The 72,089-nt window shown below is 41.8% G+C and overlaps 1 protein-coding gene across 1 annotated transcript; it reads right to left on the reverse strand.

Annotated features, from left to right (window-relative positions):
• Window positions 1-12,382: 12,382 nt before the first annotated feature.
• Window positions 12,383-31,231, reverse strand: LOC147610770 (serine/threonine-protein kinase STY13-like). The gene is made up of 6 exons (XM_086785246.1): window positions 30,130-31,231; window positions 29,632-29,764; window positions 29,325-29,520; window positions 13,495-13,619; window positions 13,212-13,370; window positions 12,383-13,113 (listed from the first exon to the last, which is right to left on the reverse strand). Exons 1-6 carry the CDS (start codon window positions 30,381-30,383, stop codon window positions 12,730-12,732), a joined length of 1,251 nt encoding a protein of 416 aa, XP_086641372.1. The 5' UTR covers window positions 30,384-31,231; the 3' UTR covers window positions 12,383-12,729.
• Window positions 31,232-72,089: the final 40,858 nt, after the last annotated feature.

Consider the following 72,089-nt stretch of genomic DNA (forward strand, 5'->3'; position numbering starts at 1 on the left):
TCCCAAGTGTATCAAAAAGTCCCCTAAGCCTACACAAAGAAACAAACCTTAGCACCAAAAGCATTAGCCTACCAATTCATAATGTTCATCAAAGATGGGTGCCTGTGCACATGCTTCAGGAACAAGGGTATTATGATGGTTATCCCATCATATGGTTGCCAAGATTGAACAAAGGGAGGAATGCTTCACCTTCAACCCCAACAGCTTCACCTAAAGTTTGACAAGAATGGAGGCCCATGTAAAACCAAGCAAGCTACTCAATCCTCTCCTACATATAACACATACACAAGAACTTGCTTGTTTAGTCAACCCCAATGGTGATAACCAACTAGAATTTATACCTACCACCTCGACAACACTTGAACCACAAATTCAAGAATCAATTCCCACGTCTGTGATGGAGACTTATGAGCGCATCAAGGATAAACTCACAATGCTCTTTTCACCCCTCTGGATGAGAAGCATAAGTGTAGAAGCTACACGGCAGACATAAGAACCTATTCTCTCAAAAAGGAGAGTAGACACAAGAACCTGTTATTTGCAAGGTGGTTTTAAAAATAAAAAAAACTTCACGCTTTAAGCCTTCACGCACTAACACTTCATGCTTTAAGCCTTCACACCTTAACACTTCACGAATTAACACTTCACACCCTAACACTTCATGCTTTAAGCCTTCACGGGTGGGAGACGTGGTGGAATTTCTTCTCAAGGAGTTGTAGAGCTTGGAAAACTCAAGGGTTACGAGCTCGGCCATTGGAAAACTCAAGGGTTATGAGCTCGGCCATTGGAAAACTCAAGGGTTACGAGCTCGGCCATTGGAAAGAACCTCACAACAGTTATGGTTCACCAGGTAATCTCTTGTTAGATGTGTTTCAAGGGGGGTTTGGGTGAGCCATAACACTAGGTATGGATAAATAGGCTTAGATGTAAGTACGAGACTAGTTTTTTGACAAAATAGACTTGGGACAAGTAGGCGTGGAGAAAAAAAGCATTCCCCCTCCCTCTGCCTCCCCCCTAATTATACCAATTGCCCAAGGTATGTCCCCCTAGGTGAGCTTGAATGGCTTTACTTCACACCCCTTGCCTTTTCTCCTTTTTTGACTTATTTTTCTTTATTAGGCTTACCACTCATCCCCTTAATTTTGGGAAAATCCATGTGTGCACTCTTTCTCTCTTCCCTTTTGGGGCTAGGAGTGCATGACTCTACTCTTTCAACTTTACTTCCCAAAGTGCTCTCTTTATGACTTAAAGCCCTTATACACTCAATTATTAATCATTTTAGACCTTGAAAAGCATTCCATCTTATACTTTAATAAAATATCGTTGTAAACCATATCAAATAGACATATACACCTACTACACATGTATTCACTTTATTTTTGCACATCCCTATGTCAAAATATGCAGCGGAGATGATGACCAAATCTGGGAACACAAGAGCAAACACAGTGCAGAAAAACAACACAAGAGAAGGAGAGAGATAGAGGCGTGTAACTCTGCTCTGTACACATAAAGAAGATCCCGAATACAAGACGAATGTGACAAGGGACTAGGGGGGCCATTTTATATGGCCCATATAGTGCAGTCGGCATGTTCCAGAGGCAGCCGACAGGCACTATACCTCCACGACCAGCCAAAAAACCAGTCGGCCAGCTGCTGCAGGGGTGTTGGCTAGCACATGTGGGAGGTTGTGGACTTGAAGCAAAACAATCAGCCCCACCAGCACCAGCATGAACAAATGCAGTCGACCAACATCAGAGGTCCTCTTGCCACCACAGGGATGCCACCCAAGCCACAGAAAAATAGGGAAAAATGGGGGAAAAATACGAGGAGTGAGGAAAAATGAGAAAACACCTACAAAGGGCAGGCACACCCACAACAGAGGCCTTGGTGTCTGGTAAAGACAGGAGATGACTTCTAACACCCCCTCTCAGCTCTTGGCTATGAAACCAACCACAGGGAACTGGGGTGTCACCTGAGCAAAGCCTGAGATAGCGACTTTGTGAAGAGGTCCACCGTACTATCCTCCGTCTCGCGAACAGAATTCTAGCAAGATGTCATCAGCAACAATCTTTTCACGAACAAAGTGCCTCTAGATGACCGTGGGTTCCTCCAGTGGAAGCCCAATCCTGCCATGCAGCCTCTGCAACCTCACCACCTCATAAGCAGCCCGGTACTCTTCCTCTATCATCGATAAGGCAAAAGATGACTGCCTCTTACTGCTCCATAAAACTGCTCCTAGGCCTGAAGTAGATCTCCCTGTGTGTCTGGATCTCCTCCCCAATCTGAGTCACTCCAACCGTGGAGTCCGACTCCATCCATCAATCCCCCTCCTGTGTAAAAGAGTCCATGATCCTTCGCACGCTACTCTGCAGAAACCACAAGATACGCAATCCTACCTCCTAAAGAGTCATCCGCAAACACGAGCTCATCAGCCTCATCAAGAAGCTCCCGTCCAATCTGGTATCCATCAACCAAATCAATGAACCATTCTGCTTTCGAGTCAAAGAGGCATCACACTGCTCACAAGGATCAACACTTGTTTATGGTGGGAAGCAAGTCTTGGAAACCTGCTGAAGACACACAAGGCCTTCTGATATCTGTTAACCACCCCTCTGAGTCCGCGGAACCACAAAGCTTGGAGAATGTACAACAACCACCTCCTTCTGCAAGTAATCAACTACCACATGCTTGGCTTTCTGAGAGGTCCTTGTGAAAAGAACATCCTCATCTATAGGAGTTTCTTTGTCCCGAATGCTATGAGACATCAAAGCATAGGTCACCTGTAAAGTTTCCTCTGATTGAGGAACACAAGAACCACCAACATGAGTACTGGAAAGTTCCTGCCAACTGCTGCCATCAACTGGCAAGCTATCCTCCATTTGGTCTGGGAAGAAAGCCTCCGTAGGCATATCCACACTTAAGTGGCCATTACCAGACTGCCACTCATCACAAAACTGAGGACCTGGGAGAGAGAGTGCTGAAAGTTTGTAAACTCCATTCTCCACTCTGCCTTCCCAAACCACCTGGCCTGTTGCCTTGTCCCGGAGAGCAACAAAATGCTCATCAAACTCTACCCGTACGCCAGTCTTGCAAACCTGATGCACTGACAACAGATGAAAACCAAGGGATGGAACATACAAAACCTGGGAGGAATGCTTCCCCCCTCTGCCATCGGGAACTATCTCTAACCTGCCCTCACTGAACTGGGATAGTGGATGTATCCCCAGTAAGAATGTGACCAGAATACCTGTAGAGATCCTGTAAATCTGAACGGGAAGGAGTTATATGCCTGGAAGCACCACTATCTAGAATCCACTCCCGAGTATCCGTGCTGCGGAGAGTCCTTCAACCTCCTCCCTGCGCCTCAAGAAAATGAAATCCACCTCTAAGTGCACAAAAGCCGGAGCCTTCATGATTGCTGCTGATGAGGAATCTTCACCCTTCTCGGACACTGCCTCCAATAGTGGCCTTTCTTGCCACAATCATTACAGGTTCTCTCTACCTTTAGTTTCTCGCAGTCAGCGTCGGACTTCTTCTCAGAAGACTTCTCCGATGAAGCCTTCCCTTTGCCCATGTTACGGCCTTTCGACCGTTGGCCAGTTAAGGCCTCCGAACCTCCGCCCTGTGGAGGGTTCGTGAATCGTTCCTCCTGGTCCAAGACCATGGGCACAAGCTCCTCCCACGTGATGGTGTTGAGCCTACCACTAGTAATCAAAATGCTGAGTACTAAGAGGGCAAATGCGAAAGCAACGTTATGGCCATGTCCTTTGACGACATCTCCTTCCTAGCCTAGAGAACTTCCTGCTTCTGAAGAGCCTGTAGCTTGTTAGTATGCTCCCGCATATCATCGATGACTTTGCAGGGCTCATAACCCGCATCTGTACTTCCAAGGAAATCCTCTTCATGGGCGATACCCTGTTGTAAAGAGAAGCCAAATGCTGCCTTATACCTCTGGCCAGCGTCATATGCTTGATATGATTGATTACCGCGGTGTGCAGCAGTTAAGGAAGATAAATGAACAGACCCTGGCATTGACACGATCCCACAACTATGCATGTGCCTCTCGGTCCTTATACGAATCGACGGTAACACCCCTTCCTCTACCTCCGACCGTGAAACCCCAACAACGATGAAATTAGCAAGGTCGTAAGACTCCATCATAACATTTCATATGCCATAGTTGTTCCCGTCCAACTGACGGTCCACCGGGAACGTGGGGAGTGTAGGGATCTTCACATGCCTCTCAGCCATCTCTAACAAATCTGCCATTGCGGGGATGTAATCTGAAAAAAGGGTGGCTGGGTGGGAACAAAGAAGAACTTACAACTGCAAGTGGCTGTCCAGCAAATCAACCCGCCGTCCTCTTGCTTCTCCTCTTCCCAAACAGTCCCTAACAGTCCACCAATCAGCAACACAACAGTCCCCCTCTTGCTCACACAAATGCCAAGAACTATCAAGAGCCTAGGGCTCTGATACCATGTCAGAATATGCAGCGGAGATGATGACCAAATTTGGGAACACAAGAGCAAACACAGTGCATAAAAATAGCACAAGAGAAGGAGAGAGATAGAGGCGTGTAACTCTGCTCTATATACACAAAGAAGATCCCGAATACAAGACGAATGTGACAAGGGACTGGGGGGCCATTTTATATGGCCCCCATAGTGCAGTCAGCTTGTTCTAGAGGCAGCCGATAGGCACTATACCTCCATGACCAGCCAAAAAAACAGTCAGCCAACTGGAGGGGTGTCGGCCAGCACATGTGGGAGGTCGTGGACCTAAAGCAAAACAATCAGCTAGCATCAGTATGAACAAATACAGTCGGCCAGCATCAGAGGTCCTCCTGCCACCACAGGGCTGCCACCCAAGCCACAGAAAAATAGGGAAAAATGGGGGAAAAATACGAGGAGTGAGGAAAAATGAGAAAACACCTACAAAGGGTAGGCACACCCACAACAGAGGCCCTGGTGTCTGGTAAAGACAAGAGAGGACTTCTAACACCCTGTGCTAAAACTAATGCAAATTTCTTATTTCTAATATCATTTTATTTTGAAAATATTTAAAGCCTATATCTAAACCTTATAATACTTATTTAATTTTTAACATTAATGTGTATGTGCACATTTCCAAGGGTCTCATTAATTTTTGAAGATTCTTACCTATTAAATTTATAAGCTAACTAAATTATGTTATTTTTCTATAGAATTTCACATTAATTTTTAAAAATTCCCTTCAATAATATAATTCAGTTAGGAGGTATCTTATAGTCTAGGCTTTGAGGCTACAAGCTCTGTGTGTAAGGGCACGTGTGAATGCCCTTGTGGATTCCTTTGGTTTGAGGTAGTCCTAGACATTAGTTCATTACCTTTCCTCGTGTTCCATTAGCTCTTTGGTTTAAGGTAGTCCCGGCCATTAGCTTTTTATCTTTCACCACATTTCATGTTCCTCATCCAAGCGAAGAAGAACTGGAACTTGGTTCCATGGTGAAGTAGCTTCTATAATGACCTCTTGTAGAAAGTGGGGCTCCTGCTTGCACACTGTGTGCTTACTATTGTGTGTTTTAAGGAACACTAGTCTGTAATGGTATAGCAAAGGAGACATGTCTCGATTACTATGAAACTGCAATTTCTGGTGGATTGCTTGTTGATTATCTTCTTTTGTTTGGGATAACACTTGACACCAATTGTTTGAAACATTGTGGTGTCCGACATGGTTTGACCACTTTTTGAGGGAGCGAACCTCGAGGATCCTGGTCCTAGTCATGCTCCCGCTCCTACAATAGAGCTTCACGCAAAAACAGGGTAGTTTCGTGTCCTTTTCATGACGTTTACGGCATTGTTTACGAGCCAATTATTTTTATGGTGGTAGTTCCTGCGATTCGAATGTCTTCTTAATAGGAAAACACTTTGTTGAGTCATTTGCTAGGACATGGGGTGGGTTTGAGGAAGTGGGATTTGATGCATTATAGTTAATTGTATTGTCGTTTTCACAACAATAAGTCGAGATTGGGTTTGCATCAAGGGTTTCACTCTGGTGAAACATTCTTTGGTGCTTTCTGGCAGATCTGAAACTAATTTGAGTTACGTTTGTTTTACTTTTTTTAAAAATTGTAACAAAAAATGGTTTTTTTTAATGGCCTTACATCTATAGACTCACGACTCTAGAGGCTCTTGTCAAAGAGATCTACCAATCTCTACCCATGGCAAGAGAAAATAAACAAACCATAGATGACATGCCAAACCCTATGACCTTCTAGCCCCACACACATGGAGTCATCAAAAGGAAGACACATCTAGCCAGAACCCCCCCCTCTTTCAGTCTTCAAATAACTAGACTCTATACCTACTAGCTACAAATGTTAGGTACCACAAGAGGCATCACCCCAGGAGGTGGATAATGACACCAAAAAAGATGCTACACATGATGCATTGATAGAGAAGATATCGAGGCAACATGAAAGAGAAAAACAAGTTGCCAAAAGGATAAAAATAGGGACCAAAGGGTCTATCACACCAAAAAAAGATGCTCAATATGATCTATGAATAGACGGGATGCCAAGGTAACATAACGAGAAAAAACTAGTTGCCAAAAGCACAAAAGTAGGGCTTGCATATTATGTAGATCATGTGTATATAATGGAGTAGGTAGAGAACATTATGTGCCATCCTCCCCATGCACGGAGTACAAGGTTGTGATATCATTGACCCTTTGGGTCTTTTGTAGACATTAATAAAACCTACCCTCCCTTCTCTCTCTCTCTCTCTCTCTCTCTCTCTCTCTCTCTCTCCCCCCCCCCTCCAAATCTCGGACATTCTCCTATGCCATAAACTAACACCTCCTTAAAGAGTGGGCATTGTTTGCTTGGATGACTTTATCAACGAGGATGGTGTCACATAATGAGTCCCATGACTAACCACTAATTTATAGGGCTTGACACTTGTTTTTCCTTTCTTCAATGTTTCCACATTTATGTTTATGATCAATTTACACATGGAACATATGAATTTGTTGGGCCTCATAGACCCATCGGATCTTTAGTAGACGTTAATGAAATCTCTCTCTCTCTCTCTCTCTCTTTGCATTGTGCATAGGTCTACAAAGTATGTGGATCTGTCCATTATGCATATGTTTCTCTAGTTATTCATAGATAAAAATTACTCATTCTTAGTATCATAGAATCTTTCTTCCTTTCTTTCTCATGCCCTTCTACACCTATTTCAAGCAACAAAAAGAAGCAAGAATAGGTATGAGTAAGCTGCTCATGTTAGACTTGATAGCTTGCAAGGATGATCATTACAAGAGAAGGGAGGTGAGGACGAGGACCCTGGTTCTTACCCAGATATTTGTAATTAGCAACATCCTCAAGACAAAGCTTGAATCTACCTCTCTCTCTCTCTCTCTCTCTCTCTCTCTCTCTCTCTATGACCGACCTCTATCCATATATTTCTCCAATTATTCATAGATTATATTTACTCATTCTTAATCTCATAGAAATTTCCTCCTTTCTTACTATTTCAAGCAACACAAAGAAGCAAGAATAGGTATGAGTGAGCTGCTCTACTTAGTCCACAACTCACAACAAGGATGGTGGTCTGTACAAGAGAAGGGAGGTAACGATGAGGACCATAGATGGTCGAAGTTGCAAATGTTGAGATATCGAGCTCATCTAGTGAGGCGGTGGACACTGACGACCCGCCTGGGGGATAGGCCCCACACTCACACCACTGGCATGGTTAGTGAGATCATGGGTGATATGCGGCCAGTGGGATGACAGGCTGTGTGACAGCCATTCTAGAGACTGGCATAGTTATAGCGCCAGCTCATTTAGTTGGGTTCACCCTATAGAGAACCCGTGTATGTATTGGTTGAATACCTTTCATATTATTGTGTACTTTTATCTTGTATATGGTGTGTTGAGTGTTGAGTGAAGAAGAAGAAGATTTTCAGCCTCTCACCTTGTGTGTTCTCTATTAGGGTTTTGTGAGTGTGTGTGTGTGCTTGCAAGAGCTCAAGCTCTCTTCCCCCCTGCATCTTTTCATGGTATCAGAGCATGGTTCATGCTAAGGGCTGAGCTGCAAGCAAGAGAACCACAGGAAGCGGTACGAGGGTAAGAGCTTCAACTACTCTTCCCTATTTATCTTGGTGACTGCACCCTTGTCGGGAGCTCTACGGGAGGCACCGGCAACGATCTCTGATTGAGGAGCTTTCTTCGCGGGAGTAAAGCTATAGGGCAACTATTTTGTCCTATAGGACAATTTCGTGGGCCAAAAACGCGTTTCGGGCGCATCTGGACCTCCGTTTTTCAAAAAGCAGGCGATTTCGAGCACTGTGGGTAAGTCATCGATTCTCTGCAGAACTCTGTTTTAAGAACTGCATGAAGACAGATTGACTGTGCAAACACTGTGGGTGCTGCAAAGAGGTCTACAGTTGCCATTGGGTGTATGTATGCACATTGAGGTCACTGGTTGTGACATTTGAGAGTACTACAGTACCACTGCAGAAAATACAGCAGTTTGTGCAGGACAAACCAGAGTGCTGTTTCTGGTAAAATTGTGTGTTTGGCAAAATGTCAAATGATGGAATAACCCAGATTGTGGCTGAGAAGCTTGACAAGAATAACTTCCATGCTTGGAGGTTCAGGTTGACGAATTTCCTGATGGGAAAGGGCTATTGGGACTACATAGAAGGTGAGCATGAAGAGACACCGGAGATACCAGATATAAATCCGACTACTACAGATGTGAAACAGTTTAAAGACTGGAACCAAGGAGCCAGGAAGGTTATGTATTGGCTATCCATTAGTATACATGACACCATGATTGGGCACATTCAGGATGCCAAGTCCCCCAAGGAGGCGTGGGACACCTTAGTAAAGCTTTATGAAACAAATACCAAGGCACACAAGATACAGTTGAAGAATGAACTTCATACTGTGGAGAAAAAGAGCATGTTTGTGAATGACTATGCGTTGAAGATAAAGGGTATTGTGGAATCCCTTGCATCTATTGGTGTGTCAGTAGATGATGATGATAAGGTGGAGGTCTGTCTACGTGGTCTTGAGCCACAATACAAGGCGTTCAAGACGTCTATTCAGACTCGAGAAAACATTCCCAACTTTATAGATTTGGTGTCTATGCTGATTATCGAAGAGAAGAGCTTGGGTGAAGACCAACAGTCTTCACAAAGCAAAAACAGTTCAGAGCAACAGGCCTTCTACACGAGTTCAGGAAGAGGACGAGGTAGAGGAGGCCGTGGATGCGGTCAAGGAGGTGGCCGAACAGGTAATCAGAATTATGGCTAGCAGTAGCAGCAACAACAACAGTCCCAGAATCAACAACAACAACAACAACAACAACACGCAGGTGGAAGAGGCAAATTCAGAGGCAGGGTCAAATGTGATTACTACATCACGTAAAGGAAAAGAGAAAGTGGTTGAGCCCCTTGGTATGCCTGACATTTCTGCAGGGCATTCTCATGTTGATGGAGAGTCTAGTGGCTCAGATATGAGCCTTGATGAGGAGCTTGGGATCCCAGCTATGAGAACACCTAGTGTAAAGAAGGCTATGGAAGCCATGAATGAGAAGCTGCGAAGATCTGGGAGAGTGAAAAATCCTGTGCAGAGATTTACCTATGATGGTTATGTGGCACATCACTATGCATATATGGCAAAGGTTGTGCACGTTGTTGGGCCCACATCCATTGATGAGGCTGTTGGAAATGTGTATTAGGAGAAAGCTATGGATGAGGAGATGGATGCACTATATGGAAATGAAACTTGGGATTTAGTGCAATTGCCTGAAGGCAAGAAAGCCATTGGATGCAAGTGGGTGTACAAAGTAAAACATAACAGTGATGGAAGCATAAACAGGTACAAGGCTAGATTGGTAGCCAAAGGATATGCGCAGACATATGGCATTGATTATGAGGAAACTTTCAGCCCAGTTGCCAAGATGGCAACAGTGAGAGTTGTGATAGCAGTGGCTGCGTCAAAGCAATGGTCTTTACATCAAATGGATGTAAAGAATGCATTCTTGCATGGAGATTTGCAAGAAGAGGTGTATATGTTGCAGCCACCTAGTTATGAGGATGTGAGTCACCCCGAGCATGTTTGCAGGTTGAAGAAAGCCTTGTATGGCTTAAAGCAAGCGCCAAGAGCATGGTCTGACAAGATTTCTGAATATCTTGACACTATTGGCTTTCATGTAGCCAATGCAGATCTCTCGCTGTATGTGAGACATGGTGATAGAGGGGTTGTGCTTGTTGTCATCTATGTAGATGACTTGATCATTATGGGAGACCATGATGCAGAGATCTTTGATGTAAAGATCTTGCTTAGACAGAAGTTCGAGATGAAGGATCTGGGGGAGCTCAGATATTTCTTGGGCATTGAGGTGATTAGGTCACCACATGGTATTAGATTACTGCAGAGACAGTATGGCTTGGACATGTTGTCCAAGTATGGTATGACAGGCTGTAAGCCTATTTCTGTGCCATTGGATCAGAATGGCAAGTTGAGTGTAGATTCAGGAGAGATCTTGGAGGATCCTACTATGTATAGGCGCATAGTAGGAAGCTTGATATACATGACGATCACCAGGCCAGATTTGAGCTATGCTGTTGGGTTGGTGAGTCAGTTTATGCAGGTTCCACGGAAACCGCATTTGGATGCAGTGAGACGCATACTGAGGTATGTGAGGTCTACTTTGCATTGTGGACTATTCTATGAGACTGGGACATAGATATGTGTACATGGGTACACAGATGCTGATTGGGCTGGTAGTATCTCAGATAGAAGATCTACCAGTGGATTCATGTTTTCTTTGGGGAGTGCTGCTGTGACTTAGAGCAGCAAGAAGCAGCCTACGGTTGCTCTATCCAATACAGAGGCCGAGTACAGAGGAGCTGCTATGGCAGCATGCGAGGTAGCTTGGTTGAGAAAGCTACTTGCAGATTTGGGTCTATCAGTGGATAGACAAGTTGTCATTTTCTATGACAACATTAGCAGTATACAGTTGGCCAGGAACCCAGTCTTTCATGCTCGCACGAAGCATATAGAGGTCCACTACCACTTCATCAGAGAGAAGGTCTTAGCAGGAGAACTTGACCTTGTTTATGTCAGCACAGAGGATCAGGTAGCTGACATCTTCACCAAAGCATTGGGTACAGAGAAGCTCCGCAGATTCAGGGCTTCGCTTGGTGTACATGAGATGGAGTTGAGCTCGAGGAGGAGTGTTGAGATATCGAGCTCATCTAGTGAGGCGGTGGACACTGACGACCCGCCTGGGGATAGGCCCCACACTTACACCACTGGTATGGTTCGTGAGATCATGGGTGATATGCGGCCAGTGGGATGACAGGCTGTGTGACAACCATTCTAGAGACTCGCATAGTTATAGCGCCAGCTCATTTAGTTGGGTTCACACTATAGAGAACCTGTGTATGTATTGGTTGAGTACCTTTCATATTATTGTGTACTCTTATCTTGTATATGGTGTGTTGAGTGAAGAAGAAGAAGATTTTCAGCCTCTCACCTTGTGTGTTCTCTATTAGGGTTTTGTGAGTGTGTGTGTGTGTGCTTGCAAGAGCTCAAGCTCTCTTCCCCCCTGCATCTTTTCAGCAAAGCCTCTTACCCTAGCCCATACTTCAAATATTTGTAATTAGTAACATCCTCAAGATAGAACTTAGGCAAGGGTAATCTACACATTGCACCAGTCGGTAAACTCTCGAGGTGCTAACTCTTCAAGAAATGCTACTACCACATGCGTTCAAGCCCCTATATAAAACCCTCTTTATACAATGTATAAAATTGCTTTTTGATTAGAGAGTCTATGTATGTACACATTCATCCTCGTATATTTTAGAACATCCCACTTGTATATATGTACTCTAAAGGAGGCCTATAAATATACCCCAGCCAGTAAAAGCCTGACATCACCCGCATACAGAAAATTTCCCAATAAAACTCTTGCAAAAAGACACCATGACAATGGTGACCTACCAGAGATTTAGCAAAAGGAAGAGGAAACAAAACTACGCTGGGAAGTAAGCGCTGTGATCGAGCTTGAGAACACGACCAAGGCAGAGTAAAATCAGGCGGAGAAGAGCCCCACACGCGTGGCTGGAGCTTCGAGGAGAAAGCACACAAACCCTCAAACTAGATGACAAACCCTAAACCTACAAGAGAAACCCTACCTTTGACAAACCGTCAAAATGAAGCCATGTCGCCAAGAAGACCATGGCGATATGAGCTTTGGTAAGGCAGACACACAGAAGAAAGCGAGAAAGCTTACTCAGATTGTACTTCATGTGATGCTGGAGAGTCGTTGAAGCTCGCAGGCAGACAGATCGTCGACAGGACCGGACAAACTGAATAAAAGGATTAAGACAAACCATCTTTACAGACAAGAAATTTAAACAAGGGTTTTACACACAAGACTCAGAAAAAGTCCTGAGTGCTAGATCTGCCCAAACAATACTCGTCAGCTTCTTCATCAAGGACAGAAACCGGGCACTTATACTGTCTACATAACCATAGTTACTGCAGAGTCTTTTCATTTCTATCATAAAAGCGAGACCGTTTTGCTTGCTCACAGTTATTGTCATGTGCACTTCGTCATGATTGCTTGATGCTAAAATCACATCACACAAACGAACTAAAGCTTGAGTTTGGGTGGAAACCATACCCAGCAAGCCTTCTTGGGCAACGCCACCAGAAGCAGTACTACTTCATTGCCCAATTTGTTCACATGAGTTGAGTTGCTCTCCTTCATCTGATGCAAAACACTGCCCAAAGCACAAAAACCGTCGCTTTGATTTGGCAGGGCTTCCTCCATCTGACAAAGAGAAGTCGTCTTTGAGTTGTTTTGGGCTTCCCCCATCTGACATATCATCTTTCCTATTGGCAGACTTCTTCAGCACATTGCTGAGTTTGGGTGGGAAACTTTGTGCAGGGGCGCATGAATGTGTCGCAGGTAAGGAAGCAAGAAAAGCTGTTAGCATTCGAGCCACCTGACTGAAATTGGGGCGCACGTTCGGGTCTTCTGCCCAACATGATTGCAGGATGAAGACCAACTCCTCTGGTAGCCCATCAGGAACACTTGGCCTTACATTCTACCAAAACAGACACGTGCTTGTCCTTTTAAGTTGTGAAGTCAAACTACAACCCAATGCGACGGGGAAAAACTTTGGCATTGCCAATTCAAACGAACCTTAAAGGCGGCTGCATATGCTGCTTGAAGGTTTGACATGCCCTCAAAGGGCATTCTGTTGGTCACTAGCTCCCAAAGCACTATTGCAAAGCTATACACATCCACCTTACTATTGTAATGTTTCTTATCTCCAAGGCGCAAGGTAACTGTGCTATAGAGCTGCACAATCATTCAATGCTGTGAAGTGCTTGTAAAGAATATTAGAACCAAATAAAGGACAAATGTTCATTCAAAAAAATCGTTAGCTTTCTTCTTTGAGCCTTCCCAAAGACAGATGCTGCACCTCAGGAGCCATCCAGCGATATGTTCCAGTCTCTGCAGTCATCATCTCTGTCAAGGATTCTTCACGAGCCAGCCCAAAATCAACAAGTTTGACAGACTTTTGATCAGCTGTCAACAGCAGGTTATCTGCACATATGTTGCCCACATGACTTCAAAAATTAGTTGCACACCTTGTATTAAAATCTCTCTCTCTCTCTCTCTCTCTCTCTCTCTCTTTGAATAATGAGATAGAAATCTATCTTTTCGTATGAGTATTTTCAGTTTTGTTAGTCTTTTCCATGGTGCAGTACCACATAGAACTCTTGTACCACTTTTGGTCTTATAGACCCATTGGGTCTTTTGAAGACGTTTAATATAACTTTCCCCCTCTCTCTCTCTCTCTCTCTCATGACTCCCATCCTCTCTCTCATGGCTACCCTTCATATTAAGGTTTTTGCCTGCATTTTGAGATTTTCGCTCTTCTCTGTGTTTTAGGTTTTCTCTCATGGCAGCTCTGGGTTTTAGGTTTTTGCCTGCATTTTGAGATTTTCGCTCTTCTCTGTGTTTTAGGGTTTCTCTCATGGCAGCTCTGGGTTTTAGGGTTTTCCTTTGTGTTTTAACGTTTTGGTCTGCATATTAGGGTTTTTCTGTGGGATCTCTCTCTCTCTCTCTCTCTCTCTCAAGTAGAGAAAAGTATTGTTCAATATTTATGGTTCAGTATTTATCATGGATACATTGTATTCCCTTTTTGGCTCATAGACCCTATGCAGGAAAACGGGAGTCACAGCTACCCCATGCATAGATGCATGGCGTGTGGGGAAAGATGTAAGGAGGGAACAGCCCCTCATAATGAGATTTCCAGACCATACATCACGAGGCAAGTTCCTTCAAAAGTGGATGGCTCTCCGAGGCGCTAAGATCTATCCAAGAGATGATCTCACACCCTTGGCAGGTGGAACATCAAAAGACGGGGATGGCCCAGGTGATGGAGGCCAGGAAAGCAGGTAAGTGGGAAGTCTACCAGGATTGCAAGGTCATCATCCCTAATAAGTGCCCCACATTGACAGCATGGGGTCTATGAGACCAAAGTTACATTGAGGATGGCAGCATGGAATTGCCAAGGAATTCTATGGTTGGACACAGAAGGCTTCACAGACTCTTATACAGATAGAGATATTATCTTTTACACGGAAACCGATCAAAGCCCAGGGATAGTGCTACCCTACCCAAGCTGGTGGGTTATACTGAGAAGAATCAGCCTTCAGAGGACAAACACGCACCACTGGAGGGGTGTGTGGTTCAGCAGTGGCATACTTGTTTTGGCCTCATCTGGGACAGACGCTAACAGTGGTGAGACCGGATAAGGAGGCCCACTTTATGTGGATGTGATTAGCTAGGCTGGCTTTAGAGCGATCCATATTGCAGTATGCTACTCCCCACCAGAGACATCAGTATTTGCACGTAGTGGTACAGAGAGTGGGGAGTCCCCATATGCACCATTATTTGCAGACATTGGAGAGTTCTCCCAACAAGGATAAGTCCTCTTGTTGGAGACTTTAATGCTCGGACAGCATGGGAACAAGTACGGATGTACGACTTCATGGGAGATTGACTTGGTTGAGATGGGACTACAGAGGGCCAACCAGGATATACTGAAGGCAACAGCATATGGTAGACACTTCTTGGAGATGGGGGCTATGCAGAACGGGGTGTCCAGATGGCCACAGCCAGCCTTACATGTTTCCCACATAGCAGAGGTTCTAGTATGGTGCATTACCTTAGGGTTTCTGCTCTCATAGCACACATCCTAGACTTCACCATCCCTCCTCACATTCTAATAAAGCAAATACACCATCCGTGGTGGGGGCCCTACAGAGGGTAATTGGGACCCAATACTGTGTCCTTCTCCATCTCCCCCTTCTCTCTCTATTTTCTGCACATCGTCTTTCAGTTTTGTGCGTTAATTCCGTCGCGAAAAGAGTGCTGTTTTCTGAGTTTTGAAGTACCGATCCTTCTCCGAAGCTTCCGCATATTACAGTGGTATCAGAGCCTACTTCAAGGACGAAGATTCAGCAAAGAAAACCAGAAAATTTTTCGCTCGTGTGGTTGGTTTTTAGACGCCGGTGGACTACCCCTTTCGGAGTGACTCCTGTCCCTCGAAGGACGGTTGGTTTTTAGCCTCCGGAAGCCTCCGGAAGTCTCCCACACAGATAGTGGATGGTCAGATTGCGTTCCGGAAAGGAACTGCATATTCCCGCTATGGCGAGCTTTGGCGACGAGAGAGAACCAGAACCATGGGACCAGAGTGCACCAGGCAGCCCAGCTCGGGCACCCGGCTTGAGTGTACAAGACATGTTCCAGCAGATGATGCGAGCAATCGCAGACCAGACAACCAAGTTGGACGAGCAGAAGGCGCGGATTTTGGCTCTGGAGGAGCGTTCTCGCTCTCCAGCGTCGCGTTTTCCATCTCCTCCTCCCTCTCCTTCCGTACCCCAGATACCAGATCCTCGTCACAGGGACCCTCTCGAGGGGTCACAGCCGCAGTCAAGCTCCTTGCTTGAGATGCAGATACGGGCATTGGAGATTCGACAACGAGAAGACGAAGCCATGCGACGAGTGGAACACGAGCGTTACCTCCGAGCTTTGGACGCCAGATTGACACCGGCGGCGCCCTCGAATCATTTTCCCGAGAAAATGAACTTCAGTAAGTATAATGGTAAACTCGATCCCACTACTCTGTATTCATGGTTACATCAATTTGAAGCTTACTTTGCCGCAGTTAGGAAATCAGATATTGACAAAGTGATCTTAGCCAGTTGGTATTTGGAAGGTGAGGCCATTCCTTGGTGGACTCAGTGGGCTCACGCCCACACCAGATCAGGTATGGCAGCTTATGGGTGGGACGAGTTCGTCCGTGACCTTAAGCAGCGGTTTTTACCGCCCCACTACCTTGAGTGACTCGAAGACGAGTTCAGGGGTGCGCGTCAGAATGCGCAACCAGTCCTTCAGTTTGCCAATAGAATTTCGACCTTGTGTCTACAATTAGGCTTATCTGATGCGGACAAGAAAGGGCAGTTTTTGTATGGCCTGGACACGCACATCCAATGGGAGGTGCGTATGTTTAGACCAGCCACCTTTGAGGACGCACTCTCGCTTGCGCAGAGTGCAGAAATGAAACACAATGGTGGCAAGCCCAAGACTTCCCAGCCGGCTTCTCCCAAGACTAACACCTCGGGGGGCAAAAGCCAGAACCAGACGGGGTCTTCCCCAGGACAGAACCCGGGAGCCTCTGGCTCCAAGAACTCGAACAATGCGTCTAAGCTTACTCCAGACCAGAAAGCGGAGGCAGGCAAGACAGGTGGCAAGTTGAGTGCTGAGGAGCTTGCTCAGTACAGGAAGGAGGGTAGATGTTACTTTTGTCACACAAAAGGACATACTTCTCGGGATTGTCCGAAGAAGCCTCCAAAGCCCGCCGCCGCCTCCACAGCTTCCGTGGTGAGCACAGCTCCCACACAGACCCCAATGGCTACCCCTAGTTCTTCAACCCCCGGTGCTTCAGTTGGAGCAATTATTAGCCGGGAGCTCGAAGATAAGCAGAAGGGCGCCCATGACCAGGAGTATGAGCGCAACGAATTGCTCAAGTCCTTTGGCTACATAGGTGGCCAGAGAGTCGTTGTCTTGTTTGACAGCGGCAGTACGGAGGATGTGATCACGGAAGAGGCCGCTAGGCGTGCCCGTTTCGAGCTGACTCCGGTGGACAAACAAGTTGAGGGATTTAGCACAGGTATGACAACGAGCGTCAAGTATGAAGCTCTAGGTGCTAAGTTAGTAATTCAGGGCATAGAGTTTGTGCGTGATTTTATGGTTGCCCCTCTTGTAGGAGCAGACATAATTTTGGGTATCCAGTGGTTTCACAAGTTCCTTCCTGATGTCAAGTGGGACAAGCACACGTTCCAGATTGATCGGAATGTGTCAAACACCCCTGTGACCATTAAGTGTGAGCCAGGTATTCCAAACTTTCCGCTCATAAGCCACTTGCAGGCTAAGCGAGCAGTTAGGAAAGGCGCACAGTGTGCGATGATTTACATCCAGACAGCCCAAACGGTGGCCAGTGCCTCCGAGAAGTACTCGGTTCTCCATGAAAAGTTCCAGAAGATTTTTCTACGGGACAGTCTCCCTCCCCAGCTTCCCCCGTCCAGATCGGAGGATCACAAGATTGATCTCCTCCCAGGCTCGGAACCCCCGAGCAAGTTTCCGTATCGCCTTTCTAAGGCAATGGAATCGGAGTTGGACCGCCAACTCCAAGAATTGTTGCAAGCTGGCTTCATCCGCCCCAGCGTGTCGCCGTTTGCAGCACCGATCTTATTTGTCAAGAAGAAAGATGGGTCTTCTCGGTTGTGTGTCGATTATCGTGCACTCAACAAGCTGACTATCAAGAGCCGATTCCCGATGCCTCGAATTGACTATATTCTCGAGAGGCTGAATGGAGCTAAGGTGTTCTCTAAATTGGATTTAAAGAGTGGGTACCACCAGGTTCGGATTGTTGAGGGGGACATCCCCAAGACAGCTTTCCGTACAGAACGGGCCCACTATGAATTTGTGGTCATGCCATTTGGTTTGACGAACGCCCCAGCTACATTTAACCGCATGATGATGCGGATTTTCCGGGAGTTGATTGGAGTGTGTGTGTTCATATTTCTGGACGACATACTCATATTTTCAGCTACAGTTGAGCAGCATGACATTGATGTGGAGAAAGTCCTTAAGTTGCTGGAAAGCAACGAGCTCTATATCAATGAAAAGAAGTCAGAATTTTATCTGTTCTAGGTACATTACTTGGGATATATAATCAGTGCCGAAGGCATTCGACTTGATCCGGCTAAAGTGGCCGAGATTGTTAACTGGGAAGTACCTCAGACTGCTTATGACATTAGATCATTTGTGGGTATATGCCAGGCATATTCCACCCACATTGACAAGTTTTCCGATCTCTCGGCAGACCTCACCGATCTGCTAAAGGGAGTGAAAACAAGGAGGCAAAAGATTCGAATGACTCCACGAGCGTTGGAGGCATTCCAGAACCTCAAGGTGGCTTTGTCAGAAGCGCCTTGTCTAGCCCTTGCCTCATGGGACGAACCCTTTCAGGTGATCACCGATGCGAGTAACATCGCAATTGGCGGTGTATTGCAACAGAATGGTCATCCAGTAGCTTACATGTCTCGTAAGTTACTGCCCGCCGAAAAGAATTACTCAGTCTATGATCGTGAACTCCTAGCAGTTATCCAGGCCTTGAAACATTGGAAACATTTCTTGTATGGCCGTGACTTCGAGGTCCGCACTGACCATCAGGCATTGCGCTGGATTCAGACGATGCCAAGTGCACAGTGGAGTGATCGACAACACCGCTGGAGTCAGATATTCCAGCAGTTTGGTGGCATGATTGAGTACCTTCCAGGAAAGGCCAATCCAGTGGCCGATGCTTTAAGCAGGAAGGGACAAGTATCCGCGATTCAGACCACTAGACTGGACCTTGTTGGTACAGGACTAGAAGACATGAAGCACACGTACGCGGATTCCGAGGAATTCGGTACGCAGTGGGAACAGGCATTGGATGCCACAGGACCATGCCATTTTCTGATACGCGATGGTTGGCTTTACTACAAAGGCCGACTGTGTGTCATGAAATCATTCCGGGCAGCTCTTCTCCATGATGCCCATGACGCCATTACAGGTGGTCATAGGGGCATGAATTCGACTCTGGAGAAGTTAGAACGGCAATACTATTGGCCAAAGATGAGGCGTGATGTGTTTACTTATGTACAACGCTGTGACATTTGTCAAAAGGTGAAAGCTCCTCGTGGAAAGAAGATAGGGTTGTTACAGCCTTTGCCAATTCCCGAGGGTCCTTTCCAAGACATTTCGATGGACTTTGTCACAAATCTGCCTCCCAGTCCGAGTAAGCGTAATACACAGTGTTTGACTATTGTTGACAGGTTCAGCAAATTTGTGATGCTTATTCCTTGCAGGGCCAATGTGACCGCCGAGGATGTTGCCCAGCTATTTATTCGGCATTGGTACCCGATTGGTGGGATTCCTAGGACCATAGTGTCAGACCGAGATGCCAAGTTTACCAGTCATTTTTGGAGGGCATTGTTTGATAATTTTGGTACTAAGTTGAATTTTTCCAGTGCGTTCCACCCACAGACAGATGGCCAGACAGAGATATACAACCAGTTGGCCTTTGATGTGCTGAAGTGTTATGTCCACGATCAGCAAGGTAAGTGGGAATCGTTTCTGCCTTTAGTTCAAGTTGTTTTGAATGACTCTTTTTCTTCAGCTATTGGCAGGACTCCATATGAGGCAGCGTTTGGAAGGCCTTTCCAGTCGTTGTTAACCAGGACGTCGTCTTCAGTACCGGAGGCGAACAGAGTGACGGAGTCTTACCAGGAGATCCTAGAGTCCGTTAAAGACAGATTGGCTAAAGCGCAAGAGGCCTACACTCGACAGGCCAATAAAGACCGAAGGGACATGAAGTTTTCGGAAGGAGATTGGGTATATCTTCGGATTATGAAGCAAAGATTAAAGCAGGTGGGCAAGCGATGCCCAAAGTTGTCTTTCAGGAGCTTCGGACCATTCCCCATCCGGAAAAAGATTAATGAGGTGTCTATGCAGTTAAAGCTACCTCCGAGTTGGACTATGCACGATGTATTTCATGTCAGTTGGTTAAAGCCATATGCAGGTCCACCCCCTTCAGAGGTCAAAGACGAAGCGGCACCAGACATCATTGATGAAGCAGAAGTAATGGTTCCAGAACAGATCCTTCTGCACCGTTTCAAGCATGGCTCAGGCCGAAGACTACGACAGTTCCTCACGAAGTTTCAGGACCGAGGAACTCATGAAGCGGTATGGCTCGACAAAGAATTTTTCGAAGACTATCCGGCTTTATTGACGGATTATTTGGAGGCTATGCAGCTTCCGTCAAGTTAAGCAGAAGGGGATGTCACGTGCATCCCGCACTTGGATGCCACGTGGACATTCTGTACAGAAGGTGTAGGACCTGGGATGGTGAACTGGTCCCATGTGAGCCCAGTCCGGGACGAGTCAGCCAGGGATCCATCTCAGTCGTCCGAGGTCAGGTGTGCATTGTCCTGCACATGAGTCCAAGGTCAGGTGTGCATTGTCCTGCACATGAGGCAGTGCCAGTCCGCGCTGTGAGTCTCCCTCTGGAATGATGTCAGATGTGCTGTGTATCTGGTTTGCAACTGGATGCCAGGCCTCTGTAGGCATGTAGTTTGCATGTAGAGATGGGGCCAGCCCATAGGGCTACCCCAGTGTAGGTATTTGCATGTGCATACTTAGATGGGCATGGGGGAGGTGTAGAACCACCCCCAAGGGGCCAGGAGGGCCCAAGACTTTGCCCACCAGCCAAGGCAAGGGCTGGAGGGGCAGTCGGCCAGCTCCAGAGCCTCTGGACAGGCAGCCGACAGAGGGTTTAAGCCCTAGACAGTAGGCAGCCAGGTGTAGGGGCAGTCCCCACACCTATGCGCAGCATGCCCAGCAGCCAGGGGCTGTCCCAGAGGAATGCGCAGGGTGGCCAGCAGGCTGCCAGGTGTGAAAGCATGGAATAGAGTGTGAAAATACTTTATTAAAAATATCTCAGTCGTGGGACTTCATAAAGCCAGCCGACTGGATGCTTTGAAGGGTATAAAAGCCCAGCCCATAATCCCATTATCTCATCTCACAATTCACCAAGAGCCTCAAGCATTCAAGGGCCAGGACAGCCAAGGGTTTGCTAAAGCTAAGGGGTGAAGGACTGAAGGTCAAGGGCAGGTTTTTCCAGCCAAGAAAAGGTCAAGTACTTTGTATTTGTTTCAGATTTACATCATTCTAATAAAGCAAATACACCATCCGTGGTGGGGGCCCTACAGAGGGTAATTGGGACCCAATACTGTGTCCTTCTCCATCTCCCCCTTCTCTCTCTATTTTCTGCACATCGTCTTTCAGTTTTGTGCGTTAATTCCGTCGCAAAAAGAGTGCTGTTTTCTGAGTTTTGAAGTACCGATCCTTCTCCGAAGCTTCCGCATATTACATAGCCTCCAAATAGTCCGTCAATAAAGCCGGATAGTCGTCGAAGAACTCTTTGTCAAGCCATACCGTTTCGTGGGTCCCACGGTCATGAAACTTTGTGAGGAACTGTCTTTGTCTTCGGCCTGAGCCATGCTTGAAGCAGTGCAAAAGGATTTGTTCTGGAACCATCACTTCAGCTTCATCAATGATATCTGGTTCCGCTTTGTCTTTCACTTCTAAAGGGATCGGACCTGCATATGGTTTTAACCAACTGACATGGAACATATCGTGCATAGTCTAGCTCAGAGGTGGCTTCAACTTCATTGAAACCTCGTTGATCTTTTTGTGGATGGGAAAAGGGCCAAAGCTCCTGAATGACAACTTTGGGCATCGCTTGCCCACCTGTTTCAACCTTTGCTTCATAATTTGAAGATAAACCCAATCACCTTCTGAAAGCTTCATATCCCTTCGGTCTTTGTTGGCCTGTTGAGCGTAGGCCTCCTGTGCTTTAGCCAACCTGTCTTTTACTGACATCAAAATCTCTTGGTAAGACTCTGTCAATCTATTCGCTTCAGGTACTGAAGACGAGGTCCTGGTCGATAGCAACTGGAATGGTCTTCCAAACGCTGCTTTATATGGAGTCTTGCCAATAGCTAAAGAAAAAGAATCATTCAAAACTGCTTGAACTAAAGGCAAATATGATTCCCACTTACCTTGTTGATTGTGGACATAACACTTCAACACATCAAAGGCCAACTGGTTGTAGATTTCTGTCTGGCCATCCGTCTGTGGGTGAAATGCACTGGAAAAATTCAATTTAGTACCAAAGTTATCAAACAATGCCCTCCAAAAATAACTGGTAAACTTGGCATCTCTGTCTGACACTATGGTCCTAGGGATCTCGCCAATCGGGTACCAATGCCGAATGAACAAATGGGCAACATCTTTGGAGGTCACATTGGCCCTGCATGGAATAAGCATAACAAATTTGCTAAATCTATCAACTATAGTCAAGCACTCAGTATTACACTTACCCAGACTGGGAGACAGGTTCATGACAAAATCCATCGATATATCTTGGAAAGGTCCCTCGGGAATTGGCACGGGCTGTAACAACTCTATCTTCTTCCCATGAGGAGCTTTCACCTTTTGACAAATATCAAAGTATTGTACATATGAAAACACATCTCGCCTCATCTTTGGCCAATAGTATTACCCTTCTAATTTCTCCAAAGTCGAATTCATGCCTCTATGACCACTAGTAATGGCGTCATGGAGAAGAGCTACCGTGAACGACTTCATGACACACAGTCAGCCTTTGTAGAAAAGCCAACCATCACGTATCAAAAAGTGGCATGGTCCTATGGCATCTAATGCCTATTCCCACTGTGTACCGAATTCCTCGGAATCCGCGTACATGTGCTTCATGTCGTCTAATCCTGTGCTGACAAGGTCGAGTCTAATGGTCTAAATCAAAGTCACATGTCTCTTCCGGCTCAAAGCATCGGCCAATGGATTGGCCTTTCCTGGAAGGTACTCAATCATACCACCAAATTGCTGGAATATCCGGCTCCAGCGGTGTTGTCGGTCACTGCATTGTGCACTTGGCATTGTCTGAATCCAGCGTAATGCCTAATGGTCAGTGCGAACATCAAAGTCACGGCCATAAAGAAAATGTTTCCAATGTTTCAAGGCCTGAATAACTGCGAGGAGTTCTCGATCGTAGACCGAGTAATTCTTTTCTGTCGAGCAGTAACTTACGAGACATGTAAGCTACTGGATGGCCATTCTGTTGTAATACACCCCCAATTGCAATGTTACTCACATCGGTGATCACTTGGAATGGCTCGTCCCACGAGGCAAGCGCTAGATAAGGCGCTTCTGACAAATCCACCTTGAGGTTCTTGAATGCCTCCAACGCTCGTGGAGTCATTCGAATCCGTTGCCTTTTAGTCTTGACACCCTTTAGCAGATTGGTGAGATTCGCTGAGAGGTCAAAAAACTTGTCTATGTGGGTGGAGTATGCCTAGCATATACCCACAAAGGATCTGATGTCATAAGTAGTCTGTGGTACTTTCCAATTGACAATCTCGGCCACCTTGGCTGGATCAAGTCGAATGCCTTCTACACTAATTATATATCCAAGGTAATGAACCTCGAACAAATAAAATTCCGACTTCTTCTCATTGATGTAGAGCTCCTTGCTTTCTAGCAACTTCAGGACTTTCTCCACATCAATGTCATGCTGCTCAACCGTAGCTGAAAATACTAGTATGTCATCCAGAAATACGAAAACACACTTTCCAATCAATTCTCGGAACACCCGCATCATCATGTGGTTGAATGTGGCTGGGGCGTTCGTCAAGTCAAAAGGCATAACCACAAATTCATAGTGGGCCCATTCTGTACGGAAGGCTGTCTTGGGGATGTCCCCCTCAACAATCCTCACTTGGTGATACCCACTCTTCAAATCAAGTTTCGAGAACACCTTCGTCCCGTTCAGCCTCTCGAGAATATAATCTATTCGAGGCATTGGAAATCTACTTTTGATAGCCAGCCTATTGAGTGCACGATAATCAACGCACAAACGAGAAGACCCATCTTTCTTCTTGACAAACAGGGCAACACGCTGGGACGGATGAAGCCAGATTGCAACAATTCTTGAAGTTGGCGGTCCAACTCTGATTCCATTGCCTTGGAAAGGTGATATGGAAACTCTGATTCCATTGCCTTGGAAAGGTGATATGGAAACTTACTCAAGGGTTCCGAGCCTGGGAGGAGGTCGATCTTGTGGTCCTCTGGTTTGGATGGGGGAGCTGGGAAGGAGGTCATTCTGTATTAGTGATACCCACTCTTCAAATCGAGTTTTGAGAACACCTTAGCCCCATTCAGTCTCTCGACGGGAATCTACTTTTGATAGCCAACCTATTGAGTGCACGATAATCGACACACAAACAAGAAGACCCATCTTTCTTCTTGACAAACAGGATCGTTGCTACGAATGGCGACACGCTGGGGCGGATGAAGCCAGATTGCAACAATTCTTGGAGTTGGCAGTCCAACTCTGATTCCATTGCCTTGGAAAGGCGATATGGAAACTTGCTCGAGGGTTCTGAGCCTGGGAGGAGGTCGATCTTGTGGTCCTCCGGTTTGGATGGGGGGAGCTAAGGAGGGAGATTGTCCCGAAAAAACTCTTCCGGAACTTTTCATGGAGAGCTAAATACTTCTCGGAAGCACTGGCCATGGTCTGGGCAGTCTGGATGTAAATCTGGATGTAAATCATCGCACAATGTGTGCCTTTCGTGATTGCTCCTTTAGCTTGCAAGTGGCTAATGATTGGAAAGTTCGGGATTCCTGGCTCACACTTAATGGTCCCTGGGGAGTTGGACACATTCCGTCTAATCTGGAAAGTATGCTTGTCCCACTTGACATCAGGAAGGTACTTGTGAAACCACTGAATGCCCAAGATTATATTAGCTCCTACAAGAGGAGCAACCATAAAATCACGCACAAACTCTATGCCCCGAATAACTAACTTAGCACCTAGAGCTTCTACTTGACGCTCATCGTCATGCCTATGCTAAAACCCTCAACTTGCTTGTCCACCGAAGTCAGGACAAAACGGGCATGCCGAGCGGCCTATTCCGTGACCACATTCTCCGTGCTGCCGCTGTCAAACAAGACAACGACTCTCTGGCCACCTATGTAGCCAAAGGTCTTGAGCAATTCGTTGCGCTCATACTCCTGGTCATGGACACCCTTCTGCTTATCTTCGAACTCTCGGCTAATGATTGCTCCAATTGAAGCATTGGGATCCGAAGAACTAGGGACAGCCACTGGTATTTGTGTGGGAGCTAGGCTCACCACTGAAGCCGTGGAGGCTGAGGTGGTGGTCTTTGGAGCGGTAGTCTTCTTAGGACACTCCCGAGAAGTGTGTCCTTTTGTATGACAAAAGAGACACCTACCCTCCTCGTACGGAGCAATCTCCTGAGCACTCAACTTGCCACTGGTCTTGCCTGCCTTCGCTTTCTGGTCTGGAGTAAGCTTGGGCGCATTGGTCGAGTTCTTGGAGCCAGAGGCTCCCGTGCTTTGTCCTTGAGGAAGACCCTGTCTGGTTATGGCCTTTCCCCCCCGAGGTGTTAGACTTGGGAGTAGCCGGTTGGGAAGTCTTCGGCTTTCCACCATTGTGCTTCATTTCAACAATCTGCGCAAGAGAGAGTGCATGTCATGTGCACACACATCCGGGCTAATCCTGGAGGCAACATGATAAAGACTCACTAGAACCAGATATTTTGGAGCATTGAAGTGTAGGTTATGGCAAGGGATGGACTGGAGTGGACACAAGGACCTGTCAGCTGAGTGGAAAACATGAAGAGTCTGAGTTGGCTGCAGCAGAGCAAGTTGGGTACCTCATTAAAGTGTGGGTGTCCAGGCGGCTGGCCGACCAGCAGCCGGCCAGTTCTCTAGTCTTCCCAAAGGCCTATAAAAGGCACTTGATCTCATCGTTTTGGTCATTCAGGCCAGGAATGGGCTGACTCCAAACCAAAATTCCATTAAAATCAAGTTGAAAACATACATAGATGTTAGGCTAAAGCCTAAGTCATACAACGCGAGGCGCTCTAGGCGCATGCAACCGTAGCAGTAAGTACAAAAAGTGGTGCACAAAAAAGAGAGGCTAGAGGGTTGGGCCTAGAATCTAGATGGAGAAGTGATCACTATCAAAATCAGAGGTCTTGCTAGGATCATCTCCATCAGAAGAGTGCCTATCGGAGTGCTTGTAGAAATCACCCTCGCTAAGGATGCTGCCCTTGATCGGGCGGCGTAGGCTCTCTCCTAGCTCGGACTTTGGTGCATATCCTCCTATATGCTGATGACATAGTCTTCTTTTCAGATTCAGTAGTAGGACCATAGAGGCACGTTGATGCACTTTAGCGCTTTTATGATGAGCAGGCCGTCAAAGTGCATTTGGTAGAACCAAGATAATGCTCTTTAACAATTCAAATCAAGTTGCATTCAGACGGTTTTTCATGTATAGGGGTGATAATGTTGAGCTTGTATCTTCATGTGTCTACCTCGGATCACTTTCATTGGACCAATTTTCTTCATGCCATCAGCTGCCAAGGCCAAGCTGGCGAGAGTTATGGCACTTGGACCAAGTTAGAAAGATGGTGCTTCCTGGCCCCCTTGAGAAGCCAAGCACTAAGAGTTGGTCATTTGACACTTTTGGTGAGACCTGCTGTGATGTATGGTGCCTCATTTTGGGGTCCAGATTTGACTGAGACAGACTGGAGGAGGATGATGTTTTCCCACGTGATCAAGAGTAAGCCATCAGTACCACATAAGATTATGCTTGCTGAGTTTGGGATGAGCCCCCTGCTCCTTGATGCTCTTTTCTAGACATTCATTTTCACACATCATGCATATTAAATAGATGTCTCCTGCTATCACATGCATCACCAAGTGGACATGATTCTCAGCCTCAGCAGACTCAAGGGCAGATACATGGGCACCATCAGATAAGATTGGAGCATATTTAACAACCAAATACGCCAAAAGTGCCCAGGACATGCACCTATAGGTGAGATATCCTTTGGGCACAATATGAACACATTGATAAAATATATATGGCATTTTTTTTGGGTCTAAAGAGTGATGGCCGACCAAAAAAGGACCAGCTGTCAAATAGGGAGTTAAAAAGATAGATGACATCATCCATATGCCGGTATCTGCAAGTGCCTGTCCTCTTGGCAACAAAATCAAGTTGTGGGTCTGAAGGAGGGTGTTCCTAGGCAGCTAGTTTCAGACCGGGAGCAGCCAGAACAGCAAGTAACTTTTGCCATGCATTTGCAGCATTATTGCACAGTAGGATGCAGTCAAATCTCTTACAAATAACCTTTAGTCATGCATTTGTAGCATTACTGCACAGTAGGATGCAACTAGTTTCAGCCTGGGAGCAACCAGAACAGCAAGTAACCTTTTGTCATGCACTTGTAGCATTACTGCACAATAGGATGCAGCCAAATCTCTTACAAATATTTCTTTCTTTTTTTTTGCAGAAAGGAGACTTCTATTAAGTATGAATAGACCATACAAACTCACTCAGCCAAATCTCTTACAAATATTTCTTTCTTTTTTTTTGCAGAAAGGAGACTTCTATTAAGTATGAATAGACCATACAAACTCACTTACATTTCTTCATGTTATCCATTGTATATATTTGTTCATACAATATATACAATAGATTGGGTCGATTGTTACACGCGGAAGCTCTGAGAGTCTTCTTTCAGCCCCAAACACCATCTTGGAACATGCTGATGCAAAACGCATACACAAGAGAGAGAAGAGAGAGAGAAATAGCTGAGTATTCAGTATATTCTAATGTACAAAAAGGTAGTACAAATCTTTACAGCCATAGGCTGTCTTCTTGAAAAGGTAGATACCCTAATCTATGCCTAGTCTATGACTGAGATCTTGGCTGGACAGAATGAATCATAGCGATGAGCACTATTGCCTTTTATAGGCTTTGGAATAAACAAGTGGACTGGCTGCTGGTCGGCCAGGTCCTGGACAAATCCCATCTTCATTGCTGCAGCTGACAGGTGTTTTCCTCCTTCCAGCGCTGGCCGACAGCCTTCTTGTGTCCTCCACAAGTCCTTCCCTGCCTACTCAAGCAGCACATGCTCCAAAATCAGGTTCTTATCTGTGTCTTTATCTTGTTGCCTCTTCAGGTCCCAGGATTAGCCTTGGGATTAGCCAGTGCATGTCTTGCACATGACATCAATTCAGACTTGTCTTTTGTGTACTTCTCATTCATGTAATTAACACTAATTAACAGGTTTATCAGCATTAATCTAGCACACTTCCGCAAGCATGTAGAAAAGGTGCGCCATGGGCCAGGGTTGGGACTGATCTGTGACTTCTTCAAACAAACCATCCTCTCACGAGTCCCCAAGATAAAAAGAGAGTTCTGGCCTTTTCCAATTGGAACTCTTCCCTGTAGAGTCCTCTCCGGAGCTGCTTTTGAGCTTACACTTAGCTTGGGATTCTTTGCCCAGAAAAAGTGCCTAGTTCTCGACCTCCAGCATGATTCAGCATATCTATTCTTTTCTCCATATCTCTCTTCTTGAACTAGGTACTTTGACTTCCCATATCAGTTCATGAAAGATTGCTATGCAAAAATTGTCACATGTGGATGCTCACACAAAGGTGCTGTAAGTGCTCAAACACTACATTTAGAGACTAGAGATGGCCTGATGAGTCCTCAGCTGTTGCTTCTTGCTTTGACCACAAACTCAAATAGACCATCATACATAGGTTGCCATGCAAGATCAAATATCTCTGTTGTCTACTGACACATGATTAGCAGCTTGACAGCTAGGTACAATTGGAAGGCTTGGTGCACACAAGTTATAAATGGCACACATGTCCTATAATTAAGAAAGAGAATTTCATAGAGAGTCGTGGACCATGCCAGACTAGCCAAGAAGGGCCAGAGGGCCTTCTGCTGCTGGTTTAGGCTAGGAGCTTTTCTTTTTTCAAGCCAAGAGGCATTTTACAGTTGCTACCAATGTAAAGACGTTTCCCTAAAGCAGGGTAGAATGACTCCTCCCACTAATGTGTCATAAAACATAAACAAAATTAGTCAAGGCCTCTAGCTAGAATTAGTTTAATAAGCTTTGCCTGACTAAGTCTAACTAATGATGTGAGCAAAATTCTCAATCCATTAAGCACTTAAGGACACAAGAAATGAAAAAAGCACACACATAGTTGCCAAACTCCATGTACCAGGTTTCAAATCTCTATGGATGATTCCATTAATGTGGAGGCAGTCCATGGCATGTGCGATATCCAAAGCAAAGTTGACAGCAATGTGCAGCTCCAATTGTCTGGGGCGTAAGCTTAACAAATGCTTCCGAAGCGACCTCCCTGGTAGAAGCTCCGTGGTTATGGCCATCACTGGGTCTTTACAAGCACCAATGAACTGCAGCAGACAGGTTACAAAGTCCCATTAGTTATGACCGCCCTTCAAAAAGTTCTTCATTAAGTAGAAAAAATTCTCTTTAAAAAGGTGACAATAAGAAGGCCAAAATACCTTGACCAGATTCTTGTGCTGCACTCTAGACATCATCTCCACTTCACGAGCGAAACGAGCTTCTAGCTTCACTTGTTCGTCTAATGTTTGTCCACGCTGCAGCACTTTAATAGCCACACTCATATCCCGGTACCTGAATTTGAAGAAGTTCCAAAAGGCAGCACATAGATCATAGGGAAGTGTTAAGGCTGGTATGCTAAAAGAGGCAATAAATAAAAGACTAATTAGACTTTGAGAGGAAGAAACACTAAAACTAGACGAAGAATGATATGGGTTAAATAAGCACATAGTAGTAGACTAAGGGAGGGTTCAGAACCAGGCCCATGTCTTCCACTAGGCTACGCATCATCATTTGTTAAGAAACACATATGCACTCAAAGAAGAAACCTCCCACATTACGCATAGAGAGAAGCACTTGCACATAAATCTTCATCGTAGTTGAATTTATGACAGCCCAGATCAGAGAAGTGAACCAAGAGAGTATCAATGAACCCATACCTTCCCTCATACACCTTACCGTGAGCGCCTTCACCGATCTTCTCTCCAACCCTGAGTAAATTTGGATCTAGGATCCATTTCTTGTCCAGTTTGAGCTCTGATCCCCAGCTGTGATGTGATGCCGCCAATGATCCCACAGCATTATGAGCCTCTTTCGCTGCTTTGTCTGCTGAGGACAGGCGTATCTTTGCCGTGGTCTCCTTCTTTAACAAGAGCCTCTGCTCATCATCTCCCTTCAAGTCCTTGTGTCCCATTATATGCACACAACAACTTCAAGGACTCTAAAAGAAAAAGAGACTCCCAGAGTATCTGCTACACGCAATCAACCTCATACAGAGTGCTTTGACATAGATTGCTCCATGGAAGGTAAAGTGGAACCTTTTTGGGGCAGATGGCAAGAGCCCAACTCACACAGAATTAGTTGAGAAAACAAGTGAAATGAAGGCGCGCAAGAAGACATTGTTGCAATCTCTTGGGTGATTGCAAGTAAACATATGGGCACCACACTGTGGAAGGTGTTGAACATGTGTGATTACATCATCATGTAGTTTACATGCCTGCATCGCCCCATTGATTGGAAGTACCACTACCCACAATGGTAGATTGCTCAATTGAGGCTTCTTGTGCACAAGGAGTAGAAAACCCTCTGTTAAAATCGCCCACAACAGCAAGTTCATGGAAAAATATCTAAAATTGGGCTTGAGTAAATACAAACAAACGAAACAGCATGAGTAAATACAAACAAACGAAACAAAAAAAAAAGGCTAAAAATTAGAAAACAGCCAAATAAGGACCCAAAATTATGACACAAATTGGTGACAGAGAAAAAGATCAGCGTGCTGAACAGTAGGAAGGAAAAGCAAAGGGTCAAATCACTTGCGAACAAGCAGGAAAGAGAGGACTGAAAGCCCAATAATTAGGTAAGAGCAGTTGAGGGATGAAAGAGATGGGTACTTTGGGGGAATAAAAGCAAATAAATAAATAAATAGGTACAAAAGACTCATAAGATGGGTACTGTGGAGAGAAGCATGATTGGCCACTAAACAAGTAAGCTCTCCACAATGCTCTCTGAGGACTAAGCATGTTGATTTCTTTGCTCGGGAGATGCTTGTGAATCTGTTGACAAGGTTATGATGGCTTTTGGAGGAAGGTTATGATGGCCTCTCTCTAAAAGAAATAGCATGATTTGGCATTTACACACAATTTGGCATGGGTCAATAGGGGGTCTTGCCCACTTGCCCACAAAATCATCATTACTGAATTTTATAATTACTAATATATAGATATGTCAAATAGGGGGTGTGCCCACTTGCCCACAAATCATTTATTGCATTTTATAATTACTAATATATAGATAATGTGTGTGCCCTTATTCTACATATCAAAACTTTTCCAAAGTGTGTCACTCTCTTCTTTATGAAAGAACACAACATTTGCAAAAAAGAGATCTTTCTTAGAACACCCATATATATTTTGTAACAGAGATGTTTCTTAGAACACCAAGTGCCCTCTTTCTCCACAAGCCTAAAACTATATTGATCTTGACAATTCCTACATTGATGACCATAAAAAAAGAGGGCACACTGATAGACCATGAAATGAAGGGCACACCGACACACCATTATCTAAAAGAAAGACAAGAATGTAAAACCCAATAACCTGCTTTCTTTCTTTTTGCCATGGCCTCTTCTTATCCCTAACAAACCGTACTTCCAAAAAACAAAGATGTATAACGGTGTCCACATACCCCACTACTTTAATCTAGAATATAATCCTAAGCACAATGCGAGAATCTCAAGTTAAGGGAGGATTCTGGAATGATTGCCAAACTACTAAAAGTGACCAAATGCAAGGACCCAAAAGACGATGTGTGCTTCTAAAAAAATTAACGCATGAGGCCATCCACAACCACTTTCTCTTGTGTCCAATTCTTCATAGAGTGGTGACCCTATCTCACTTTCAAAGAGTTTTATTTGCATTTTTGGAATTGTGAGTGCAATTTTATGTCATTTGTGCATATTTTAGCACTGCCTTTTTAAGGTTTTTACAGATGTAATGAGATGCGCAAGGAAGACTCCACATCTATTGAAGTCATAAGGTCTTCATCACCGATGTGTTATCATCCACTGGGATTGGCAAGGAAGCCTCCACGTTTATGCTTTACTATTCCCTACACATGGTAGGATTCAATAAGCTTTCTAAAGTGTGGAAGTAGTGTGCAAAAACCCTTGCGGGGCCTATCAATGCATGTGTTATCATCCCATTGTGTCCCAACAAAGGCCATCTCTCTCTCTCTCTCTCTCTCTCTCTGTGTGTGTGTGTGTGTGTGTGTGTGTGTGTGTGTGTGTGTGTGTGTAATATAGAATTGCATTATCCTTAAGAATGAGAATGTGGAATTCAAAACTATTTGTACGTGCTTCAAAATTAAAATCCCTATAGTCATGACCATACAAAACCGTATAAAAAAAGCATATGGGAATGGGAAGGCAGGTGTCAACAAGATTCTACACATGTTATATATGTCACTATTTTTTTTGTATAATGTTCATAAGAAAAGTGAGGCAAATGAACATAAGTCAATGTAATTTAATTTTAAATTTTAAATCAAGGGATAAAAGATCACCGTATCTTTGTACTTTCTAAGTTTGGGTTAAAAAGGGGGAGAGAGAGAGAGAGAGAGAGAGAGAGAGAGAGAGAGAGAGTCAAGTGTGCAGGGAAAGGGATTTTAAAAGGAGTGTGTGTACGTGTGTGGAAGGGCAAATGAGAAAAGACTTACATTAAGGATAAATGAGTAGAGAGTATAATAAATAGTACAAAGGTTGATAAAAAAGGTATGTTTATTAGGTTAAGAATTAAAGAAAATTAAGGGTGTTAAGGTGTTTGAAAATAATTAAAGTTAAGAATTAAAGGAAATTAAGGGTGTTACGGTGTTTAAGAATAATAAAAGGTTAAAAACTAGAGGGTCTTAAGGTATTAGAGAAGACACACACATAAAGTGTGTGTGTGTGTGTGTGTGTGTGTGTGTACACTCGCACACAATACACACACACACACACACACACACACACACAATATATATATATATATATTGTGTGTTTGTGTGTGTGTGTGTGTGTGTACATATAGACTATAATCACATGGAAATTTAAAACATAAATTTAAGGGAAAAAATGAGATTGTAAACAATGGTAAATAGAATTGCATTATCCTTATGAATGAGAATGTGGAATTCAAAACTATTTGTGTGTGCTTCAAAATTAAAATCCCTATACTTGTGACCATATAAAAAAGCAGATCAAAATGGGAAGGTAGGTGTTAACAAGATTCTATGCATGTTATAGATGTCACTATTTTTTTATATAATGTTCATAAGAAAAGTGAGTAAAATGAACATAAGTCAATATAATTCACTTTTAAATTTGAAAGCAATGGATAAAAGATATTACTCTATCTTTGTAACTTCTAGGTTTGGGTTAAAAAGGAAGGGGGGGGGGGGAGAGAGAGAGAGAGAGAGAGAGAGAGAGAGAGAGAGAGAGAGAGAGAGAGAGAGAGAGAGAGAGAGAGAGAGAGGGAGGGAGGGAGGGAGGGAGGGAGGGAGGGAGGGAGGGAGAGAGAGAGAGAGAGAGTCAAGTGTGCAAGGAAAGGGATTTTAAAAGGAGTATGTGTATGTGTGTGGAAGGGAAAATGAGAAATGCATACATTAAGGATAAAAGATTTAGAGATTATAATAAATAATACAAAGGTTGGTAAACAAAAGGTAAATTTATTAGGTTAAGAATCAAAGGAAATTAAGGGTGTTAAGGTGTGCTTCCGCTATGACGACAATGTCCCACCATCAGTTGGGCTTATCTATGGGCTTGTTTAGAGTATCCTAGAGTAGATCTCAATTGGAAAAGTTTATAAAGTGGGGCTAATGTAAGTGTGTCTCCATTCTTAAAGAAGAGCATGCTTAAAGCTACTTAATTTTTTAAGTCATAAGAATTGTCATAATTGTTTTACATGGTATATGTAGGATGATGATGAAGAAGAAGAAGACGACGACGATGATGACGACGATGACGATGACGATGACGATGATGATGATTAATCTAGTGTTTAGATATATTTGCATGGCTTTGTTTACTCAAATTTAAGCTTGATACATTTAATCTTATAGTTTTTTTGATGCTCATTGTAATGACATTTTTAATGTAATGCACCTCTCCAAGGACAACATCTTTTTGTTTACGCTCAAGTGCTTGAGCAAGCATTCTCTATGATGTAACTTTTTGTTTATGGGTAAATAATATAACTTTTTGTTTATGCTCACTTGCTTAATTTGAAACAATGGCCTCTATCTTTTGGGGGCCTATCGTATTGTGGGAGTGTGGACTCCCCTAGTTTGCCCCAAAAGATTATTTGGAAAACAAAATCGCTACTATTTTTGTTGTTATTTGCGCTATTGTGTTTTGTTTTGTGGCACAATGAAAATAACAATGAATATAGCAGCAAGTTCATTGCATATATAGCATTGAAAATACTCCCAGCATTTGGAGATTTTTTCAACATAGCTCCATGGCTATCTTTGCTTCTATTGGGCCCGTCTCTTGTAGTGAGAGAAAGAAAAAGAGATAGATAGAGATAGAGATAGAGATAGAGATAGAGATAGAGATAGAGATAGAGAGAGATAAAGATAAAGATAGAGATAGAGATAGAGATAGAGAGAGATAGATATATATAGAGTGATAGAGAGAGATAGATATACATAGAGATAGAAATAGAGAGAGATAAAGAGACTACTAGTAAGGATGCCATTATTTTATTTTCAATCCTCGCTGCAATGATCAAAGATGGTGATAGATGTAATAAAAAATGGTAAAGAACGCAACATAGATCTAGTCACCATCGAAAACTTATTTCAATTCTAATATCTGGAGTATTACATCAACAGAAAGTCATCCATTGCACATTGCTTACCCTTGCTCTCTAATTTGTCTCATGGATAAGATATGAGATTGGATTTGTTCTCGACATGCATACATAGACTCTATTTGTGTATACATAAAGTATTTCTCACACTAAACTTAGGGAGCTTAGGAACTAGATCGCTTGATGGGCACTTCTTTGCTTTTGCCTTTGAAAGCCATGCGTAATTGCTTTATTAAAGCAATTTAAACATCAGCTTGCTGTGGCAATTTGGGGAGATCAAAGTATTATGCAGCCACATAAATTTTTCTCAATAGTGTCAGGCAGTCCATGTAGATTACTTAAATATATGCCCATATCATTATTTCCATCGAGACATGATACACCACATGTGTTAGCACACTACCCTTCATGACCATTAGGGATGCCTGAGAAGTCATTGTGTCATGTGCATGTTTCATAGATGATTCTACTATTTTCAAACACATGGTATACGTAAGAGTGGGCCCGAACTAAGTGTTGTGGGTGTAAGAGAGGCATGTGAAACACCAGTACATTTGGGCCCAAATCATTGTTAGTGTGTGATTTATATTTACAGCTTTGTGTAGCACTATCTTGGTGTGTAATTTGGTTTATTCACACAACTTTGTGTGGCCCTATGATGTGATTATCTTTGTGAGTAGGTGAAAGAGAGGCATAGATGATTCCGAGACCATCCTTTACATAGGTGAAAGAGAGGCATAGGTGATTTCGAGACCATCGTGTGCATTGTGATGATGGTCAACAGTATACACATGATATCAATGGTATTTTTTATGGTGGTATGACTACCATGATTATTTTGTTAGCCATGTGCCATTATTTGTATCTGCCTTGCACTTGGGTAGCATTATTTGTATTAGTACATGTGAACTAGGTTTTTGAGTAGGTGAAAGAGAGGCATAGGTGATTTCGAGACCATCGTGTGCATTATGATGATGGTCAACAGTATACACATGATATCAATGGTACTTTTATGGTGGTATGATTACCATGATTATTTTGTTAGCCATGTGCCATTATTTGTATTTGCCTTGCACTTGGGTAACACTATTTGTATTAGTACATGTGAATTAGGTTTGTGAACAACTTTATTTATGAAAAATGCAAGCCCAATTTTGTATGAGACCGATATTTTTAGCTCTAAGGGCTAATTTTTGGATACATATCAAAATACTCATGTTGTGAATGGAGAATTATGCATGAGGGGGAGACTCAACCTAATCTTGTGTAGATGGTGATGTTAATTTTTTATTATTATTGTTTATGTTATGGTCTTTATGCTTAATTTTTACAAGGCCTATGCCTATGATTATGTTTTTTGATATGTGTATGAGGTAATTTTCTCAATTGGTACAAAGGTCCTAATAATGGTATTAGCTTAGGACCACTTTAATTTTGTGTTTATTTTTCTCAAGGCCTATGTCTATGAGTATGTTTGTTAATATGCATATGAGGTACTTTTCTCAAGTGGTACAAAGGTTCTGAGGTGGTGGTATCAAAGCTGGGACTACGGTGAAGAGGAAGAACTGCTTAATTCAAAAAAGATTCTAAGGGAGAAAAGGCAAAGGTCTTTTATTCTCACTAGATAGAAGAATCTCTAATGGTTACCCAATGGAAAAAGATAAGTGGACAGAAGAATCTCTAATGATTATTACCCAAGGGAAAAAGAAAAGTGGATTTACATGAGCCAAAACCACCCTTTTTTTCCAATAGTGGTTTTCCCCAAACCTCAACCTCATCAAGATCACACCTCATAGATGTGTTCAGTAGCTCTTCAGCAGGTTGTGAAGATCCACTCTCAAAAGAAGGCACATTAGTGAATTCACCCTCACCTTAAGAGTCACGGTGTTTTTCTCATTACAGTGATTGTTTGCACGGTATGCTTGTTGAAACACATTGAGATTCATTACCACTTTGTGCACAAGCTCATCATGTTCAGGGAGGTAGAGATGGTCTACTATCACAACCTAGGGTCATAGTTAACTCTCAGGGGATATATAAGCCATAACTTAAGGTGTCACACGAGTGTAAGGGAGGGGGGTTTTGGAAGGGTGGGATTAAGCTTATAAGTTAGGGGGTAAGAGGGATCTTTGTGTTTTTTGTTTATTTATTTGATCTATTATTTTTGATCTATTATTTATCTCACATGAGTGCAGGGACCATGGGCCTAGGGCATGGCCCAATGTGAAGTCCAAGGACATTAATAAGTGTGAAATGGTGGCCAAAGTATATAAGACAATTATAAGGCCAAGTTGTAGAGAACTCATAATCCTTTTATCATCTTTACTCAATATCAATCAAGTCTTGCTCATGCAAGCTTCCATGGTGACCTTCACCCATGTATTGGACTCCATGTAAATGATGTCCCATGTCTTGGAGCCCATGTAAACAATGTCCCATATTCCCGACTCCACGTTAATGAGTCATCTACTTCCTCCCTTCTTTCATTGGTATCAGAGCCCATGTCTTTGATCCATTTCTGGCATTTTCTTTAAAAAAATTAAATTTCTCACTATTTCATGGCTAGAAATTTTTTCTTAGCATGGGAGAGTGATGGAGACCTTGGATTGAGTCCATCTTGGTAGATGTTGGTCAACTTTTGGTAGATTTTGGCCAAATTTGGGCTTTGCATCAAATTTGGACTAAATTTGAGCAAATTTGAGCAAATTTGGGGTACCGAGACAAAAAATTGGGTAAGTGGAAATTTATTTTTAATTAATCACTTACTAATCACATTTTTTGGTTTCCCCCTCATTTTTATCAAGTTTTCCATGGCTAAGGTTTATGCTATAGTAGCCGTTTCTTCTCCAAACCTTAAGGCTTTGGTCGGGGACTTTCTAAGCTTCACATTCCATTTCCTTTATATTTTCTGTGATTTTCGGCCCTTCTTTTGAGCTTGGAAACCCTAGAAATCTTAACCATTCTACCAAGTCTTCATCAAGAACCATAGAAAGGGGTATTGAGGCTTGATCTAGGCCATCATTGGCATACCTCCAAGAAACCCTAAAACGGTGGCAAAAATGGACAATATCTTGGAGGCATATTTTCGAAGCTCTTCATGTGAAGGAAGCCACATAATCCAAGCTTGAGGCCTTCTCGTACTTGCTAAGCCTTTATACTCTCACATAAGGTTGATTTCAAGTTTCAATGGGTATCAATGGTACCTTCTCCTCTTGCCTTGAACAAAAATGTGGCTAGGCTTGGATATGGAAATCTTTACTCAAGTATTCAAGCATTCAAGTCACAAGTGGTAAGATTCCTCAATTGCTATGCTAATTGTGCCTTCAATAATTTGTACACTTGCATTTGGGGTTTTTGGCTACAAACAAAATAAACCATTAAATTAGGGTTTCATAAACCTAATTAGTGGTTTATTACATCCATTAGCATCATTGGCTTGCCTATTAGCCAAAATCACATGCTATTTTGGTTGAATGCTGACACATACCACACTTATGCTTTCATTTGAACAAGGATCAATTCATTTGTATGCTATTGGAACCATTTGTATGCTTTCATTTGAACAAGGATCAATTCATTTGTATGCTATTGGAACCATTCCATGTGACAGTGATGATATTATGCAATCCCTTACTGTCACATGAAAGTGATCTCAACCATCTATTTGAGATTCAATCACTCTCCACATCACATTGTACTACACTTTTCCATTTCTAGTCACTAGTGATGTGTGAGGGTATCTTGGTGTATGCAGAGAAGAGACCGGGGGGAGTATGGCTTGAACTTGTCATGCCGTGAGTTCCATGGTAAAGTGGTGCAGTGAGGGATTAGGTACATCGGAGATACTTGGCCCCAAGTCTTGCCTTGGATACCAAACTTAGTAAGAGGGTGGGATGTGCTTGGCTGGGAGATCGGGCATCAACACGCTTCATCGATAATCATCTTGTTGGTAATTGCATTTGGGGCAAAGAAATGGTACATAGCACAAGTTGGTAATTGCATTTGGGGCAAATCAATGCCACAAACAAAGTCAAAAGGATTACAATTGTTTGGTATATACACATTGCCCATGCTTGGGCATTGTTTGTGGTCACATTTTGGCTTTAGATTTGGTAGCAATTGCTCAAAGGTCATGCCGAAATTTCTTCAAAATGGAATTCCAAATGCTTACAAAATGTAATTCCAAATGCTTATCTTGAGCCAATATATGGTAGTTGACCTTGGTAAGGTCATTTGTGGTCAAGCTTGATGCATTGGAGACTAGTGGGACAATTTTGACTACGTATAGGCATAGTCACAAATGGTGCCGGGTGTTTTGAAGGGGTTTGGAGTTTTGGATAGTACTACTAAAGAGCTTTCTAATAAGCATTAGAACTCCCGGATCGGAATTTGCAAAGGTGGTGAACTTTGGCATTTTCCATCGCATTGTTTTTAGGGCGGATTGTATAAAACCTTGGCCTAGTCATAAATGCCTCATGCTGATGGAAAAGTGATAACATAGCATGAAAGTACATATTAAGAGCTTTCCATCAAGCCTAAGCATGCCCAATTTGGAGACCGTTTGATCAGTCAACTCAAAGCGGTTGACTTTTTCCATTGGTCAACTTTGGTCAACAGAGGTAGTTGACTTTTTAAATATGTTTTCACACATCCTTGATTGACTCATCAAGAGCATTCCAATGACCCAAAGATCACACAAATTGGGGTTCATTTGAGTGCTGTAGTAGAAAACAAGCGTGCTGCACAAATCTCAAAACAGAGAGGTATAGTGTACATCCAAAGTGGGATCCAGGGTGGTATATGCATCCTTCTATCCATTTCAAATGTGAAAAATTAAAGCTCATCAAATTTGGAGTCCGTTTGTGCAAAATACAAGCTATTTGATATTTTGCCAGTTTTTGATTGCATAGGGTAGAGTGCTAATCCTTAATTTAGTCAAGAGAGTTCAGAGCTATTTGGAAAGAAATCATTGGGATTCAATCCTTACCCCATAAGCTTCATGGAAAGCTTTCGACCTTGTCAATCAGATTATGGAGTCATTAGAGTTGGATAAAAGCTTGTACCAGGCAGAGTTAAGCAATTTTGGGTCCAGTACATTATTCGAGAGTCATGGGTGACTATGATAGTGAGGATGATGAAAGCTATTATGGGAATGAATATGGTTTTAATATCAATGATAGTACTTGCAATGTAAGTTGTACCATGGATGAGAAAGATTGCATTGAAGAGGATACGTTCGATGGGGATAGTGACAATCATGAAGATTCAACATGCATGGATAATGATCAATATGATGAAGACTATGAGTATGATCTTCAAGGACATTCAGAAGATCTGAAAGTTGCTTATGTCTATGAGAATCAAGTTGGCTAATATGAGGTCACTCATAGCAATGATTATTGGATCCATGATGAAAGAGAAGTTGAACCTCAACTCAATCAAGGTGGCTATGATTCTTCCTATGACGTCACTCATAGCAATGATGATTGTAATCAAGAAAGTGGAGTTGAATCTCGCTTCAACACCTTTGAGAGTGATTTTATGGATTCAATTGATAGGATAGTGATGAAGAGGATTTTGATGCTATGCAAGCAAGAAGCAATGTTTATACTAAGCAACCTTCTTCAAGAATGTATAGTATACAAGGACAAGGCTTCTCTCAAGCAAGGCCAACCGGGGACTTTTCATCTTCAAGGGAAATGGGTGGAAAGGCCTATCAAAGGCCTTTATCAATTGAGAGTAAAGACAAAGGACAATATGCTTTTGAAGACATAAGGAGTATAGAACATTATGGTGGTAATGTTCAAAGTCAAAAGGAGTATAGAACATTATGGTGGTAATGCTTTTGAAGACATAAGGAGTATAGAACATTATGGTGGTAATGTTCAAAGTCAAAAGGTTGTGGATGCAAAAGCAAGATTTAGGTTTTCCATGATGTTGGACTTATGCATACAAGGTTATTGAAACCAATGAAAGTGCAAGCTTTTCTTGAGTATATGGTGTCTACTCAAGTGGGTAGTCTATGGTTCAAAAGAGGAGAATCATTTGCACAAAGATTGTTTACATTTGAGGTGAAGGAGTCATTTGCATGGGACTCGAGGATTAGATTCATAATCGGGATGCCTATTTTCATGCCTTTCCTTGTGGCGAGCTTGACTAAGTGAAGAAAGTGACTTCTTATTTCAAGGGAAGAGCTAGATCTTGGTGGTTAAAGGAAATGCACAAGTATGATTGGGATTGACTAAATTTGGCATATGATGTTGTGCAACACTTTGTGACCACCCAAGAGAAAACGTGCTTTAGAGATCGATGCATGGTATTCTCACATGAGGACTCTCTATGTAGCTATATGGAGAGATATTGGTACCTTTCCATTTTTATCCCTGACATCAAAGAGAAGGAAATTATAGAGGGTTTTGTGCAAAGATTAGACAAAGACTTCATGCAAGTATCTCAAAGTATTATGCAAATTAATGAAGCCATTAGTCTTGATGAGATTATGGTGTTGGTGGGACTTGTCCACATGCATACCCAAAGGGTCAATCACAAGGGCAAGTTTGTTGAGCTAACTAAGATAGAAATAAACAAGTTGGTGGTACCCATTCTTGGCTACACTTCATGCTTGAGAGAGGATGGAATGCTTAAACTCATGTTGAAAGATTTGGATATCAAAAGGGATAAAAGAGGTTAGCCGCTCACTCAACCTTTTGGTCATTTCATGGACTATGATTATGTGGACCTTTGTGAGTTCATTGAGGGTATCCATAGGGACAACACACTTGCTGAAATTTCAGAAAGCAAGTGATTGTGAAGCCATACACTCAAGTGCAATAAGTTTTGGACACTATCTCATGTGATGATTGTGTTTAGGCATGCATAGATTTTTTTCCTATGTTGGAAACATCCATATGTGTTGATATAACGACCCATTGTGAGCCAATGATGAGCTATGATGGCTGGAAAATTTCAACCCATTGATAGTTGTGTGGACAAGCTTCCTTCATCTTTCTCAACGACTCTTCACACTTGGCTTTACACATGCATAGATTTTTTTCCTATGTTGGAAACATCCATATGTGTTGATATAATGACCCATTGTGAGCCAATGATGAGCTATGATGGCTGGAAAATTTCAACCCATTGATAGTTGTGTGGACAAGCTTCCTTCTGAAACCAACTCATCAAAATCTGGTAAACCTATACTCCGAACCGAGATGGATGTATCAAATGATTTATACTCCTTGCCAAGACCACGCCAGGTAATGTCTACCAGATCATCATCAGGCATGGGGGCATTGATTGTTGCCAATGCATCTGCATACTTCTTTATCTCTTGTACATAATCATGAATGGTCCTTCTATTCCGTTTCACATTATGGATCTGTTGTCACAACAACTGAGACTTGCGAGCACTAGTGTCTGTATCAAGCAGCTTTACCAATGTATCCCATGCATCCTTGGGATTCACAGCATCATATATATGTATGAGTATAGCATCCGAAATACACATAGACAGGTAATGCAAAACTTTGTATGCTCTTTTTGACCATTGGTTATGAGCTATAACATACTGCTGTGTAGGTTGTCGGGGTAGTTCCGGCTCTGGCTCCGCACCTGTATAATAAGATTCCAAAAACCTTTTCCCTTCAGAAAGCTTTTGAACCTGTACTTCCATGCTTGGAAGTTCTTCCTATCGAATTTTTCACCCCCACAACTTGTACTGGATTGTCCGACATATTTGCTCAATGCAAATGTACCTTTCGCACACGTCCAAATCTATAAACGAGCCTTCCTTAGCTCAACCACACTCTAATAAGTGTTCCAGATACTCCAAAGTAGTCAACAAACTTCACTTTTGATGTAGAAAATCAAACTGATTGCATCCAAAATGAACTGGCATACGCAGTCCAAGGTACCCTGTTTTGGTGCGCTTTCCAAGGCTTCAAATTGCAATGTAGTGGTTCAATAAAGTGTGGATAACTTGCATTGACACCTAAACAAGCTCAATGTTGCATATCAACACCAACCAAGGTGTGTACATACCAATTTTGTCAAACCCCCTTCTCTGTTTTGAGAAAAACCACAAAAACCAGAAAAACCAGTAAAACCAGTAGTAGAATTGCTCTAATTTCTTCAATGCTTGTCCAAATTGAGAGACCAGGCATTCATTAGCTTAGAAATGATGTCTAATAACTCCATGCAAAAGAAATTAGACCAATTGTTTAAGATGAGAGTGTAATTAGTCGATTAATCACACTCTGTTTCACTAATCACAATAGACAGCCTGTTTAATCAGCTCATTTCCAGCTCCATAAGGCATAATTGCTCCAACCAATCATGTAGCTTCCTTCTCAAGTGTATGTACCACACAATTGCTAAGCCAATTTTGGAAGTTATCAATCAAATAGCTTGTATTTGACCTCCACTTGCAAAATTTCAACAAAAATACTCTGTTTTCTCTATATGAGCTGCGCCGCCTGCTCCTGAGGGGATTTGGAAGGATTGTAGTAGTAATTGAAAGCATATGTAGATGCCTAACACTCCAAGGCATGTGTACAACCCATCAATTGATTTATTTTTGCCAAAAACTAGCTCTAATTTCATCCACCAACAAGTGACTCTTTTTCTCTGTTTTGTGAGAGCTTCAAAAACAGTAATTATTAATCACTCAAATGCATCATACTTGCTCCAAATTCACTGTAGGGCTTGCACATGAGTTGCCAATACATTAATCCTTGTCACATACATGTTTCTTTGCCGGATTGCATCTATTTTCACAATACATCACCGCTTCCAAGCTCCAATGGAAAGCTTGCAAAAAACGAGAATTTTCTTTTGCTTTGGGCAACCCTAATTTGCCTTGTTTGTGCTTAAATCACCTGCAATCCGCTCAAGGGTGTTTAGTAGTCCTTACCCGGTAGGCCAAGCTCTCAGATCTGATAGAAATCGGTGTACTCCAAGCTTCACAGCATCAATGGCAAGCTTCACTCCCTAATAGAGAGCACTAGGCTCTAATACCATGATGAAAAACAAGTAGAGGGAGAGGAGACACACACACAGGAGCAAATCCTAATGTATATTGCAAACCCTAACCATAGAGGGAAGCCATCTCCCTTCTCACACAATGCATAAAGCCATAATCCATAATACACAAGACACACTATGAGTTGTGTCCACACACTACTAACCCTAGCTAATGTCCACACACTATGACCAGCTGGACGCGGTCATTTATGTCTCACACATGCTGCTACCTAACATGCCAGCACATAGCACAGCTGGCACAAGCTGACATCGAGCTTGAATCTCAATAGTGTACCTACACGTAAACTGCCTCTTGATTCCTTGCTTTCTCAGGAAATCGTTGAACTCATTGGAGAAATATTCTCCCCCACCATCTGATCTTAGGCATTTTATTCTCATGCCTTTTTCCTTTTCGACCAAGGCTTTAAATCTCTAAAAGTGAGCAAACACCTCACTTTTCTCCTTCATGAAATAAACCCACACTTTCCTAGTGTGGTCATCAATGAATGTAACATAGTACCTGCAACCTGAAATTGTTGCAATCTTGGTCAGTCCCCATACATCTGAATGTATGACATCCAATGGCCTTGCACCTGACATGCTTTTCATGTGGGAAAGCATGTTTGGCCTGCTTACCAAGTTGGCATGCTTCACATACCTTATGCATACTGTCAACCTTAAACTCTGGCAAACCTGCAACAATATTTTGGGCCTACATAGACTTCAGTCATTGGCCTTTATCTCAGGCATGTTCACATCCAAAGTAAACATCCTGCCATTTCTGTTACCCTTTGCAACCAAGTGACACTTATTTTTCGAAAGATCCCCACCCCCTCTGCGCAACGAATTCGGGGGTGCTAGCAGTGGAAGTAGCACTTCTTGTGCGGGGCAGGATCCCTCACTTGGGGCCTCACCCACACGGATATCCGGACAAGAGACTAATTCCTCGGTTCTTCCAAAACCGAACTCGGAAGAACTTCCCTCGCTCGGAAAGCATGGGCGATTCCTCCAGGATATTTTTTACTCTAACGTAGTCAAGAGCCTTAACTAACTGAACTGATTTGACCGAACCTATAAGTTCCAAGGTTAGATCAAGGAAAAGACTTGCACTTGGATCATAGAGACCAACGCTTTTTTCCTCATTGAGAGGCACAGCCGTTGATTCTTTTCCATAGAACAATTTCTATCCGGGATTTACTTCATCTATCATACCATAATAGAATTGAGTCTCATTTTAGGGATCCATCAGTCCAGCCTAACCCCATCCAGTCCCATGGGTTAGCCAACCGCCCAACCACTGTAGTGATGGGATCCATTTAGGAATTTGGTTAGGTTTTGTCCCGGGTACCAGGGAAAAGAGTTCCCAGGCCCCCTAGCCAGATCTTCATGCAAATTTCAAGCTAGTCACACCACTTACACACCCCCAATATGAAATTGCCTTTTTCACAGTTTAAAATAATCTTTTAATGAAACCATAGTATCACTGATCATAATCCTCCAAAATATCCAGTTAAATTCTAATTTCCAATCATTCCTTCATCGGTGTACCTATGGCATCATTGGTAACCAGAAAGCTCACCACCTGTCCAGTCAGGGACCTTTTCGATATTTCCTAGCTCATAGTACCCGGCAATATATTCACTTATAAAAATCCAGATGGAATCTCCATTGAAGATCAGCAAGATCAACCAACAGATCCATATAAAAGAGCCATGGACTCATCCGTTGAGGACCAGCAAGGTTAATCAACCAGATCCATGCCCAAATTCAGAAAACAACTCTTACTCCTTATTCCAATATCTTCCTCGATGCACGTGTGGGTATCTTTGGCAACCCAGAGCCCGAGCACCATATAGTTAGCACCCTCTAGGATCCTTCGCAGGTCACCTAGCACTTCACTCATAGGCCGCTTCCTTGGTCCCTCATCCACCATACCGGAAGCTCACCATTTAAATCGAACCGAGGTTGGTCAAGACCTCGGCTGACCTTGCTATGGAGACGTCCTCCGTTGACTCTCCATCAGCTGTTGCAACTTTATCAGTTAGGTCTCCACAACCTCATTCACAAGACGGTCAAAATGCTTCCCTAGCATTATTGACATAAAACAATCATTTAAAAACAGGTCATAAATATAGTTTCTATAATATGTATTCCCATTCTCATCCAATCACATCATTTTCCATCTCATCACATCATTTTCTATAATGAACTCTCGTCTTTCCACATTGTTCCACATCAATCTACATTACTTAATCCACATCCAATTCATATGTATTCCCATTCTTATCCAATCACATCATTTTTCATCTTATCACATCCAATTCATATGTATTCCCATTCTTATCCAATCACATCATTTTCCATCTCATCACATCTTTCCTCATTTATTCTCATCACATCTCATTCACTCGCATCTACCCATATCCACATCTCATCTACTCGCATCTACCCATATCCACATCACATTCATTCGCATCTACCCATATCCACATCTCATCACATCACATTCATTCACATCTCATCCATTCTACCCCGATCCACATCACATCTAATTCACATCACATCTCATCCATTCACATCTATCCCGATTCACATCACATCTCATTCATTCACATCTATCCCAATTTACATCATATCACATTACACCCATTTCACATCACATCTCATTCATTCACATTTATCCGATTCACATCACATCTCATTCATTCACATCTATCCGGATTCACATCACATCCATTTCATATCACATCTCTTTCATTCACATCTATCCGATTCACATCACATCACATCACATCCATTCACGTCCATCACATTCATTTACATCACATCCATTTACATCCATCACATCCATCACATCACATTCATTCATATCTATCACATTCATTCTCATCACCATCCCATCACATACATTCTATCCACATTGTATCACATCCACATCATATCTCATTCATACACATCTCATCTCATTCATCTACATCCATCCAATCATTCACATGTACGATTACCCACATCTATCCATACATTCATATCTATCACTTCACATCCACATATATTCATGTCACATCACATCACATTCTTTCACATACACATCCACATCCACATCCATTCTTTCACATACATCCACATCCATTCTTCACATACACATCCACATCCATTCTTTCACACATACACACATACACATCCACATCCATTCTTTCACATACTCATCCACATCCATTCTTTCACATACATCCACATCCATTCTTCACATACACATCCACATCCATTTTCATCACATTCTTTCACATACATCCACATCCATTCTTTCACATACACATCCACATCCATTCTTCACATACACATCCACATCCATTCCTCACATACACATCCACATCCATTTTCATCACATTCTTTCACATACGTCCACATCCATTCTTTCACATACACATCCACATCCATTCTTTCACATACACATCCTCATCCATTCTTCACATACACATCCACATCCATTTTCATCACACTCTTTCACATACACATCCACATCCACATCCATTTACTTCCCATCTCACCCTTTCACATATCCTCTCATCTCATTTTCATCTCATCATTCACATCCACATTCATTTACTTCACATCTCATCCACATTCATTTTCATTACACCACATCCTATCACATCCCATTTACATCTTATCACATCCATTCACATCCTATCGCATCCCATTTAAATCTTATCACATCCCTTCTTATCCTATCACATCCTATTTTCATCTTATCACATCCATTCACATCCTATCACATCCTGTTTTTATATCTCTTCACATCCTATCACATCCTATTTTCATCTTATCACATTCTATTCCACATCCTATTTCCATTAGTAGCTTTTTCTACTTCGATACCGATAATGAGACTTTTTTTAATTTCTACCAATTACTTGGCCTAAATAAAGGTTCTTTTTCTCGATGACTATTTCCATATTCTTTCTCAATTCCTCAAATGAATTATATTCGATATTCCTCTTTTGAATAAAAGAATTCATGGGATTTACAAAAATCAATTCTACCCATATTTTCACTTTTGATAAATAATCATAAATTGAATTATACTAAAAAATCCTCTTTTTTTCATTTAATTTCTTGGACCTCAAATATCATAGGAATTCCTCTTTTTGCATTTGATTATTTGCATTCCAATGTCATGGGAATTCCTCTTTTATCATCAAATATTTCTCATAAAATAAATTCATTTAAAATAAAATACCCATTAATTCAATATGCTAGGAATTTTTCTTTTTCCATTTAAATGATTGAATTTCAAATGTCACAGGAATTCCTCTTTTATCATTTAAATATTTCTCATAGATAAAATAAATTTATCTAAAATTCATCTTTGAATTTAAATAAAATATCCATTAATTTCAATATGCTAGGAATTTCTCTTTTTCCATTTAAATGATTGAATTCCAAATGTCATAGGAATTCCTCTTTTATCATTTAAATATTTCTCATAGATAAAATAAATTTATCTAAAATTCATCTTTGAATTTAAATAAAATATCCATTAATTCCAATATGCTAGGAATTTCTCTTTTCCCATTTAAATGATTGAATTCCAAATGTCATAGGAAATCCTCTTTTATCATTTAAATAATTCTCATACATAAAATAAATTTTCCTAAAATTCATCTTTAAATTTAAATAAAATATCCATTAATTCCAATATGCTAGGAAATTCTCTTTTCCCATTTAAATGATTGAATTCCAAATGTAATGGGAATTCCTCTTATATCATTTAAATAATTCTCATAATTTCTTCTTTTCTTAATTTTTTAATTACACATAAACTTAAAAATTAGTTTTCCATTGAATGTGACAAAAACCATTCTTTTAGCCTAGGATATTCAATCCTAGCATATGGTAGGAAGTCCTCTTTTTACGTTATGCATAAGAATGAATTTATGTATCAATTTCTTAAAAAATTTACCATAGCTCCGCTGCTATTACTGGCAATTTTTAATTTTTATGAAAAGAATAAGACCTAGTAAAGTAATTATGATAGTATAACTATCTTTTAGCCTTAAATCCAATTTATGGATTTATCTCATAATATTACCATATTTTTCAAGCATATAAGTATAAAAACCATTTTCTTAAACCTCTAGCTTCACAAGCCTAGAGTTTGATTTGTGAATAGAGAATTTCTCCAAGTGAAGCATTAATTGAATAGAGAATTTGTCATAGGAATGACCATTCTTTGGGGGAGAGAGAGATAAACATAAAAGCATTCTAATTTTAGCATAAATGTAAACTTTATGTGTTTAATTACTAAAATTCATTAGAGAGCTTCAATTGAATTAAAGAGCCATTCAATTGAATACTTCTCAAGCTTGAGAGGGGTTGAGAAGTGAGAAACATTTAGAGATTAAGAAAAAGACCATAAAATCACACTTTACCTCTTGTTTTACTTGATTCTTTAGTCATTGGAGAGGCCCCCAACCAATCAATTAGTTTAGTATGTTGATGAAGACTCCAAAGAAGGTTGAAGAGAGAGAGAATCTCCAATCTCTCCAAATTGTAGAGGATTTTTAGAGGATAATAGAAAATATCATTATTTTAGTATAATACTGGCATGGTATAGTTCACATACGAGAATACAAAATAATGAGGGTCTATTTATAGGTGAGGGAGGCCTCTAACCAAGTCCAACTAGGTTCTAGAATTTTCCAGGTTCAGTTTGGCTGAATTTGGACAAGATTTGGACCTAGTTTGGCTCCCTTTTGATTTGGTTTGATCCAAGAGAGAGGAGAGATAAAAATATCACAATATTTTTTATTTAAAAACTCCACCACATGTGTGAAATAGGTGCATCCTTGAAGTTCCCCCTTCTCCTTACCAAGGTTTCAAAAATGTATCATTATACCCAAAATATCTCATTTTTTTAGTAATATTCATAGTTTTTTACTAATAAACCTTGTACTCAGTCCAACTCTTCATCTTATGTGGGCATTTACTCATTTTTTGGTATTTTTCTTTTATAAATTGGATTTATCTCCTCCCCACACTTGGATTGATCCTATTGGTCCATAGGAACCTTAATTGGACCATAATCCAAAACTTTCTGAAAATCTAGACCCTTAGGCTAAGGTCCTTTATACACATTTTCAATTAATTCCAATTGCACATCAAAATGTTCTTTTTGAATTTCTATTTTAGGGAAAACCGTTTTAGACACTAGGAGGATTTTTATATCCAAAAATATCTCAATTTTGGATTACCTCCCTCTAGACATTTTCCCTCTCAAGGCCAAAACAGGGTAAAACAGAATCTTTCTTTTATTTTAGAGAGGGGAATAATTATAAGATCAGAAGGGAAGGTTCTTACACCTGTACACCTCAAAAGCTGGAGGGAGGAATCTTACATTTTTGAAGTCTTCCACCATAAAACATCCTTGAGGATTAAACCTCACTTGCAAACCCTGCTCAACCATTTGTCCAATAGAAACTAGGTTCTTTGTAATATTTGAAACATGAAGTACATCAGCCAACTACGTTTTGTAGCAGTCCTTTGCCATGTGTCCTAGTTTGCCACAATAATAGCACTCTATGCTATTTGCATTTTGATTTGTTTACCAACCACCTCGGCCTCTTTGGCTCCCCCTACCTCTAGACTGGCCTCTTCCACCTGTGTATGATTGCTATTGTGAATCATTGGACTGTTGTTGTCTAGAATTCTGATTTCCTTATTGACCCCACCACCTTGACCTTGACCACGGCCTCTACCTCTGCCTCTACCTGAATTAGAGTAGAAGGCCTATTCCAATGTGTTCTTGCTTTGTAAAGGAGAATCCCCACCTAAAGCCTTTTCTTCTATGATCAGCATAGATATCAAGTCGTGAAAGTTGAGAATATTCTCCCTAACTACAATGGAGGTCTTGAATGGCTTGTACTCTTTGCCAAGCCCATTCAGATAGACACTCACCAAATCATCATCCTCCACTGATACATTGATAGACCCAAGGGATTCAATAATGCCCTTGATCTTTAAGGCATATTCATTGATGGACATGCTTTTATTTTCTATAGTATGCAACTCTTGCTTTAACTGCAACTTCCTTGCCTTTGTGTTAGTCTGGAACATTTGAACCAGATTTTACCATGCAACTACTGGAGTGTTTGCATCCTGTATGTGTCCTATCATAGTGTCTGTGACACTAATTGAAAGCCACTACATGACTTTTCTTGCACCCTGATTCCAATCCTTGAATGCCTTTATATCTGCAGGAGTGGCATTCTCCTCAGATAAGTCTGGAGGGTTCTCATTATCTCCTTCTACATAATCCCAAAATCCTTTACCTATTAGGAAATTGGTCATTCTGAACTTCCAGGCATGGAAGTTATTCTTATCCAACTTCTCACTAAACAATCTGATTGATTCCGTCAGACATGTTTTCCTACAGCAATCAAATAACCTACAAACAGACAACTTCTGTATGCAACCTATAGTACAGCAGTATCTCCTGTAAACTGCTTCAGTACAGCCTGTGTGTCACCAAATGTGACCAGAGTACATGCACATACACCCAATATCAACAATAGATGTGCAAACCCTATCTGCACTTCCAAAATGCATTGTTGCACTACAATAACCAAATTTCGAGCAGAAACAGTTCTCTACCAAAACTTTCAGAAAACTATCAAAAATACCTTGCAGTGACGAAACGGGGCTCGTAACGCGTCCGAAACGTGAATCTGGCCAAAAACACTTAGTCCAATAGGATAGGATACTTGCCCTGTAGCTCCGCTCCCATGAAGATAGCTCCTCAATCGGAGATGTGTAGCTCCCAGAGCTACTCAGGGGGTGTTGTACCTAAACCAAGAAGGGGAAAGAGATGATGGTGCTCTTACCCATGTAGTACCACTTCCTTCCTTGCTTGTTCTTGCCTCTTGCTAGCCTCCTTAGCTCTCACAAAAACTAGGCTGAGAGCTTCAAACCCTAGCAAGCAAACATACACACACAGGAAAGAGCAAGACACAAGAGAGAGATCTTCTTCTTCTCTATTCAACCAACGTAACATAAAGATAAGAGTACACACTATATGGGTTAGTACTCAACTACTACAACATACAAGGGTCGATCCATAATGTGAACCTGACTAAATGAGCTGGCTCTATGACTATGCCAGTCTCTAGTAATCCAAAATGGTTGACACAGCCTGTCATCCCACTGGCCGCATATCACCCATAATCTCACCAACCATGCTAGTGGTGTAGATGTGGAAGCTATCACCCAGGCGGGTCATCAATGTCCGCTATAGCACTAGTTGAGCTCGATATCTCAACAAGACTCTTGTGGATTTCACCATAGGCCAAGCTTATGGTGTTAGTTGGGAAGGGATTGTCTAATCAATATCTAGGGCCTCAATAGAGGAGGAATGATCGCAGGCTGCGATTGCATATATAGGATCATTGAACATGAAAGGATCCAAAGAACTATGGTGCAATTTGGGGCATCCAAAGCAAGAATGCCCATGATGAGGAAAATGGTAACACATCCTGTGAGCCCAATGGAACCTACTTTTGTAGTATCACCCGGCTACACATTGGACCATGCCCCAACTACTGCTATTGTTCCTCTAGGTTACATAGGATTCCAAGAATCTACAAGCATAGACTTCACATTCTAAGATTGTAGTAGATAGGTACCAACCCAAGATGTTGTTAGCACAATTCTAGATTCTGTGGCAATGGGTTCTACAAAACTCATAAACGACACCACATGTGCCCATTAGTTTCATCCCCTCGATTACAACTATGGCAACCATGGTTGGAAGCACTCCCTATAACAATGGCTCCATGCCTAGTTAACACATCCACCTCATTGGCTAGGGCCATAGAAGGAGGAACCTTCACCCAAGATCCTTGATTCCTTGCATCTTCCTCTACTTTACTAATCAAAGAGAATGTGGGGGAGAGAGAGAGAGCTTGAGTTCCTTGCAAGCAAACACACACAAAAGAGAGTGCAAGACACGAGACGGAGATTGATGGCTGAATTTTCTTCTCTTCTCTACAACCAAATAACTAAAAGATAAGAGTACATATATTAAGGGAAAGTAATCTTTAATAATAACATATAAAATGGTTGGTCCATAGTGTGAACCCGACTATATGAGCTTGCACTATAACTATGCCATAACTCTAGTACTCCAAAGTGGTTGTCACACAGCCTGTCATCCACACTAGCAGCATATCAACCATAATCTCACCTGCTAGTGGTATAAGTGCAAACGCTATCACCTAAGAAGGTCATCAATGTCTGTAGTAGCACTAGCTGAGCTCGATATTTCAACACTCCCCCTCGATCTCAACTCCACATACTGCACTTCAAGCAAGTCCTAAACCTATGGAGCTTCTCTGTGCCTAATGCCTTCATGAAGATATCAGCCACCTGATCCTTTATGTGCTGACATATACCAGACCTACATTACCTGGCTAGAACCTTCTCCCTCACAAAGTGATAGTGCACCTAAATGTGCTTCATTATAGCATGGTATATTGGGTTACTGGACTGTATGCTATTCATTTTGTCACAACAATAAATGGCAACTACCCTATCCATGGGCTCACCCATATCACAAGTAGCTTCTAAAACCAAGCTTCCTCACAATCTTCCATATCAACAGCCCTATACTCGACAAGGCAACTATTGGGCTGCTTCTTACTACTCCAACTCATAGCAGTACTTCCAAATGATAACATAAAGCCACTCTAGATCTCCTATCTACCCTACTAGCCATACCAGCATCTATGTACCCATGTAGTTGTATCTCTATACCGGCCTCATAGAAAAGTCCATAATCAACTGTGGACTTTATGTACCTAAGAATCCATCTAGCCACATCCAAGTGTGGCCTCCTAAGGGCTTGCATAAAGTGGCTCACAAGTCCAACATCATAGCTCAAGTCCAGCCTAGTAATGGTTTTGTAGTGCACCATCAACACTTCTTACATCTACATCTTCTGTTTCCTTCACCCCACTCGCGCTACTCATCTCCTCAAAGACAACATCTCTACTCATCTCCTCAAAAACATCTCTACTTACTCGCATCTCACGAGTGGTAGGGTTATAACATCTATAACCTTTATACTCCATCATAACCAATAAAGATGCATTTCTCTGCCTTTTGATCTAGCTTTGTTCTTACTTCATCAAGAACATGCACACATCTAATACACCTAATGTGAGACCCCTTTGCCCCCTCCACACACCGGATTCCCGGTTGCTAGTAGCGGAAGTAGCTTCCTCTTGCGCGGGACAAGTTTTCCACTTGGGGCCTCGCCCTCGAATGCCCGGACACGACACAAGACTAATTTGGTGGTCATTCCGAAACTGAAACCGAGAAAATTTCCCTTGCTCGAAAAACGGAGACGATTCCACCTTTTTTATTTTCTTAACAAATTTTCTAACGGGTTCAAGAGATTAAACTATCCTTCACCTGATTAAACAAGATAGAAAGAAAACTATCACTGACTTAATTTGAAGAATTCAATGCTTTTTTCCTAACCGAAATCAGGCACAGCCGTTGATCTAATCATTTGAGGAAATCAACGCTTTTTTCCTAACCGAAGTCAGACACAGCCATTGATCTACTCATTTAAGAAATTCTTCAGGTTTTTATTTAACTACTCCAATTCTAAGCATATTCCTATTATTTCAATTTAAATTATTAAAACTCCACTGATTCCAGCCCCCATCCGGCCCATGGGTTAGCCACCACCCAACCACTAGAATTGGTAGAACCAGACAATTGCTCACCCACCCATAATTGAATGCCTTTCTTAACTTTTGCTTTCGAATACAGATACGCACACACTCCTCTTTAAAACTTTAACATATAAAATAATCCATTGACAAACGGCTATTAGTTACAGATGTCATAACTCAAAAAGTCCATCCAATCCCTTGTTTCTCAAAAAACAGTATCACTCTGGACTCTCCGTTGTTGAGACCAACTGGTGAGCAACAAAATCCAGTAAACAGATTACAATAATCATTTCGTCCATCATACATATCTTCCACGACATATGCATGGGTGTCATAGGCACCGCGAGCCCGTGCATCTCTTGGCCAGAACCCTCCAAGATCCTTCTCAGGTATCCTGGCACTTCACTCAGGGACCGCTTTGTCGGCCCATGCCCATCGTACCGAAAACGCACCATTTTTCAACCATACCAAGGCTGGTCAAGGCTTTGCCCCATGAGTCATCCTTTGAACACTCCCCTGCGAGCTGTTGCAACCAAACTTCCCTTAGAAAAACATTTACCGTAAGACAGTCCTTTAAGAAAACAGGGTTTCTATGTAGGTTTTCAGTTTGATTTTCTTTTGAATACAAGGAGTATTTCTTGAATCAATATCCCCAAAACTTCTTGATCGAAATTCTGAATTTCATACCAGAATTCCTCAAATTCTATAACCTTGATCCACAGATCAATTAGAAGGGTCTCAAACTTAGTTTCAAATTTGGCAGGAGTTTTGAGTGTATTTTTCTAAACTGGTCACACCTTCTTTCCTCGAAAACTGACGAAAGAATTTGGTCTTGGTCATAGTCTGATTCAAGGTTCGAGTAAGATTTTTCCTGAACTATCTTTCTCGAAAAGGTTTGATAACTCACTTACTATTTTACTGAATTTCTTTCTTTGAATATTCACTTAACTGATTTCTAAATTAGTTACGAATTCCAATGAGGAATAAATTAATCATTTATCTGAATATTTAAATCTCGGTAGATTTCTTGAATTTTCTTTTTACAATCCGTGTGAATATAAAACGATAGAAATTTCTCTCTTAGAGTATTTAATTATTCATTTATCAAATACTCATAGAATTTAAACATAGAATTCAAGAGAATTCTAATTTTGATATAAAAATTCTTTATGCATCTATTTATGCATAAAAATCAACTTCAATGGGAATAACACTTTTATAAAAAAATCCTTTTATGCATCTATTTATGCATAAAATCAAATTTAATAGGAATAACACTTTTAAAATAATAATAAAAATCTTTATGCATAAAAATCAATTTTTATAAGAATAACGCTTTTACAATAAAAAAATTCCTTTATGCATCTTTCTTTGTATAAAAAATCTAATTTAATAAGAATAACACTTTTGTAATAAAAAATTCCTTTATGCATCTTTCTATGCATAGAAATCAAATTTAATAAGAATAATACTTTTATAATTAAAAAAATCCTTTATGCATCTTTCTATGCATAGAAATCAAATTTAATAAGAATAACAGTTTTATAATCAAAAAATTCCTTTATGCATCTTTCTATGCATAGAAATCAAATTTAATAAGAATAACACTTTTATAATCAAAAAATTCCTTTATGCATCTTTCTATGCATAGAAATCAAATTTAATAATAATAACACTTTTGTAATTAAAAAAATCCCTTTATGCATCTTTCTATGCATAGAAATCAAATTTAATAAGAATAACACTTTTGTAATAAAAAATTCCTTTATGCATCTTTCTATGCATAGAAATAAAATTTAATAAGAATAACACTTTTATAATTAAAAAATTCCTTTATGCATCTTTCTATGCATAGAAATCAAATTTAATAAGAATAACACTTTTGTAATAAAAAAATACCTTTATGCATCTTTCTATGCATAGAAATCAAATTTAATAAGAATAACACTTTTGTAATAAAAAGATTTCCTTTATGCATCTTTCTATGCATAGAAATCAAATTTAATAATTAATATCAGTGATATCCATGCATATTCATAGGTGAATATATACATGGAGTAATTAGAATATTTCTTTTAGATGCAAAAATGGTGGGAATTACTCTTTTGGAATAATATAAAAACAAAATTTCTTTTTCAAAAAATTTTAGAAAATTTTGCCCTAACCTCGTTTGTATGGCTAACCATCTCTCATTTTTATCGTTCTTCACTTAACTTAATTAACCCAATTTAGAATTATAGAACTCTAATCTACATATTTTCTAAATTCAAGAGAGTAAACAATAAGAGGAGTTTAATTAATCACTTAGTTAATCTTTCTAGGATTAAGAAAGGTTGGAAATAAAGGAGAGAAGGAGTTGGCCTTTTCATCAAAGGCATAGCATTTGAATTTATCTTGACCCTTAGGCTAAGGTCTTTTATGCACATTATAATTTATTTCTAATACACCTTAGGAATTTCTTTTTAAACTTATGTTTTGGAAAAATTTATTTTAATAAGAACGGATATTTTTCCATCCAAAGATATCTAAAAACTGAATTATCTCTCTCTGGAACATTTTCTCTCTCTAAGCTAGAATAGGTAGAAATAAGATCTTTTATTAGTCTGAAAAGGGGATTGATTACAGGGGAAGAAACTGGACATCTTGAGGGGCTGGGGAGAAATCTTACATGCTCTCCCACTTGAAAAACGCGAGATGTCCTCATCTCGCAAACTGGGGGTAATCCCGCATCAGTTTGGCTTCTTTCTCCCAGGGGGCATCTTCAAAAGGATAGAACTTCCATTTGACTAATAATTCTCTCAGAATTCTATCCTGAGAACCTTCTCTTGAACATCAATGATTTCTTCACGTTGGAGTTCCATATGCCCTTGGGTTGAAGAAGTTAAGAGGTCATCATTAAGCACATGATTCGGGCTTGGTACATACTTCTTAAGTAGGCTGACATGAAATACATTATGTACTTTGAGATGAGGAGGCAGAAGAAGTTCATAGGCTAAGTCACCTACTTTCTTTGTAATCAGATATGGCCCACAGTATCTGGGGGAGAACTTGTTGTACTTCCCAAGAAATAGAGAACTTCTTTTGGGGCGTACTCGAATGAAGACCATATTTGCTTCTTTGAACTTTTTGCGTGACCTCTTCTTATCTACATACCGCTTCTGTCTATCCTGGGTAGCTTTTATATTGCAGATTGACTGCATCTTCTGCTCCATGTCGTCAAGCATCTGTCTGGACATCTCGACCCTAATCAATGGGTCGGACCAAGTTAATGGTGTTAGGCAGTCTTGTCCATACAGAGCTTTGAAAGGGCTCATCCCGATACTTCGGTGATAAGAAGCATTGTAGGCAAATTCGACTAGGTGCAAATAGCTTAGCCACTTCTTGGGTTCCTTGCCACAGCATGACCGAAGTATATCTTTAATTACTTGGCTCACCCTTTCTGTTTGACCATCGGTCTCGGGGTGGTAAGCGGGGTGGTAAGCTGCGCTGAGATCCAAGAAAGTCCCTACTGCTTCGAAGAATGCAGTCCAGAATCTTGACGTGAATTTGGGATCTCAATCACTTACTATTCTCTTGGGTAGGCCATGTAATCTCAAGATTTCCTTGAGGAACACTCTGGCCACATCCACTGGAGTGTAGGTTTCTTTTAGTGGAATCAGATGGGCAACGTTGGTTAGTCTGTCAACTACCACAAAGATGGAATTGTAACCTGATTGCACTAAAGGTATTCCAGTAATAAAATCCATACTGATACATTCCCACTTCATCTGGGGGATGTCTAATGGATGTAACTTCCGAGGCATTTTTACTCTCTCGGCTTTGACTTTCTGACATATCAGGCATTGACGTACACGATTAAGTACATCCTTTTTTAGTCCAGGCCAAAAGAAGCTTTTCTTTACAGACATGTAGGTCTTGATAAAACCTGGATGTCTTGCTATAAGGCTATCATGGGCTTCAGTCAAAATTTGACCCTTAGTTCCCTCATCATTGGGAATGCATAGCCTGCTATTATAATACATAATTCCTTCATCTAGGCTATACCCTTGAACTCGGTTCAACTCCTGAGGAGTTTTGCTTTCCTGCATGAGTAGGGTAGCAATAGGGCAGCCAAAGAATCTATCTTGCATGATCTTCTCTCTTGCTTCATTTAGTCAATGGATTTAACAGCACTATGATTGCAAGCATGGAGGCTTTTCTGCTGAGGGCATCTGCTACCACATTTTCTTTGCCTGGGCGGTACTTGATTTCAAAATCAAATTCCTGCAAGGTCTGCATCCACCTTCTTTGGCACATGTTGAGATCCTTCAGAGTGAAGATCCACTTTAAGCTCTGATGATCTGCCAAAGTTAATCTTTGACCCAGTAGGTAATGTCTCCACAACTTCAGGGCATAGACTACTGAAAGTAGCTCCAAGTCGTGAACAGCATAATTTCTCTCATGCGTTCTGAGTTTTTGGGATTCATAGGCCACTCCATGACCTTCTTGCATGAGCGCACCTCCCAGGGCAAAACCACTGGCATCAGTTACTACCTCAAAGGGTAGAGAGAAATTTGGCAACTTCAGAATGGGATTAATTACCAAGGCAGTCTTTAGCTTATCAAAAGCACTTTGACACCTAGCAGACCATTGAAACGGGGTATTCTTCTTGAGATGAATAGTCAGGGGGGAAGCTATGAGAGCATACTTAGCTATAAAAATTCTATACCAACCAGTTAATCCCAAGAATCCCCTGACTTCTTCACTGTCTTTGGTTCAGGCCAAACTATGACTACTTGGACTTTAGCGAAATCTGGAGAAATTCCATCTTTGGATACCAAAAACGCCAAGTATTTAACATAGTCTCGACAGGGAAAGTGCATTTTCTCTTTTTTGCAAAGAGTTGGTGATTCCTTAGAATCTTAAGAACTTTACAGACATGAGCTTCATGGTCAGCTGCATTCTTTGAGTAAATCAGAATATCATCAAAGAAAACAAGAACAAAATCATCCAAGTATTCTATGAGAATGTCTTGCATTAGGTGATTGAATGTAGTTGGGGCATTTGTCAATCCAAACGGCATGATAGTAAATTCATAGTGCCCATAGTGAGTATTGATGGCTATCTTTGGGATATCTTGATCATTAATCCTGATCTGGTAATACCCTGATTTGAGATCTATCTTTGTGAAGACCTAGGCTCCATTTAGCCTGTCCAAAAGCCCATCAATTCTGGGGATAGGATACATATTCTTAACTGTCAGCTAATTGAGACCTCTGTAATCCACACAGACTCTTAACGTTCCATCCTTCTTTTTCTGAAAGAGAACTGGCGCTCCCTAAGGTGAAACACTGGGTCTTACAAACCCTTGTTCTAACAGCTGCCTAAGCTATTCCTCCTTGAGTTTAATGGCTTCAGGGATTGGCATTTTGTACGTGCGCTGGGCTACTGGCTGAGCTCCGGGGGTCAATTCTATCTCATAATCTACTTCCCGAGCGAATCGAAGGCATCTCAGTTAGCTCTGCTAGGAATAAATCATCATACTCACTTAACCATTCTAGTTCTTTAGCCTTTAACTTTGTGTCTACCGGATTCATTTTGACAACATAAATGAGTTGCTTCTTTCTAAGTCCTTTCACTAACCTAGAAGCTTCTTTCTAAGTCCTTTCAGTTACCTAGAAGCTTTTACTAATTGCAGATCTGGGGATCCGGAAATTCCAATTCCTTGAACTTTGTTCCCGTGAAGGTCACGGAAGGAAATGGTTCCATTGTGACAATGAATGTTAGCTTGACTTTTGTGGAGCCAATCCATTCCAAGGATTCCGTCGAAAACTCCCAAAGGTAAGACTCTGAACTGGCAGTCAGTTACATTCCCATCTAGATTAAACTAAATATGATTTGCCTCATGGTGAGTGAAAATAATCTTCCCACTGGCCAATTCAACTTGCATAGGTTTCCCTGATTTCTGTTCTAAGACTAGCTTACGCAAGCATCCTAGGGAAATAAATGAATGAGTACTGCCTGAATCAATCAAAAGCTTAAATGGCTTACCCTTATACTCAGGTGGAGCATGGATGACAGAGAATTGAGGATTTGGCCATTGGTTTCCAATCTCGGTATAAATCTAACCTCTTTCCTCTTCCACTACTTCTTCTGATGACCCTTAGGCTAAGGTCTTTTGTGCACATAATAATTTATTCCTAATGCACCTTAGGAATTTCTTTTTAAACTTCTGTTTCGGGGGAATTTATTTTAATAAGAACGGATATTTTTCCATCCAAAGATATCTAAAAATTGAATTATCTCTCTCTAGAATATTTTCTCTCTCTAGGATAAAACAGGTAGAAAGAAGATCTTTTATTATTCTGAAAAGGGGATTGATTACAAGGAAAGAAATTGGACATCTTGAGGAGCTAGGGAGGAATCTTACATCCTCTCCCACTTGAGAAACACGAGATGTCCTTAGCTCGTAAACTGGGGATAATCCCGCATCAGTTCAGCTTCTTTCTCCCAGGTGGCGTCTTCAAAAGGATAGAACTTCCATTTGACTAATACTTCTCTTAGAATTCTGTTCCTGAGAACCTTCTCTCGAACATCAAGGATTTCTTCAGGTTGGAGTTCCATCTACCCTTGGGTTAAAGAAGTTAAGAGTTCATCATGATTCGGGCTCGGTACATACTTCTTAAGTAGGCTGACATGAAATACATTATGTAATTTGAGATGAGGAGGCAGAAGAAGTTCATAGGCTAAGTCACCTACTTTCTTTGTAATCAGATATGGCCCACACTATCTGGGGGATAACTTCTTGTACTTCCCAAGAGATAGAGAACTTGCGGACTGACTGCATCGCTGCTCCATGTCATCAAGCATCTGTCTGGGGATATCTCGACCCTAATCAATGGGTCGAACCAAGTTAATGGTGTTAGGCTAGGCACTCTTGTCCATACAGAGCTTTGAAAGGACTTATCTCGATACTTCGGTGATAAGAAGCATTGTAGGCGAATTTGACTAGGTGCAGATAGCTTAGCCACTTCTTGGGTTCCCTGCCACCACAGCATGACCGAAGTATATCTTTGATTACTTGGTCTACCCTTTCTGTTTGACCATCGGTCTCGGGGTGGTAAGCTGTGCTGAGATCCAAGAAAGTCCCTACTGCTTCGAAGAATGTAGTCCAGAATCTTGATGTGAATTTGGGATCTCGATCACTTACTATTCTCCTGGGTAGGCCATACGATTTAAAGATTTCCTTGAGGAACACTTTGGCCACATCCACTAGAGTGTAGGTTTCTTTTACTAGAATCAGATGGGCAACTTTGGTTAGTCTATCAAATACCACGAAGATGGAGTTGTAACCTGATTGCACTGAAGGTAGTCCAGTAATAAAATCCATACTGATACATTCCCACTTCATCTGGGGGAATGGATGTAACTTCCAAGACATTTTTACTCTCTCGACTTTGACTTTCTAACATATCAGGCATTGACGTACATAATTAAGTATATCCTTTTTTAGTCCAAGCCAAAAGAAGCTTTTCTTTACAGACATGTAGGTCTTGATGAAACCTGGATGTCCTACTATAAGGCTATCATGGGCTTCATTCAGAATTTGACCCTTAGTTCCCTCATCATTTTGGGAATGCATAGCCTGCTATTATAATACATCATTCCTTCATCCAGGCTATACCCTTGAACTCGGTTCAACTCCTTAGGAGTTTTGCTTTCTTACATGAGTAGGGTAGCAATAGAGCCAAAGAATCTATCCTGCATGATCTTCTCTCTTGCTTCATTAATGAATGGATTTTACACCACTGTGATTGCAAGCAAGGAGGCTTTTCTGCTGAGGGCATCTGCTTACCACATTTTCTTTGCATGGGCTGTACTTGATTTCAAAATCAAATTCCTGCAGGGTCTGTATCCACCTTCTTTGGCGCATGTTGAGATCCTTCAGAGTGAAGATCCACTTTAAGCTCTGATGATCTGTCTCATCAAAGTGAATCTTTGACCCAGTAGTAGTAGGTAATGTCTCCACAACTTCAAGGCATAGACTACTGAAAGTAGCTCCAGGTCGTGGTGGACAGCATAATTTCTCTCATGCGTTCTGAGTTTTTGGGATTCATAGGCCACTACATGACCTTCCTGCATGAGCGCACCTCCCAGGGCAAAACCACTGGCATCAGTTATTACTACCTCAAAGGGTAGAGAGAAATTTGGCAACTTCAGAACGGGATTGGTTACCAAGGCGGTCTTCAGCTTATCAAAAGCGCTCTGACACTTGGCAGACCATTGAAACGGGGTATTCTTCTTGAGAAGAATAGTCAGGGGGAAGCTATGAGAGCATACTTAGGTATAAAAATTCTTTACTAACCAGTTAATCCCAAGAATCCTCTGACTTCTTTCACTGTCTTTGGTTCAGGCCAATCTATGACTACTTGGACTTTTGCAGAATCTAGAGAAATTCTGTCTTTGGATACCAGAAAGCCCAAGTATTCAACATGGTCGACAGAGAAAGTGCATTTGCTCTTTTTTGCAAAGAGTTGGTGCTTCCTTAGAATCTTAAGAACTTTACGGATGTGAGCTTCATGGTCAGCTACATTCTTTGAGTAAATCAGAATATCATCAAAGAAAACAAGAACAAAATCATCCAAGTATTCTCTGAGAATGTCCTGCATTAGGCGATTGAATGTAGCTAGGGCATTTGTCAATCCAAATGGCATGATAGTAAATTCATAGTGCCCATAGTGAGTATTGATGGCTGTCTTCGGGATATCTTGATCATTAATCCTGATCTGGTAATGTCCTGATTTGAGATCTATCTTTGTGAAGATCTAGGCTCCATTTAGCCTGTCCAAAAGCCCATCAATTCTGGGGATAGGATACATATTCTTAACTGTCAGCTAATTGAGACCTCTGTAATCCACACAGAGTCTTAACGTTCCATCCTTCTTTTTCTGAAAGAGAACTGGCGCTCCCTAAGGTGAAACACTGGGTCTTACAAACCCTTGTTCTAACAGCTACCTAAGCTGTTCCTCCTTGAGTTCAATGGCTTCAGGGAAGGACTAGCATTTTGTACGTGCATTGGGCTACTAGCTAAGCTCTGGGGGTCAATTCTATCTCATGATCTACTTCCCAAATCGGAGGCATCTCAGTTAGCTCTGCTGGGAATAAATCATCATACTCACTTAACCATTTTGGTTCTTTAGCCTTTAACCTTGTGTCTACCGGATTCATTTTGACAACATAAATGAGATGCTTCTTTCTAAGTCCTTTCAGTAACCTAGAAGCTTTTACTAATTGCAAATCTGGGGATTTGAAAATTTCAGTTCCTCGAACTTTGCTCTCGTGAAGGTCACGGAAGGGAATGGTTCCATTGTGACAGTGAATGTCAGCTTGATTTTTGTGGAGCCAATCCATTCAAAGGATTCGGTCAGAAACTCCCAAAGGTAAGACTCTGAAGAACTGGCAGTCAGTCACATTCCCATCTAGATTAAACTAAATACGATCTGTCTCATGGGTGAGTGAAAATAATCTTCCCACTAGCCAATTCAACTTGCATAGGTTTCCCTGGTTTCTGTTCTAAGACTAGCTTACGTAAGCATCCTGGGGAAATAAATGAATGAGTACTGCCTGAATCAATCAAAAGCTTAAATGGCTTACCCTTATACTCAGCTGGAGCATGGATGACAAAGAATTGCGATTTGGTCCTTGGTTTTTTATCGCGGCATAAATCTAACCTCTTTCCTCACTACTTCTGTTATCGTAACTACTCTAGCTGCTGCAAATTGGGGCGGAACTCTTTCTCTTTGGTTGCCCCCGTTCTAGGAGGGAGTTTTGAGATTACTGTGAATAGAGGCTGATGGTTGAGCCGAAGTCTATCAAGTGAAAATCTGAAAGGTGTTTTGGGCTTGTGTACATATGGAATGCATGGCATGTGAAGAGCTTTGCCCTAGAATGCCTTGGCAGATGTACAGGGTGGATGGTTTGGTAGTAGGCTTGTACAGGCTTGTCTGGAGTGTGGTTCGCTGGAGGTGGTATCAGCCATTCGGTAGCTTGAATGTGTACGCGTCCCAAAATGAGTGGACACTCGTAAGCTGTATTCGAAGGTGTGGAAGCATAAGGGCAATTTATTATTGAGGAGGCCAATTTAATGTGTGCATAAACTTAATTTGGAAGGTCTTGGAAGAGAAGGATGGACGTGTATGCATGGCAGGAAGGAGATGGCGCAAAAGCATTGGTGGATGGAGGGAATATGCTGAATTGGGTAGGTGGTGGGTTCTTCTGGACGTTGTGGATAGCTCGCGAGAGGAGCTGTAGCCAGGAGACATCAACAAAAGAGACCGCCTTTGGAGATGGTAGAGTAGAAGAGAGGGAGCCCTGGCTAAATTAAGGCTGGCTATGGTGCTGGCGACAACTGAGAGAAGCTGGTAGAGCTGGCGTGGGCTGGAGACAGGTGGGGGTTGCCTACGACAGTTGGCTATGTAGAGCTGGTGAGGGTAGAACAAAGGAGTGGCCTTGTTTCTGTTTACGGTGGCTGGTGACTTCGACTGCAGGCAGAGAGAGCAGGGAACCAGAGAAAAAGCCAACTGTGGGCAGATGCAGTGGATCATGTGCTGATGAGGATGTGATGTATCCTTGGCAATAACAGGTCAAAGTGTTGATGTGTTTGTGGCTGAAGAGGCTTGGTTGTCAGACGCAAGGTTGTAATTCGAGAGGCAGTGAGGCCGTGGTTGAATTCCCTTGGCAGTAAATCCAAGCCAGAGTGTTTGTATGGTTGTGTGAGTAAAGGCTTCTGTGTCGGAAGAAGCTTGTATGAAGTGTTGGTTGGGAATTCATGGATGAATGATACTGGTGATGTATCTGGTTATGGTTGTGTGTTGGTACTTGTGTGTGTTGATTTGCAAGAGAAGGCGTGATTGACGTGTTTGGTGGTGTAGTCCACAGGTTTACACTCTCACAGCGCACTTTGTGCCAGCCTTCGATTACCTCCTCATGCACACGGTGGAAGTGTATGTGTTGTTGGAGGTTTACTTTGATTATGGTGTCCCTGTTTTGGCTATCTTTCTGGTGTGGGTGGTGTGGTGAATGGTGTGAGTAGTGTTCCAGCCAGTGTGCTGGCCGTTGGTGTTAGTATTTCCAAGGCTGTTGGATGGACAGCTATAGAGGCAGGTGATTCCGTGTCCAAAATTTTTGACAGAGTTCTTTTGGGATTGCCCTTATTTTGGTGAGACGACAGACGCTGATTTGACTGATACGAAGGGGCTGGTCTCTGCACTCTGGGTCCTTGACTTCCCTGTCCTCTTGACATGGCAGGAGTTGGGTAGTCTTTAAGTTGGTGACCGAAACCCTGACACCCAAAACACATGTTCTCACTTCTAAGCTCATCCCTCTGAATCCTTAAAAGAGGTGGGGCTCCTGAGAAAGTGTTCTGAGAGGGAAGGGTCTTCCTTCACTTTTGAATTTCCCAACATCTTGATTTTGATTAGGGCCTTGCTACCTCTTTGGGGGTGGAAAGTTTAAAGCACTTCCCAGGGTTTGGTGATAACAATTTAGAAATGGGATTGATCATAGTGAAGGACATGATTAAGCATAAGATTAAGGTGGATTAAACCACACTAAAAACTCCATGAGAGAGAGAGAGAGAGAGATTGCACACTCAATAATAGCTCTATTCACTTGCATATCACAATGAACCATACAATGATATAGGCTCTCTAGCCTTATCCACTTTACACATCATCATCCATGTGGCAACTCCTTTTCCACTCTTTTGGTCAACACTCAACCACCATACAATATTACATGTGGCATTCCTATCTCACCACAATATCTTGCAGCTCTAGGGTGCTTTCCCACATACACACAACACCGCGATTACATCTCTCAACACCCCCTCTTAATCGAGGTGTTCCACAACTCACCCATCATCCATCACCCATATCAATGTAGCATTGCACAAACGCAATCGCTACCTCTCAACACTCCCCCTCAATGATACATTGGAGTGTCCATCAACCAAACATGTGTGCGCGTGTCTACCATCTTAGACACCTAGTCCATTTTGAGTCGACTCGCTCACAGCGGAACCACTGAGTCTGATTTGAACATGGAAGTTCCGGTGGGAACCAACCCATGCGCATGCACCTCACACGTGCATTGCTCTTGCACACATCACAACAACCATTTTGAGCTTCTCGGTGAGCTGGGGCATGGTTACCCTCATACCATGGATGATTACAAAATTTTTTCCGTTTTGAGCACGCATGCTCGTGGACGATTTGTCCATCATCATTTTTGGGTGAAACAAAATAAAAAATTACACAGCCTTTTTGGCCAAAGCAGGGTAGCGGACCCTCATGTGAACATCATCTTTGGTTCATATTATCTTATCATATAACCAAGGATTAAATCGAGAATGTGTGTTGTGTGTGAATGTGCCTTTAAAGTTTCTAAACCAAGTCCATGTGAATGTGCCCTTACAAAATTTGAATCTTTCATTTTTTAATGCTTTTGAAAAAAGACTTTTTGAAATCGCTGCAGGCTGCCAAGTCTTCATTATATTCTGCAGTGCGCCAAACTCCACGCTGTGCTTGCCACAACCTTTACACATTTGCAGCCAATTAGGACCCCTATGCCTTTGGGACCCACGATTTTTTTTAAATTTTATTTTAAACAATCTTATCTTTTGGCGTTATGGACCTGCGCTGTAGTCCGCTCTGTGAGGCACGCCTTTGGAGTTGATTGGTTTTCCTTCCTCTCACCGCCCTCCTTGGCTGCCTGCTTCCTCTTAGCAGCTTTGCCACCTGTTGTGTGTTCTCCAATAAACTGTTTTTTTTTTTTTGCTTTCCTTGGCCTCTTGCTCTCTGCTTACCAGTTGCTTTCTTTAGACTTTTGCACTCTGCTTTGCTGCGTTCTTTTGACTACCCTTGCTTTTCTTGACACTCTGCTGTGCCCAGATTCGATGGCCCTCACACGAGCAAATTTAGTTCTATGATGTGAACGTATCCATCCTCGGCGCAGTGCTACAACTCCTTCAACTTCAACTGCATCCTTTTAAGGTCTGTTCATTCAAGCCTGCGGTGCTTCCCATTCGAGTAGACTTCATTGCAGCCGTTGCCATGGCCGTTCTCGCTTATAAAACTCAACACTACTGCTACCTTATAGTAGCACCTTTGTTGCCTTCTAGAACTGCTTCGATTAGCTTCTTGGAAGACTTACATTCGTTACTTCATGCTTCTTTGTAACCTTCCACCTGCGATTCTAATAGCCATTGTGAGCTCCCATTTGAGCTCCAAATATGCATGCATCCATTCAAGTTTCAGTCTCTTTGCCTCTTCTAAACCTCTCTCATTGAGGTTTTTCCCATAGCCATCAACATGGCCTTTCATGAGCTCCAAATCTGCATGCTCCTCCTTTGTACATGCAACCACTCAAGGGTGCTTCGCCATTTTGGTTTCTCTCAAGAAACCAAGGTGCATAAACATGTGGAAATTGCCAAGGTTTCCATCCCCTTCTTTGCACTCCTTCATTGAGCAAACATCAACAAGTGCATCCTCTTCTTGATGCACACACATGTGAACTCCATTAAGTCCACCATCTCACTTGCCATCATCTTGACAAGCATGCACCTCCTCCACTCTTTGCTTGGAAGCAAAGAACCTTGGGATTCTTCCATCCCATCAAGCAACCCTTATACATTGAGCATTTTTCATGCTCAAACACAGAACTTTGAGGCAAAACTTCACAAAACCAACCTTCTTGAGGCATAATCAGCAGCATATCTTCTCTTGGCAGCTTTTCCTTGATGATGATGAAGACTCCATAGCCTTCATAATGCTGAAATCCCCATTTTCAGCTTCCTTGATGATGATGAGCAAGCTCTCCATGTTGCAAAACTCCATTTGCAACTCTCTTGGCAGCTTCTATGCAACCTCCTTGTTGAAAATCCCCTCTCAAATCCTCACAAATGCAAATGTAAATGATAATATGAGTGTGCATAATTTTTTTCTCATAATAACTGAAAATAATGCTTAATCAAAGAAACTCACAACCAAGCTAATATACATAATAATCACCATGACCAAGAGCCCACCCAAGCTCTGATACCATGATAACAATTTAGAAATGGGATTGATCATGTGGTGAAGGACATAGATTAAGCATAAGATTAAGGTGGATTAAACCACACTAAAAACTCCATGAGAGAGAGAGAGAGAGAGATTGCACACTCAACAATAGCTCTATTCACTTGCATATCACAATGAACCATACAATGATATAGGCTCTCTAGCCTTATCCACTTTACACATCATCATCCATGTGGCAACTCCTTTTCCACTCTTTTGGTCAACACTCAACCACCATACAATATTACATGTGGCATTCCTATCTCACCACAATATCTTGCACCTCTAGGGTGCTTTCCCACATACACACAACACCGCGATTACATCTCTCAACATTTTTCAAGGAAGTACAAGATGTCGATGAAGAGGTTGAAAGCGATACTATTGATGGTTTGTTTGCAGTTAGCAATCATGAGATGGACGATGAGCTGGCACTAAAAGAGGCTAACATACAAATTGTTCCTTATGTTATGAGATCTAAGATTCCTCTTTAAGGTGATAACAAGGATGAGAACAAAATTTATATGGATAGGGAAGAAGATATAATGTAAAAAACCAAGCTTTTCAGTTGTTTTCAATGTCCAATAGTTCTACTATGCAGGCTTATTCCATATTCAAAGGTGACGGGATTGAGAGATGATGCGTGAGGTTTGAAGAGACGACTTTTGGAGGGGTGTGGGCCAAAAAAGGGTACCTTCATAGTGTCCATGTGAACATGTTCTAAAGAGAGTACAATGATTAGTGAGGAGATAATGGCAGATTGGGATCCTATTTGGCAAGACATTATCAAGGAGTTTGAGGAGGATATTCAGAGAATCCATGAATTGCATATGCTTGTAGGGAGGATGTTTTATGTTTGGGAAGGGAACCACCGTATAGTAGCTTGGAAGGTTGTAAAATAAAAGAGAGATTTTCAAATACAAGAGCAAAGCATCACCATGTTTTGTGTACTGTCATAGATCTGACAAGAGTGAGTGAGTGAGATTGCACTTCTATTGAGCTTGCCAGCTAGTGAGTATATATTTGTCTTTCTTTATTTATGAACTATATAAATATTTTGAAGTTTAATCAATGGATCTAAAATGGTTGTCTTTGGATATATGTATGAATGATGCTTTTGTGTCTCCTAAAAATGGCTGAGAACAAGAAGCTCGAGCAGGCAAGATTGTCATTGTCTGATCCCAAGATTAGAAAATTAGAGGGTAAGGAGACCGAGGAATTAGCCTCTTGTTGATATGGTGATAGAATTGGGAAGGTAAATAAAATTTATCACTACCTTTTTGAAGAGTTTCCAAATAAATCATGATTAATGTGTGGTTGGAAATGTGAGCTTGCAAGTTTTTTTTAAAAAGGACAATTTTTGGGCAAGTGCTTTTTTTCGTGTATATATGTGCCATCTTTTTTATTTGTTTTAGATTCTCAATATAATTAAGCCTAAGCATGGTGATGATTGGCATTCCAAAGTATGGTCTCTCAAATGGGGAGCAGATAGCTATGCAACATTGAAGAAGTTAAACCTGCTTTCCCTGTGTGATATTCCCATCAAATCTAAAATCTCTTGGTTATCTTTGCTAGAGGAAAACAAGACCACTAAAACTATGTTTAACCTTGCTCGAGGAGATCATGTATACAAACAGTAAGTTGTAGCCTTCTATTATACTTTGGCTTCGCTCATAGCACACTCCTACATTTTTTGTTCACACATTCTTGTTTTAAGATGTGGGTTGTGTACATATTTGTTTTTGTTGTGTAGTTGGCTTCGGAGAGAAGTGACTCTGGAAAAAAAAATGTAGAGCTCAAGATTTGTTAAGAGATTTTCAAAAAGCTCCTGGTGGTGTTGTGGTTCCCAAAGATTGCTAGTTATGCAACTAACATTAAGAGGTGAAGATTGAGAAGAGGAAACACTTATTTCCTTTGGAGACTCGTGGAGAGATAAAGGACAAAAAGGGTGATGCAATTGTGTTGAAGAAGCTTGAGTTGATCTAGATGGTGACCCAGAGATTAGTCTATAGGTAACATCTTATGTGAATATCTTCTTTATGAGGAGTACAATGGAATCTTATCTAGTTTTGTACAAGTAAAAGAAACCTAGTGTGATTTGTGTACATGTTAATACATACAGATACTTTTTTTGCTTGAAAGATAAGGGTCATTTGCACAAGTAAAAGAAACCTAGTGTGATTTGTGTACATGTTAATACATACAGATACTTTTTTTGCTTGAAAGATAAGGGTCATTTGCACACTATGCCAGCTAGAGCAAAGTAATGGTTGATGATTACAAATGTGGCCACTAGAATGTACCCTCCACCCATGCATGGATGCTTCAAAAGGGAGATCAAAAATTGTACGTGGTGGATAGACCTAGAGAAGGGTCATGTGTTGGAGAGGGAGAAGAAGCTCCATGCACAGGTTTTGAAAGAGCAGCCCAGGGTCATTGTGGAGAAGGCTAATGAGTCACTGGATGGAGGTAAGAAAAGCATGCTTGCTTTTTATGCATACTTTTTGAGTATTTCTTTGTGACAATTACCTCTAAATTAGTTGTCCAAAAGTCATGGATGTGAAACCATGGTGATACACTCTATGAGGATGATGATGCTGGGGGGTCTGAAAATATAGTATCGAGACATGGTAAGTGTCATTCATGGCCTTTCACCTCTTGTTTAATCTATTTTTCATACACCTCTGATTTGAAATAATTCTTTTGGGTTTAGGTGTGTGTTGGTGAGTCCAGTGGTGTTAATATAAACAGGGTGATTTCAAAGCGAATGACCACTTACGTATATATCAGTCCATACACTTGGAGAGGATTTCTTGGGTGATGATCCCAAGTGTTTGGCTATATTTAGTGACCACATCGCTATTGGCAGTGATTTTTTGGGATGAATAAAAAATCTAACATACACGAATATTCATGAGCATATGCATAGGTGCCTGCCACCACCACAGGGTCAAGAGTTTGCTAGGAAGGGAGGTTCGTGTCTTGGGTAGCAAATTTTGTGTTTCTCGACCTCCCCTTTAGAGGTGTTCTACACGGTACCATGTCTAGGCCTCCTTGGGACACTATCATAGAGGACCATGTGCGATATGGAGTTTCATTGGCTGCATCGCCATTCTCTGATTCAAGATGGTTACTGATTATAGCAACCATGGGAGGTATTCCATGAACATTCTACCTATCTATTTCGTTT

This window comes from Cibotium barometz, chromosome 48 (assembly GCF_041138505.1).
Source record: "Cibotium barometz isolate CiBa-2024 chromosome 48, ASM4113850v1, whole genome shotgun sequence".
Lineage (NCBI taxonomy): Eukaryota > Viridiplantae > Streptophyta > Polypodiopsida > Cyatheales > Cibotiaceae > Cibotium > Cibotium barometz.

Coding starts and splice junctions, on each gene's coding strand:
- LOC147610770 (XM_086785246.1), bottom strand. CDS start 30,383: ATGGGACACAAGGACTTGAAGGGAGATGATGAGCAGAGGCTCTTGTTA. Junction 29,521..29,631: donor AGCACAAGAATCTGGTCAAG/GTATTTTGGCCT, acceptor TGTCTGCTGCAG/TTCATTGGTGCTTGTAAAGA. Junction 13,371..13,494: donor ATCGCTGGATGGCTCCTGAG/GTGCAGCATCTG, acceptor ATGATTGTGCAG/CTCTATAGCACAGTTACCTT.